Genomic DNA, 71,160 nt, shown 5'->3' on the forward strand with positions numbered 1-71,160 from the left:
TTAAAGGTGCCTTGTGGTGTATTTTTTGTGGGCAGTTTTTGCCTGTGGGGGATGTGGGGGGAGGGTATCTGCCGCCCCCCCCCCCCTCTCGAATGGTCTTTTTCCTTGTATTGCGGTGTTATATATATTTTTTGGTGCTCAGAAAGGGACGTGGGTTAACACTTTTCTGTGTACACAGCTGGAACTGCATTGTACCTGGAGCAGCCTCGCGGTGCTGTTTGATGTTTACATCTTGTTTGATCTTTCCCATTTTAGTGAGACTGCTCCAGTGGGTCGGAGGGGGGGACGGTGTGCTGGGGAGGGGGGAGATGAGGTCGGGGAAACAATGGGAGTGAGACAAGGGGGCGCCGGAGCGATGAGTCACCGGGCTAGCAGATTGGCTAGTCAAAGGAGTCAGGTGGGGGGGAGAATACAGCCAGTGAATGGCAGGGCTGGGGTTATCGGGGGATGTTGCTAGGGGGGAGTGGGGGGGGGGGTATTTTGCTGACGTGGGGGGGGATCTGAAGTAGGTAATGGAAAGGAGGTCGGGGGTGGAGGCGGCCAAGAGGCGAGCCAGGAATGGCACGGCGCATGGACCGGGGGCAGGCCCAAGAAAGGTTATGGCTGACCGGCAGGGGGGGGGGGGGGGGGGGGGGGGGGGGGGTGGTGTTGTGCCCCCAACCAGGCTGATCACCTGGAAAGTCAGGGGATTAAGTGGGCCAGTTAAAAGGGCACGTGTGTTCGCGCATTTGCGGGCTCTGAAGGCGGATGTAATTATGTTGCAGGAGACACATCTGAAAGTATCTGACCAGACTAGGCCAAGGAAGGGCTGGATCAGCCAGGTCTTCCACTCGGACTTGGATTCGAAGTCCAGGGGGTAGCAATTATGATCAATAAGCGGGTTCAATTTGAGGCAGAGGGTGTAGTCGCAGACGGCGGGGGCAGTTTCCTTATGGTAAGGGGCAAGCTGGAGGGGAGAAGAGTGGTGCTGGTGAACATATATGCTCCGAACTGCTCCTGTACGTGTCGGACCCACTGGCCAGGATGGACAATATCCTGGAAACATTGAAGCAGTTCGGCCGGTTCTCAGGGTACAAATTAAATATGGCCAAGTGTGAGATGTTTGTGGTGCAGGCAAGGGGCCAGGAGAATAGACTGAAGGAGCTGCCATTTAGGCTGGTTGGGGAAAGTTTCCGGTACTTGGGGATACAGGTGGCACGAGACTGGGGCAGGTTGCATCAGTTAAATTTGACTGGACTGGTGGAACAAATGAAGAGGGAGTTTCGGAGATGGGATGCACTCCCGCTGTCACTGCCGGGGAGGGTACAGACGGTGAAGATGACAATCCTCCCTAGATTTCTGTTCATCTTCCAGTGCCTCCCGATCTTTATCCCACGGTCCTTCTTCAAAAAGACTGGCAAAATCATCATGAGCTTTGTCTGGGCGGGAAAATCCCCGCAGGTGAAGAAGGCGACGCTTGAAAGGAGCCGCAGCGAGGGGGGACTGGCATTGCCGAGTCTGATCAACTACTACTGGGCGGCTAACATAGCCATGATAAGGAAGTGGATGGTGGGTACGGGGTCTATCTGGGAGCGAGTGGAGGCGGCTTCGTGCAGGGGCACCAGTTTGGCAGCCCTGGTCACGGCTCCCCTACCGCTGTCGCCGGCCAGGTACTCCACCAGCCCGGTAGTGGGGGCGGCCCTGCGGATATGGGGCCAGTGGAGGAGGCATGTAGGGGAGGTGGGTGTGTCTGTCTGGGCTCCAATATGTGATAACCATCGATTCGCCCCCGGGAACATGGATGGAGGGTTTCGAACCTGGCGGCGGGCGGGGGTGCGGAGGGTGGGCGATATGTTCCTGGAGGGGAGCTTTGCGAGTTTGAGGGGCTTGGAGGAGAAATTTGGGCTGGTAAGGGGAAATGACTTTAGGTACTTACAGATGCGGGATTTTATACGCAGACAGGTCCCATCCTTCCCACGCCTCCCGCCAATAGGGATTCAGGACAGAATAGTCTCTAGAGGAAAAGGAGGGGAGGGTAGAGACTCGGAGATCTATAAGGTGCTCATGAAGGGGGAAGAGTCCCAGACGGAGGAAGTGAAACTCAAATGGGAGGAGGAGTTTGGCGGGGAGATGGAGGACGGGCTGTGGGCGGAAGCTGTGAGTAGGGTAAACTCAACCGCAACATGTGCCAGGCTCGGCCTGAGTCAATTTAAGGTTGTTCACCGGGCCCACATGACGGTAGCTCGGATGAGCAAATTCTTTGGGGTACAGGACAAGTGCGCTAGATGTGCGGGAGGACCAGCGAACCACGTTCACATGTTTTGGGCATGTCCTAAGCTTAGGGGGTACTGGGAGGGATTTGCGGGGGTCATGCCCCAGGTGCTCAAAACAAGGGTGGTGATCAGTCCAGGGTTTGCAATTTTCGGGGTTTTGGAAGACCCGGGAGTCCAGGGGGAGAAAGAGGCAGATGTTCTGGCCTTTGCTTCCCTAATAGCCCGGCGGCGGATACTGCTGTCATGGAGCGACTCAAAACCCCCGAAGACCGAACTATGGCTTTCGGACATGTCAAGTTTTCTGGGTATGGAAAAAATTAAGTTTGCCTTGAGGGGATCTGTACTGGGGTTCGCCCGAAGGTGGCAACCATTCATCGACTTCTTCGCAGGAGAGTGAACGTCAGCAGGGGGGGGAGAAGAGGAAGAGGGGGGGAGATTAGGGTAGAGTAGGAGGGATAAATAGGTGGGTAGTGTCTAGAGGAGAGGAGCGGGCATGTGCAGTATGGTTTGATTGAAGTAGTGGTTTTATATTGATGGTTTTATATTGATGTTTGCACATTTCTGTTAGCTGTAACTGTTTACAATGCCAAAAAAATACCTCAATAAAATTGTTTGTTGAAAAAAAAGGGTATCGGGGAGATCGAGTTCAACGGGGTCATCGGAATGCAGCTTCACATCAGCCACGATCGAATGAAATGGTGGAGCAGGTTCAAGGAGCTGAAGGGCTTCCAAATGTGCGTGTGAAAGTGCTTCACTCCCCGGTAATCCTCACATCAATGTTGCAGTCATTTCTTTTGCCACGTTAGGAAGATATTGGGCCTGGAACTGGACCAGCCCCACAGCTCCTCCTGGTATCTCCTTTCCTTTGTCCTTGAGAAATAAATGGATACTCAATGACGAACTGCCGAGGGGTGACAAGGCAGGAACTACCATAGTGGGTACATTCTGAGCACAGTGGTTAGCACTGTTGCTTCATAGTACCAGGGTCCCGGGTTTGATTCCCGGCTTGGGTCACCGACAGTGCGGAGTCTCCCCGTGTCTGCGTGGGTTCCTCCGGATTCCCGAAAACGTGCTTGTTAGATGAATTGGACATTCTGAATTGTCCCTCTGTGTACCTGAACAGGCGCCGGAGTGTGGCGACTAGGGGATTTTCACAGTAACTTCATTGCAGTGTTAATGTAAGCCTGCTTGTGACACTAATAAAGATTATTTATTTATTATTCCATGGTGCATTTTCCCAGAACGGTCCTTAGCATTCCGCCACTTAACTGGAGCCCAACTGCTTTACGGAAACGCTGGATTACAGAGTCCCATGTGTTAATGTTGTGATCCTGTCACAATGTAGTGCAGTCTCTAGTTCTAAATCACAGCAACCGTTACTAACTGGGGAACGGTTAGGGTATTATTCGGACGTATGCATAAGAACCAGTTTTCACCTGTGTGTGTGGGGGGGGGAAGGAAAAGGGATTCTGCGCCTGTGTTCACAGGGTTTTGCGAATAAAGCTATGCCAAGAAAAGACTGACTCAAGGGGCGCGATTCTCCAAGCCCCGCGCCGGGCCGGAGAATCGGCGCAACCGCGCCACGCCGCCCCGGCGCCGGGGCGCGATCCTCCGAGGTGCGGAGAATCCGCGCCATTTGCGCCGGCGCGTTTGGCACGGCGGCGGTCGCAGGCCGCTGTCCGCGGCCGGGCCGCCAATTCTCCGGCCCGGATGGGCCGAGCGGCCGCACGGATGCGGCAGAGTCCCGCCGGCGCCGTTCACCCCTGGTCACTGCCGGCGGGAACTTTGCGTGAAGGGTCGGGGGGGGGGGGGGGGCGAGCTGGGGGGGGGGGGGGGGGGAGCTGGGGGGGGGGGGCGCTCTGTCCCTGGGGGGGGCCTCCGATAGGGTCTGGCCCGCGATCGGGGCCCACCGATCGGCGGGCCGGCCTCTCCCCCCCCCCCTACTTTGTTGCGCGGCCGGCCCCTGAACCCCCACATCATGTTGCGTAGGAGCCGGCGCGCTGACGAAGTCCCCCACGCATGCGCGGGTTGGTGTGGCGCCCACTTGGCGCCGGGGAGGCTGGAGTGGCGTAAACCGCTGCAGCGCCGTGCTGGCACCCTGTGGGGCCAGAATCGGTAGTCCCCGCGCCCGTTTCGCGCTATCGTGAAACGTGACGCCGTTCACGACGGCGCAAACACTTAGTCTCCATTTTGGAGAATCGCACCCCATGTTCCTCCTTTACTCAGTGAGTGAGCAGAGAATCATAACAACATTTTTATAAGGCCACAAAGAGTCCACACGGAGTTGGTAAAAACAAAAATTACTTTATTTTACAACTAGTATTATGTACATCTCCAGTAGCTCCCGACTGGGTCCTCACTGATCAGAGCTTCACTGGCCAACTCTATTTATACATAGCCAGACGTTGTTAGAGGCCCACACACTTATCGGAGCTCTATTCTGCAAGATCCACGGGGTAGTTAATCAGTCCCATCCCGTCAGACCCGTGCAGGTTATAACACAAATAACCAAGAAAGCAACACAAAAACCGTGAAGGAGTCACAGATGTAGAATTTGGCCACAGGTTTCCCATGCCGTTGAGGTGTGAGGCCACAGCAGATTCAGCGGGACCCAGACGATCTCAGTAACAGGCAGGGCTGGAAAATCCCTTCCTCCGTCCAACAGAAGGGGAGATTTAATTGACACATTTTTCTATGGGGCCTTTCCCGATCTCCCCAAAGCCGTTTTACAGCCAAGGAAGCATTTCCTGAAGTGCAGTCATCCGATAGGAGCCAAAAAACCCAGGGAGATGCTGCTTCAAAACAACAGCAAATGCTGGAAGACTCTGTGGGTCTGACAGCATCTGTGGAGAGGGAAAATGGATTTTTTTTTTTCAATTTAGAGTACCCAATTATTATTTTTCCAATTAAGGGGCAATTTAGTGCGGCCAATCCACCTACCCGCCACATCTTTGGGTTCTGGGGGTGAAACCCACGCAGACACGGGGAGAATGTGCAAACTCCACATGGACAGTGACCCAGGGCCGGGGTCTAAACCGGGTCCTCAGCGCCGTGAGGCAGCAGTGCTAACCACTGCGCCATCGTGCTGCCCTAAGAAAATAGAGTTAATGGTTCGTCTCCGTGTGACTCTTCAGAGATAGTGGGCGGGGTTCTCCGGCTCCTCTGCGGTGAAGGGAGATTTGCCTGCGCGCCAAATTCTCCGCCCTCGCCAGTAGCGGGTAGCGGGGCGGACTCGCAGCAGATAATCCCGGCAACTGTTTACACTGGCAGGAGGGTCAGCAACCAAAGAGCGCAGATTAAAATAACCGTCATGAACATCAAATGGGGTTTATTTTACGTAGCGAGTTGTTGTGATCTGGAAGGCGCTGCCTGGAAGGGCGGTGGAAGCAGGTTCAGGAGGAACTTTCAAAAGAGATTCGGGGAAATACTTGAAAATGAAAACATTTGCAAGGGGAAAGGGCGTGGGGTGGGGACTAATTGGATAGCACTTTCAAAGAGCCAGCAGATGTGCTGAATGGTCTTCTGTGCTGTAAGAGTGTCTGGTGCAGATTTTCATTCCAATCTGGTTGCTGGTTATGAGCACACTGTCCCAGCAGAACGTGCGAAAATCTGAACTGGCCCCGCCAAGTTCCACATGGTCCTCGAAGCAAAGGGGTCCGTTAAACGACGCATTCTTGGGGAGCAGGTGAGCAGGGTGCCCTAGAGAGCAGACGGAGGTACGCGGCACCAGGTAGGTGCTGACCAGGGCAGAGGGTTCATCAACCAGGACGGAAAAGCACACAAGGTGGAGGGTAAATAAACCCGCTACGCCAGGAACACTTTTCAAATCTCTAAGTTGGCGTGAAAGGGGTTGCCTGTCGGGGCATCTGGTCCTGGCGATTAATATCAGATGCGTTTGGGGGCAGCATGTGGCACAGTGGTTAGCACTGCTGCCTAGGGTGCTGAGGACCCCGGTTCGAATCCCGGCCATTGCACATTCTCCCCATGTCTGCGTGGGTTTCACCCCCACAACCCAAAGATGTGCTGGTTAGGTGGATTGGTCACGTCAAATGCCCCTTAATTGGAAAAAAAAATAACTGGGTACTCTAAATTTTTTTTTTTTTTAAATATCAGATGCGTTTGACATGTACGTAACTCTGTGATGCCCTCTGCAGTTTAATAGCTCCCAGCAAGGGAATAATGGCTGCTTGATTGGGGGGTACCAGATGGCGTCCTGCTCTCGTGTGGCATTACCCAGCCAGACAACAGCGACCTGGTTCAGGGTGAACCTACCAAATTCTTACACTTAAACGAGTGTGGGGGATTCTGGACTTCATTATTGGAGGACTAAAGGAAGGTAAAAACATTGATTGGGCTCAAGTTGGAGTCTTGTGTCCAATTCTGGGCACCACACTTTAAGAAGTCTTCCAGAGAGGCCGCAAAGGAGATTTATTTGGAATGGTACAGAGACTGGCGACGGTGGGCTTGTTCCATGGAGATTTGAAAGAACTGTTCAAAGTTAGGGGTGGTATTATTGATAAAGTATTTTATTTTTTTTTAAATTTAAAGTGCACAATTCTTTTTATTTTTCCAATGAAGGGGCAATTCAGCGCGGCCAATCCACCTAACCTGCACATCTTTGGGTTGTGGGGGGTGAGACCCACGCAGGCACGGGGAGAATGTGCAAATTCCACACGGACAGTGACCCAGGGCCGGGATCGAACCCGGGACCTCGGCGGCGTGAGGCAGCAGTGCTAACCACTGTGTCACCCTGCCGCCCGTTATTGATAAAGTAAATGAGAAGCAACTGGGTCCAGTGGCAGAGGATCAGTAACCAGAAGGCCCTGATTTACGGTGATCGGCGAGAAGAGATGAGGCAATGTATTTTTACACAGCGGGTTGTTGTGATCGGGAAGGTGGTGCCTGCAAGGGCGGCGGAAGCAGAATCCAGAGAATTTGATAAATGCATGTAATTGAGAAACTTTACAGGCTTGCGGGGTGAGGAGAATGGAGTGGGATTAATTTTAAAGCTCTGCCAAAGGGCTAGGATGGGACCAATGGAGCGAATGGCTCTTTCTGAGCTGTACAATTCAATGATTCTCGGAGTTGGCATCATCTCTGACACGCAACGTAGCACAAAGGCCGGCTGTCGGTAGCCTGGTACAGTGGCTAGCACTTTACCCTGCAGAAGGTTTTGGGTTCAAAGCCCCACTCCAGAAGCCCGAGAGTAACATCCAGGCTGACAATCTCGGTGCGGTATTGAGGGAGAAATGTTTCTGAACTATTTTTGTATTTGTGGAATAACACCAATAAAGGTAGTTTCCATGGCGACAGGGCTTCAGGAGCTGTTGCCATCCGTTGTTCTTGCATGATCAGTGCCTTGTAATGTTTGAAGAAAGCAACTTGGGGAATAACAAAGGCGAGAGCAGAGAGACACAGGCCAGAGGGCAAACGTTCCCCAGCCCTAGGAGGCAGTGTCGGGGGTGGGGGGGAAGAGGACTGACGTCAAAAGGAATGCTGATGTTTCCCACCTCCTGCCTCATTTCCTCAGAGGTGGTCTCCGGAGGCGACTGGAAACCAACTGAGGTTGTTAATTAAGCAATTAGCAGACATCCTTGAAGACAAAGAAATTTTACCAGCAGCACAAGGGACCCCCGAATTTTACCAGCTCGCGGCTGGGGGTGTGGGGGGGGGGGGGGTGTACGGCGGGAATGGGGGGGTGGGGGATGTGCGGAGGGAAGCCAGAACAATGTGAAAGTAATATGTAGTCGACACGTTGAGTGTGCCAAACGGCATGTCTGATAACCCGGAGGCCGTGGCTTGGATTGGCATGATTATCTCCTGGAGGCTGATGGCACGGACAGTGTCTAGGGGGGTGGGGGGGTTGGTTGGTTGGTTGAGTGGGGGGGGGGGGGGGGGGGATAAACGGCTGCCACTTCCTCGAGTCGATTCGGGGCCTCCATTTCATCCCGTTTTCTCTCGCCCCGTTCCCCTCAGTCACACACTCACTGCAGGCACAGGAACCGAGAAGGGGTTTATTTCATTACTGCATGAGGGGCGGGAGTCGCTGGACAGGCCAGCATATGTTGCCCATCCCTGATTGCACTCGAGAAGGTGGCTGGTGAGTCGCCACCATCTTGAACCCTGGCAGTCCGCATGGTGTAGACACCCCGCCCCCCCGGCGCTGATAGGGAGGAATTAGGAGGATGGAAACTGGGGGTGGGGAGGGCGGGGGATGAAGGGAGGTGAGTTTGGCACGCCATAAGACCATAAAACATAGGAGCAGAATTAGGCCACTCGCCCCATCGAGTCTGCTCCACCATTCAATCATGGCTGATATTTTTCTCATCCCCCATTCTCCTGCCTTCTCCCCATAACCCCTGATCCCCTTATTGATCAAGAACCTATCTATCTCTGTCTTAAAGATACTCAGTGATTTGGCCTCCACAGCCTTCTGCGGCAAAGAGTTCCACAGATTCACCACCCTCTGGCTGAAGACATTCCTCCTCATCTCAGTTTTAAGGGATCGTCCCTTCAGTCTGAGATTGTGCCCTCGGGTTCAGTTGTTCCTACAAGTGGAAACATCCTCTCCACATCCACTCTATCCAGGCCACGCAGTATCCTGTAAGTTTCAATAAGATCTCCCCTCATCCTTCTAAACTCCAATGAGTACAGACCCAGAGTCCTCAACCGTTCCTCATATGACAAGCTCTTCATTCCAGGAATCATTCTTGTGAACCTCCTTTGGGGACCCTGGATCCTTCCTTGGGGCTCAAAACTGCTCACATTACTCCCAATGGGGTCTGACCAGAGCCTTATACGGCCTCAGAAGTACATCACTGGTCTTGTATTCTAGCCCTCGCGACATGAATGCTGACATTACATTTACCTTCCTAACTGCTGATTGAACCTGCATGTTAACCTTAAGAGAATCATGAATAAGGACTCCCAAGTCCCTTGGTGCTTCTGATTTCCTAAGCATCCTCCCATTTAGAAAATAGTCTATGCCTCCATTTCTCCTTCCAAAGTGCATTCCCACATGGGAAACAATGGCCCAGGCCTGGGTGATGGGCAGAAGACGGTGCATTGCAAATAAGAGTAAAATAAATCCAGCAGAACATGGAGCCTAAATGTGAAATTCACCAAGGGTGGCCCATGTGTCGAATGCAGGATGAGAGGGAAGGAGGCAGGAAGGACTTACATTTATATAGAACCACCACACCCTCGGGACACCCTTTTACAAGTGTGGACACTGTTATTGCAGCAGCCATTTGCACAGGGCAAGATTCCATGAACAACACAATGTTGACCAATAATGATCTTTTCTTCTAATTGCGGTTGTTTGAGGGATCAATATTGGCCCCAGGGCACTGGGGGAGAGCCTCACATGCATTTCTACAAAACAATGGACGGGGGATTATTTTCTTCGACTAGAGAGGGGTGGTTCTTTGACGGGCTCAAGGCCGGAGAGCATAAGCAAGTCATCCTGAGGATTTAGGCACCACGGTGTGCGTAGGCCAAGCGAGGACAGAACTGGACGATGCCACATTGTCGACTCTCTTCTCCCCAACCACCACACTGCCAGACCCCACCCCCCACCCCCGAGCCCAAAACCCTCAACCCTGGTGGGAATGAGTCCATCCTCTTGAGCCTCACAGGTGAATAATGCGCATTTGGACAAGGTGCGAGGGTGAGCAGTCAGCACCTGTGCAACCAATGCGCCAGTGAGGGCAAAGTTCAGGCAGAATTGGCAGCCGGCCACGGCACTTGTTAAGAGTGAAAAAAATCTGAGAGCACTTTGCATGCTACACATGTATTTAATTTAAAATCGGTTGTTGGAATTTGAGCTCAGAGGGCCTGCTAAAGGAATTATCTCATTTATAATGCATGGAATACTCTGCTTGTCAGGGCTGTCAGGTTGTACTGTATTCCCCCATTCCCCGCACGTCACCCCCTTCCTCCTCCACCCACCCCATCGCCGACCCTCTGGAATTCTTCCTGCTGCTCTAGAAACCACTTAAATATATTTTGCAAGCTTCAGATTCGGAACTGCACCAGGCTACAGAAAGGAAAATTCTCCCCGGGCTGTTCCTGCTTGACTCGTATCTGCTCCCAACAGAGCGCGTAGCGAGGTTGTGTTTTCCCAGCGCCATGCATAATACAGAAGTCATTATCAATGATATCCACAACTTGCATCCATGTAGCACCATTAATGCAACGGAACATCACAAGGCGGCCCACAGGGACAACTAGCAGGAGAGATTTATACTCTGACACGCAGTGGACGGACATTAGGGCAGCAGGGCACAAGCTATGGACAAAGTGGTTGCCCGGTTTTAATGGGGAGGGGTGGAGAGGTTTCGGGAGGTAATTCCAGAGCTTAGGGTCCAGGTAGCTGACGGCACGGCCGCCAATGGTTGAGCGACAGAAATCAGGAATATTCAATGAGCCAGAATTGAGGCGTACGATTCAGGCGAGCGCACTACTCGCTGCTATTCAGCCTATCTATCTCAGCTACTCTGAAAACAACCCAGCTCGCTGCTTTCTGAATAACTGCCAACCCGTTGGCTGCATCCATCGTATTTACTGCAGCCACTGCGTGTATGAAGTGTTCCTGAATTTGACATTCCCAGGTGGCAGTGAGTCAGTGAGGAAATGGAGCTATGGATTAACCCTTCCTATTCCTATGGGTGGCACTTTTGCCTCTGGATCAGGTCGTCAATTCAGGCCACACTCTAAATCTTGGCTGTCACCCCCCAGTGCAGTGCTGAGGGAACACTGAACTCCCAGACGCACCATCGTTCAGATGGACTGTAGTTTCATAGTTTCATAGAATTTACAGTGCAGAAGGAGGCCATTCGGCCCATCGAGTCTGCACCGGCTCTTGGAAAGAGCACCCTACCCAAGGTCAACACCTCCACCCTATCCCCATAACCCAGTAACCCCACCCAACACGAAGAGAAATTTTGGACACTAAGGGCAATTTATCATGGCCAATCCACCTAACCTGCACATCTTTGGGCTGTGGGAGGAAACCGGAGCACCCGGAGGAAACCCACGCACACACGGGGAGGATGTGCAGACTCCGCACAGACAGTGACCCAAGCCGGAATCGAACCTGGGGCCCTGGAGCTGTGAAGCAATTGTGCTATCCACAATGCTACCGTGCTGCCCTTTCTGATTTCTCAGGTGGACATAAAAAATGCCCTTTCTGATTTCTCAGGTGGACATAAAAAGTGCCCCCTGGTGTCCTGCCAATATTTATCCCCAACCGCCGCCGCCCCTCCCCCCCCACAACCACCAATATCGGTAGTACCGCCATAATCCCAGATGACCATAGGCTGCTTTCTCCATTGAAGGGGAGAATTGACAGGTGGTGATTTAACCCCAGGGTCACCCACGCCTCGGGTGAGGGGCAAGGCTGAGGAGGCGGGGCCGTTGTGAATAACCTCAACTGACACAAGAACATCGTTAAGATCCTGTGGGATAACAAAGAACAAAGAAATGTACAGCACAGGAACAGGCCCTTCGGCCCTCCAAGCCCGTGCCGACCATACTGCCCGACTAACTACAATCTTCTACCCTTCCTGGGTCCGTATCCTTCTATTCCCATCCTATTCATATATTTGTCAAGGTGCCCCTTAAATGTCCCTATCGTCCCTGCTTCCACTACCTCCTCCGGTAGCGAGTTCCAGGTACCCACTACCCTCTGCGTAAAAAACTTGCCTCGTACATCTACTCTAAACCTTGCCCCTCTCACCTTAAACCTATGCCCCCTAGTAATTGACCCCTCTACCCTGGGGAAAAGCCTCTGACTATCCACTCTGTCTATGCCCCTCATAATTTTGTATACCTCTATCAGGTCGCCCCTCAACCTCCTTCGTTCCAGTGAGAACAAACCGAGTTTATTCAACCGCTCCTCATAGCTAATGCCCTCCATACCAGGCAACATTCTGGTAAATCTCTTCTGCACCCTCTCTAAAGCCTCCACATCCTTCTGGTAGTGTGGCGACCAGAATTGAACACTATACTCCAAGTGTGGCCTAACTAAGGTTCTATACAGCTGCAACATGACTTGCCAATTCTTATACTCAATGCCCCGGCCAATGAAGGCCAGCATGCCGTATGCCTTCTTGACTACCTTCTCCACCTGTGTTGCCCCTTTCAATGACCTGTGGACCTGTACTCCTAGATCTCTTTGACTTTCAATACTCTTGAGGGTTCTACCATTCACTGTATATTCCCTACCTGCATTAGACCTTCCAAAATGCATTACCTCACATTTGTCCGGATTAAACTCCATCTGCCATCTCTCCGCCCAAGTCTCCAGACAATCTAAATCCTGCTGTATCCTCAGACAGTCCTCATCGCTATCCGCAATTCCACCAATCTTTGTGTCGTCTGCAAACTTACTAATCAGACCAGTTACATTTTCCTCCAAATCATTTATATATACTACAAAGAGCAAAGGTCCCAGCACTGATCCCTGTGGAACACCACTGGTCACAGCCCTCCAATTAGAAAAGCATCCCTCCATTGCTACCCTCTGCCTTCTATGGCCTAGCCAGTTCTGTATCCACCTTGCCAGTTCACCCCTGATCCCGTGTGACTTCACCTTTTGTACTAGTCTACCATGAGGGACCTTGTCAAAGGCCTTACTGAAGGCCATATAGACAACATCTACTGCCCTACCTGCATCAATCATCTTAGTGACCTCCTCGAAAAACTCTATCAAGTTAGTGAGACACGACCTCCCCTTCACAAAACCGTGCTGCCTCTCACTAATACGTCCATTTGCTTCCAAATGGGAGTAGATCCTGTCTCTAAGAATTCTCTCCAGTAATTTCCCTACCACTGACGTAAGGCTCACCGGCCTGTAGTTCCCGGGATTATCCTTGCTACCCTTCTTAAACAGAGGAACAACATTGGCTATTCTCCAGTCCTCCGGGACATCCCCTGAAGACAGCGAGGATCCAAAGATTTCTGTCAAGGCCTCAGCAATTTCCTCTCCAGCCTCCTTCAGTATTCTGGGGTAGATCCCATCAGGCCCTGGGGACTTATCTACCTTAATATTTTTTAAGACACCCAACACCTCGTCTTTTTGGATCACAATGTGACCCAGGCTATCTACACCCCCTTCTCCAGACTCAACATCTACCAATTCCTTCTCTTTGGTGAATACTGATGCAAAGTATTCATTTAGTACCTCGCCCATTTCCTCTGGCTCCACACATAGATTCCCTTGCCTATCCTTCAGTGGGCCAACCCTTTCCCTGGCTACCCTCTTGCTTTTTATGTACGTGTAAAAAGCCTTGGGATTTTCCTTAACCCTATTTGCCAATGACTTTTCATGACCCCTTCTAGCCCTCCTGACTCCTTGCTTAAGTTCCTTCCTACTTTCCTTATATGCCACACAGGCTTCGTCTGTTCCCAGCCTTTTAGCCCTGACAAATGCCTCCTTTTTCTTTTTGACGAGGCCTACAATATCACTCGTCATCCAAGGTTCCCGAAAATTGCCGTATTTATCTTTCTTCCTCACAGGAACATGCCGGTCCTGTATTCCTTTCAACTGACACTTGAAAGCCTCCCACATGTCAGATGTTGATTTGCCCTCAAACATCCGCCCCCAATCTATGTTCTTCAGTTCCCGCCTAATATTGTTATAATTAGCCTTCCCCCAATTTAGCACATTCATCCTCGGACCACTCTTATCCTTGTCCACCAGTACTTTAAAACTTACTGAATTGTGGTCACAGTTACCGAAATGCTCCCCTACTGAAACATCTACCACCTGGCCGGGCTCATTCCCCAATACCAGGTCCAGTACCACCCCTTCCCTAGTTGGACTGTTTACATATTGTTTTAAGAAGCCCTCCTGGATGCTCCTTACAAACTCCGCCCCGTCTAAGCCCCTGGCACTAAGTGAGTCCCAGTCAATATTGGGGAAGTTGAAGTCTCCCATCACCACAACCCTGTTGTTTTTACTCTTTTCCAAAATCTGTCTACCTATCTGCTCCTCTATCTCCCGCTGGCTGTTGGGAGGCCTGTAGTATACCCCCAACATTGTGACTGCACCCTTCTTATTCCTGATCTCTACCCTCACTGCCCTCTGAGGTGTCCTCTCGCAGTATAGCTGTGATATTCTCCCGAACAAGTAGCGCAACTCCACCTCCCCTTTTACATCCCCCTCTATCCCGCCTGAAACATCTAAATCCTGGAACGTTTAGCTGCCAATCCTGCCCTTCCCTCAACCAGGTCTCTGTAATGGCAACAACATCATAGTTCCAAGTAGTAATCCAAGCTCTAAGTTCATCTGCCTTACCCGTAATGCTCCTTGCATTAAAACATATGCACTTCAGGCCACCAGACCCGCTGTGTTCAGCAACTTCTCCCCGTCTGCTCTGCCTCAGAGCCACACTGTCCCTATTCCCTAGTTCTCCCTCAATGCTCTCACCTTCTGACCTATTGCTCCCGTGCCCACCCCCCTGCCATACTAGTTTAAACCCTCCCGATCTTGCAATGCACAAGTTATATTACAACAGTGGCCCCACTTCATTGGCTCTTTGCTATGCCCATGATCAGGAAAGGCACCATAAATGAGACGCCCGGAATCGCAACTTGTCACATATGACTAGAGCCGGTCAGTGGTGAATAAAGGTCAACAAGGATATCCAATCCTCCTCAACGACCAACTCTAAATGAAGACAACATTTCAATATTCTCATTTATTCTTTCCACCTGTTTTTAATCCTCATTTAACCTGAGGAGCACCCGTTTTCCAATCGTCTTTTAGCCATCTCCAAAATGTGCCAACCCCACCCCGTGGATGAGCAGCTCTGCATCGCTACCAAGCACCACCAAGCTGGTCCCTTGGAAGTGACCAACAACAATCCAAGGTATTGGGGGAAGGCATAGAGAACAAAGTCCCTCCCACGTAATTCTCCTTTCCTTGGCGTGAAAACTCACTGGCGCTGTAATGTTTTGCCACAACGGAATGGGCTGGAACAAGAACTCAGAGCCAAGGAGCTCTGGGGGTGTAAGGTTCCGATACCCAGCACAGTTGGCCAGAATTAGACCATTGGCCAATTTTTCAACCCTTGCCTGCGTGAATATTGAGAGTTTCAAAGGTTTGTACCTCGAGGGAGCGTTAGTGGAGCATCAATGCCACAAACACAACTTAAACTTGCCACTATAGGATGATCGAAAATTTCAATCAGGTTGTCACAGCCTCATGGAGCACAGAGGAGAGGCCATTCAGCGCATCAGACCTGTGCTAGCTCATTCCTTCCAATTAGCCCCATTCTCCCTTCTCTTTGCCCATCACCCTGCGACTTTCGCCCCTTCAAATATTCATCCGATTACCCTTTTGAAAGTTTTTTTTTAATTTAGAGTACCCAATTCATTTTTTCCATTTAAGGGTCAATTTAGCGTGGCCAATCCCCCTACCCTGCACATCTTTGGGTTGTGGGGGCGAAACCCACGCAAACACAGGGAGAATGTGCAAACTCCACACGGCCAGTGACCCAGAGCCGGGATCGAACCTGGGACCTCGCCGCTGCGAGGCAGCAGTGCTAAACACTGCGCCACCGTGCTGCCCACCCTTTTGAAAGTTATCATCGAATCTGTTTAAAGGGCAGTGCCTTCCTAATCACAACTCACTGTGGAAACTAACCATTCTTCTCATATTAACCCTCCCTCCTTCAGCCTTTTTGTCAATTATCTTAAATCTGTGTCCCAATCCTCATACCACTGAAAACAGATTTTCCTGATCTACTCTATCATAGAATTATAGAATCATAGAATTTACAGTGCAGAAGGAGGCCATTCGGCCCATCGGGTCTGCACAGCCCTTGGAAAGAGCACCCTACTGAAGCTCACGCCTCCACCCTATCCCCGTAACACCACCTAACCTTTTGGACACTAAGGGGCAATTTAACGTAGCCAATCCACCTTACCTACACATCTTTGGACTGTGGGAGGAAATGGGAGCATCCGGAGGAAACCCCCGCAGACACAGGGAGAAAGTGCAAACTCGACACGCAGTCACCCGAGGCCAGAATTGAACCCAGGTCCCTGGAGCTGTGAGGCAGCAGTGCTAACCATTGTGCCACCGTGCATGATTTTGAAAACCTCTATGAAATCCCATCTTAGCTCGAAGGACAATGGCCTCAGCCTCTCTGGTCGCTTCCCATGGCTGAAGTCCCGCTGCCCTGCAACCTTGCTGATGAATCTTCGAGGCACTCTCTCCAAGGCCTTAACACCCTTCCCTAGTGTGAGTCTGGAATGGGACACAATACTGCAATGATTGATATAAACTGAGTAGTATAGCAGAGAATTTGTAGGTGATGTCTCAGGGCTGTAGTGAGGAGGAAGGGGGCGTTAAGAGAAGAATTATCTCGACAGTGAAATGCTGCAGTGTCTGTGGGTCAGCAGAGAGGCCTCTCACAGATAGCATGGTTTCATTTAAAAATAACTTTTAAAAAAATTATTCTTGTGAGAAACCAGGACACAACAGGGTGAAATCAAGGTGAATTCGCAACGCCAGGAAATGGTACACAAACCAGGATTCTGTTCAACTTCTCGGTGCCAAATCTTTCTCGGTTCACCATCGACCTTCCACGCCAAACCAGGAATTGGGGAGCCACATCCTTTGGCGAACATTCCACCCTCTCTATTCCCTCATTCTAACATGCACTGTTACTTCATATAAGCACATTGTGGTATCTTCCCCTACAGGAGTGCCATTCTTGTCGTTTAGTGCAACCTGTATACAATGCACTTTGACAGTCTCAGTCGAGTAGATATCAGCCTAAAATTACTCTAAACTGCCAATCTCGCTCAGACAGGCCACACAATGGCTCATGGAGTAAGTGGAACAATGTCAGACTGCTGCTTTATAGACACACTTTTACAGCAGGGGAGGGCAAAGGCATATTGTTGGGACAAGGCATTTTACTCTGTATCTAACCCCATGCTGTACCTGTCCTGGGAGTATTTCAAGGGACAGTGTAGAGGGAGCTTTACTCTGTATCTAACCCTGTGCTGTACCTGTCCTGGGAGTATTTCAAGGGACAGTGTAGAGGGAGCTTTACTCTGTATCTCACCCTGTGCTGTACCTGTCCTGGGAGTGCTTGATGGGGACAGTGTAGAGGGAGCTTTACTCTGTATCTAACCTTGTGCTCTACCTATCCTGGGAGAGTTTGATGGGGATAGTGTACAGGGAGCTTTATTCTGTATCTAACCCCTTGCTGTACCTGTCCTGAGAGTGTTTCACGGGGACAGTGTAGAGGGAGCTTTACTTTGTATCTAACCCTGTGCTGTACCTTTCCTGGGAGTGTTTGAGGGGGACAGTGTAGAGGGAGCTTTACTCTGTATCTAACCCCATGCTGTTCCTGTCCTGGGAGTGTTTCATGGGGACAGTGTAGAGGGAGCTTTACTCTGTATCTAACCCCGTGCTGCACCTGTCTTGGGAGTGTTTGATGGGGACAGTGTAGAGGGAGCTTTACTCTGTATCTAACCCCGTGCTGTACCTGTCCTGGGAGTGTTTGATGGGGACAGTGCAGAGGGAGCTTTACTCTGTATCTAACCCCGTGCTGTACCTGTCCTGGGAGTATTTGATGGGGACAGTGTAGAGGGAGCTTTACTCTGTATCTAACCCCGTGCTGTACCTGTCCTGGGAATGTTTGATGGGGATAGTGTAGAGGGAGCTTTACTCTGTATCTAACCCCGTGCTGTACCTGTCCTGGGAGTGTATGATGGTTTAGCATTTCCATTTAAAATAAGGAACAAAGGAATTGTGCGCGAGGATATTATGTGATTGTTCCCTGCTGTCCGCACAGAGTAATTTCAAGGCCTGTATTTATTGAAGCTTGTGTGTGTGGGCGTAGCTGTTTTAAAGCTTTGCCCTTGTGGTCACCCAGACATTAAAGCACACTCTTTGCTGCCATCTAAAGGCATTCCTCAAACAACCCTGTTCAAAACCCATTCACAATTAGAACAATTTGCTGGCTGCCTTGCCTGTTCTCCTGAAGGCGCAGACACAAAACAGAAGCACAGTCCTGCGGCCTTGGCACACTCCAGTCCCTCATCTGGGCAGCTGCCAGCTCCAGATGCTCCGTCCGATTCAACCCTGAGCAGGTAGCTTATGCACCGAGGAGGAATGGAAGAATTGACAATAGTCACCACCCCCCACTGCGGGCGGCACACTGGTTAGCACGGCTGCCTTACTGCGCCAGGGACCCGGGTTCAATTCCAGCCTTGGGTGACTATCTGTGTGGAGTTTTCACATCCTCCCCGTGTATGTGTGGGTTTCCTCCGGGTGCTCCGGTTTCCTCCCACAGTCCAAACATGTGCAGGTTGGATGGATTGGCTATGCTAAATTGTCCCTATGTGTCCAAAGATGTGCAGGTTAGGTTAAAGGAGCTATTGAGATGGGTGGTTGGGCATGGGTGGAGTGCACTTTCAGAGGCTCGGTGGGCCGAATGGCCTCCTTCTGCTCTGTAGGGATTCTATGATTCTTCCCATCAGGGCGTCAGCTGCAGAGCGAGTGGGAACACTGGCTGCTTTGCCCATCCCCATGTTCTGTAGCTCATTCAGTACAGACCAGGGAGTGCAGCTGAGTTCCCTGCCCCACAGACTAGTGCAGGTTTGTACATCTGAATCCCCAGATTTATCTACCCTTATTTTCCAAGGAGTAGGATTTCTCCTTTACCTTCCTGTAAACATACTAGGTAACACTTGTCTAGATGTGGTTATGGATGCTTTGCAGAGGGTGCAGAGGAGATTTACCAGGATGCTGCCTGGACTGGAGGGGATGTCTCATGAAGAAAGGTTGAGGAAGTTAGGGCTTTTCTCACTGGGATGAAGAAGGAAGAGAGGTGACTTGATAGAGGTGTACAAGGTGATGAGAGGCATGGATAGAGTGGAGAGCCAGAGACTTTTCCCCAGGGCGGAAATGGCAGTCACGAGGGGATATAATTTAAAGGTGATTGGAGGAAGGTATAGGAGAGATGTCAGAGGTTGGTTCTTTACAGAGAGTGGTGGGAGTGTGGAATGCACTGCTAGCAGAGGTGGTGGAGTCAGAGTCATTAGGGACATTTAAGCAACTCTTGGACAGGTACATGGACAGCAGTAAATTGAAGGGGTGTAGGTTAGGTTGATCTTAAATTAGGATAAATGGTCCGAGGTTCGATCCCGGCTCTGGGTCACTGTCCATGTGGAGTTTGCACATTCTCCCCGTGTTTGCGTGGGTTTCACCCCCACAACCCAAAGATGTGCAGGGTAGGCGGATTGGTCGCGCTAAATTGCCCCTTATTTGCCTTAAATGCTTCCAACAATCACAACTCCTACATATTAAATAAATTTCTTATTTCCCCAATGGATTTATTAAGTAACTTGCACTGAAGTCTCCTCAGTTTGAATTCTCACACAGGTAAAAACATTCTCCCCAGTCCAACACAATCATTTTTTTTAAATATAAAGTTGGAGCACCCAATTATTTATTTTTTCCCAATTAAGGGGCAATTTAGCGTGGCCAATCTACCAACCCTGCGCATCTTTGGGTTGTGGGGGTGAAACCCACGCAGACACGGGGAGAATGTGCAAACTCCACATGAACAGTGACCCAGGGCCAGGATCAAACCGGGTCCTCAGCGCTGTAGGCAGCGGTGCTAACCACTGCGCCATCGTGCTGCCCCAGTCCAACACATTCAGAATTTTAAGAAGCTCTCCTCTAAGTCCCTCTTTTACTGAAGAAAAAAGACCCAACCTGTTTAATCTTTCCAATAGTTCTCATCTCTGAGTTCTAGTATGATCCTTGTAAAATCTTATATTTTTTGGACTCTCAAACATGACCAGAATGCACACAGACTCCAAGTGCATCCTGACCAGGGCCTTATACAAGTTTAACAAAACTTCATGACTTTTGAATGCTGTACCTCTCGAAACAAATCCTAATTATTTGTTAGCAGTATTAATTGATTTACCAAGTGGGGGTGGGGTGGAATAAATTTTATTTTGTCCAGCTTGCCAACTTAAAACCCAAATGCACAGTGGCCGCAGGGATGCAGGGTGTTGCTCACAGGAAACCTGTTCACTGCACTGATCCCAACTTCAAATCCAACACAATAAACCTCTCGCTGTCTTTTCCTCTGCTGAGGGTGAGCCAACCTGGGGGGGCAGTCCCACATGAGACGAGTTACCAACGATCTCTCTAAATTTGCTTTGTTGGGTGTGATCTATTTATTTCAATGCACAGTACCATTGGGTTTTTTTTGTTGCAGTCATCCAGGTATGGTATCTTACAGGATATAACTTCTGCAGCCTGCATGATACCTTCCAGTTTGATCCAGTCTCACGAATCCAGCTTTGCAAAATGATTGCTCATTACCCTCCAACACGTAACTTGAGATGCCATCCGCTGCAGGAGATAGTTCAGGGAGTTATTCATTTCTTCTTTTTTGATTTAGAGTAGGGTCCCAGGTTCGATTCCCGGCTTGGGTCACTGTCTGTGCGGAGTCTGCACGTTCTCCCCGTGTCTGTGTGGGTTTCCTCCGGGTGCTCCGGTTTCCTCCCACAAGTCCCGAAAGACGTGCTGTTGGGTGAATTGGACATTCTGAATTCTCCCTCCGTGTACCCGAACAGGTACCAGAATGTGGCGACTAGGGGATTTTCACAGTCACTTCACTGCAGTGTTAATGTCAGCCTACTTGTGACAACAAAGATTATGATTGATTTTTTCCAATTAAGGGGCAATTTGGCATGGCCAATCCACCTACCCTGCACATCCTTGGGTTGTGGGGGTGAGACTCACACAAACACGGGGAGAACGTGTAAACTCCACATGGATAGTGACCCAGGGCCGGGATCGAACCTGCGACCTCAGCGCCGTGATGTAGCAGTGCTAAGCACTGCACCACCGTGCTGCCCAGTGAGTTATTCATTTCTGATGGACATCACAGCCAAACCTCTTCCTGTTATCCATACATGGGCTATTCAGCAACAAGCAGTATTAAGTGATCAGGAATAGGGTGTCCCGGCTGAGTCCCTCTCTCTCTCTAACCCAGGTGTCACTGTGCAGTGATCAGGAACAGGAACCCTGACTGATTTCCTATTTCTCTCTAACCCAGGGATCACTGGACAATGATCAGGAGCAGGAACCCTGACTGATTTCCTATTTCTCTCTAACCCAGGGATCACTGGACAATGATCAGAAACAGGATCATGCAAACCCACCTCCCATACATGGACTCTGTCTGCACCTCCCGCTGCCTTGGGAAAGCTGGAAAGCAGAATCAAAGACCCCTCCCACTCGGATTATTCATTCTTCCAATTTCTTCCATCAGGCAGGGGATGAACACGCACCAACAGGTACAAACACAGTTTCTTCCCCACTGTTACCAGACTCCTGAATGACCCTCTGATGGACTAATCTGATCTCTTCACACATCTTCTCTACTGAGTAGTACAACACTCCTGTATGCTTCACCCAATGTAAATACATAGACACAGGCATCGGGTGAAGATGCCCTCGAACGGAGCACAGAATGCATTGAGTTCATCGGGGAGGGGTCCGCTGCTGCTGGAGATACTGCTTGGCTTCGCTTTGTAGCCCATTAAGTTGTTTAGGCCTTGCCACAACCGCCGAGAGTCTGCAACGCTAGTCTGTGACTCTAGCTTTGTCTGATATTCTCTCTTGGCATCACGGATGGCTTTGCGGAGGTCGTACCTGGATTTCTTGTATAGGTCAGGGTCGCCTGACTTGAACGCCTGAGACCTGTCCTTCCGCAGGGAGTCAATCTCGCGATTGAGCCATGGTTTCCGGTTGGGGAACGTATGTACTGCTTTCTTTGGCACGCAGTGTTCGGGTACACAGAAGGGGAATTCAGAATGTCCAATTCACCTAACAAGCACGTCTTTCGGGACTTGCGGGAGGGAACTGGAGCACCCGGAGGAAGCCCACGCAGACACGGGGAGAACATGCAAACCCCGCACAGCTAGTGACCCAAGCCGGGAATTGAACCTGGGACTGTGGCGCTGTGAACCGACAGTGCTAACCACTACGCTACTGTGCCGCCCTTATTGGCTGTAAAGTGCATCAGGGTATCCTGTGGTTGCTGTAGAAACTCAAGTTCACACTTTTTTTTTTTTTTAGAACATTCCGAAAATAAAATTGTGTAGTTTTAAAAAAATGCATCACAGCCAAGCAAACGTGGAGAAAGCAGGTTTTCTTTTTTAATAAACCGCTTTGCAAAAGTAAAGTTACTCCACAGAACTGGGCCGGGAGCTTTCAAAATAATAACACAGCAACAACTGACGGAAAGAGGCCTCCCCCCTCCACTCTGAGAATCAAAGAAGCTTAAAAATCAGAACCTGTTGCCTGTCAACGGTTCCCACCTAAACTGAAGGTTGAAGCTTGTACTGGCCTCAAAGCTGCTTAAAATGCAGCACCTTATGTCTGGTGCTGCAGGCACATTTTGCGGCTCCATTTTCCGCTGCATCTTCTGTTATGCAGACAAAGAAAGAGACAGACAGGAAGACATGAAGAGTCAGAGGCACAAAGAGAGCAGGAACCCTGACTGATTACACCTCTCTCTAACCCCACATCACTGTGCAGTGATCAGGAACAGAGACACAGTGACAGAGAGAGAGTGAGAAAGAGAAAGACAGAAAAGGAGAGAAAAAAAGAGAAAAGGGCAACACAGGTGGAGAAGGTAGTCAAGAAGGCATACGGCATGCTTGCCTTCATTGGCCGGGGCACTGAGTATAAAAATTGGCAAGTTATGTTGCAGTTGTATAGAACCTTAGTTAGGCCACACTTGGAGTATAGTGTTCAATTCTGGTCGCCACACTACCAGAAGGATGTGGAGGCTTTAGAGAGGGTGCAGAAGAGATTTACCAGGATGTTGCCTGGTATGGAGGGCATTAGTCATGAGGAGAGGTTGAAAAAACTTGGTTTGTTCTCACTGGAACGAAGGAGGTTGAGGGGAGACCTGATAGAGGTATACAAAATTATGAGGGGCATAGACAGAGTGGATAGTCAGAGGCTTTTTCCCAGGGTAGAGGGGTCAATTACTAGGGGGCATAGGTTTAAGGTGCGAGGGGCAAGGTTTAGAGTAGATGTACGAGGCAAGTTTTTTTACACAGAGGGTAGTGGGTGCCTGGAACTCGCTACCGGAGGAGGTGGTGGAAGCAGGGACGATAGGGACATTTAAGGGGCATCTTGACAAATACATGAATAGGATGGGAATAGAGGGATACGGACCCAGGAAGTGTAGAAGATGTTAGTTTAAACGGTCAGCATGGTCGGCGCAGGCTTCGAGGGCCAAAGGGCCTGTTCCTGTGTTGTACCTTTCTTGTTCTTTGTTCTAAAAGAGAGAGAAAAAAGGAGAAAAGAGAGAGAGAAAGGAGAAGAGAAAAAAGTGAGAAAAAAAGAGAGAAAGAAAAAAGTGAGAGAAAGAGACGGAGAGAGGGACGGAGAGAGGGACGGAGAGAGGGACGGAGAGAGGGACGGAGAGAGGGACGGAGAGAGGGACGGAGAGAGGGACGGAGAGAGGGACGGAGAGAGGGACGGAGAGAGGGACGGAGAGAGGGACGGAGAGAGGGACGGAGAGAGGGACGGAGAGAGGGACGGAGAGAGGGACGGAGAGAGGGACGGAGAGAGGGACGGAGAGAGGGACGGAGAGAGGGACGGAGAGAGGGACGGAGAGAGGGACAGAGAGAGGGACAGAGAGAGGGACAGAGAGAGGGACAGAGAGAGGGACAGAGAGAGGGACAGAGAGAGGGACAGAGAGGGGGACAGAGAGAGGGACAGAGAGAGGGACAGAGAGAGGGACAGAGAGAGGGACAGAGAGAGGGACAGAGAGAGGGACAGAGAGAGGGACAGAGAGAGGGACAGAGAGAGGGACAGAGAGAGGGACAGAGAGAGGGACAGAGAGAGGGACAGAGAGAGGGACAGAGAGAGGGACAGAGAGAGGGACAGAGAGAGAGGGACAGAGAGAGAGGGACAGAGAGAGAGGGACAGAGAGAGAGGGACAGAGAGAGAGGGACAGAGAGAGAGGGACAGAGAGAGAGGGACAGAGAGAGAGGGACAGAGAGAGAGGGACAGAGAGAGAGGGACAGAGAGAGAGGGACAGAGAGAGAGGGACAGAGAGAGAGGGACAGAGAGAGAGGGACAGAGAGAGACTGAGAGAGAGAGACTGAGAGAGAGAGACTGAGAGAGAGAGACAGAGAGAGACTGAGAGAGACTGAGAGAGAGACTGAGAGAGAGACTGAGAGAGAGACTGAGAGAGAGAGACAGAGAGAGAGAGACAGAGAGAGATTGAGAGAGAGACTGAGAGAGAGACTGAGAGAGAGACTGAGAGAGAGACTGAGAGAGAGACTGAGAGAGAGACTGAGAGAGAGACTGAGAGAGAGACTGAGAGAGAGACTGAGAGAGATAGAAAAGAGAGTGAAAAAAGAGAGAGAAAAAAGGGAGAAGAAAAAGAGAGAGGAAGAAAAAAACGAGAGAGGAAAAAAAGACAGTGAATGAGAGAGAGAGAGAGAGTGAGAGAGAGAGCACGCGCACGGAGTTCTTCCCAACTTAGACTAGGGTAAGGTGGATCAGAATGTCACACGCTTGCCTTCAGCAGAGTGCATGTGCCAGGGGTGCCTTCTTGCAGTTCACATGGGGTGTGATTTTGGTTAGAGTGCATACACTCAGCCGGGCTGAAAGAGAGGGCCACGTGCTCTTGCCTGTAAGGGGGCATGGTCACACAATGGATCGGATGTGTTCTAGCTTCTCCTCATACATGCGGTGAAACGCTCGGGCCAGACTCTGAAACGGAGCATCGCAGTTCTCCATCTCTTTCTGCAAAATAACGCACAGAGTGAAAGATGAGGCAGCCAAGGTCAAAGTGCAACAAGCAGCCCAATCAATCGTCCACAACCCAATCCCTTCAGCCTCGCGAATGGTACACTGTATACCATTCACTATTAATCCTTGCCTCATCTTAATCCAGTCAGGCCAATGCTCTACATTGTACACAAGACTCTGGTTTTACATCACGCTGTTCTATGCTTTGCCTCCAGCTCATTCAAAAAGAATCTCAGTATAGGTTACACACACAGCGCAGCCATGTTCCACAGCTCTCAATCAGCGTGACAGCAGGTTGGGTGGGGAATAACAGGAGGTATCTGGGTCAGTGGGAAGCTGCTCACTTGTTTTAGACACAGAGACTGGTTTCAGTGCCAGCCACTGTCACCCTGAGAGCTGCCACTTTAGCACACACTGCAGCTAGAACCGGGAGCCCTCCTGGTCTAATGGTTCAGGACACTTAGCAAATCAGAAGGGCTCTTAACCTCGGCAGTTGTTATTTCTTTCCCAGCATAGCTACGACACAGCTGTGCCTCAGTGGGGCGCGCCCGAGTCAGAAGGATTCGAGTTCAAGTTCCACTTCAGGGACTTGAGCACAAAGTCTAGACTGGCGTTCCGCGTTCAGTACCGAGGGAGTACCACACAGTCAGAGGGTTAATGCCAAAAGAGCATCGGCTGTCAGAGGGTCAGCACTGAAGGCGCATCACATTGTCCAAAGGGCAGTACCAACCAAGAGGCATCTTTGGATGAGACATTAAACCGAGGCTCTGTGAGATGGGCATTAAAAAGTCTCCCAGCACCCATTCTAGATGAGGACATGTTCAATGAGGTCCTCTGTAGAGTGAATGCCATCTCCTCTTACGGACAGCTCAGCATGATTCAGCTCAAGGTGGTACACAGGGCCCACCTGACTAAAACTAGGATCAGCAGTTTTTTTACACAGAGGTGGAAGACAGGTGTGAGAAGTGTTCTCGTGGGCCCGTTAATCACATCCACATGTTCTGGTCATGTCCAAGGATGGTGAGCTTTTGGGTCTCCTTCTTTAACACCATGTCAGTGGTTCTTAACATTGACCTGTCCATTGGTGGCCATTTCTGGGGTGTCGGACTCGCCGGGGCTGCAGACCGGGGTGAATATGCTCTTGCCTTTGCCTCGCTGATAGCCCAGAGGAGAGTTCTGCTGGGGTGGCGAGCTTCCACTCAGCCTAGTGCCTCGGCCTGGTTGGGTGACCTTATGGAGTTTTTCTACCTGGAGAAGTTCAAATACATGGTGAGGGGATTGGTGGAAGAGTTCTACCTGAGGAGGCGGCCAATATCTCAGACTTCAAAGAATTAGTTACCATCAGGGGCGGCATTCTCAGATATCGGCGCGATGTCCGCCGACCGGCGCCCAAAACGGTGCAAATCCCACCTGCATCGCGCCGCCCCAAATGTCGCAAAGTCTCCGGCCCGGAATGGGCTAGCAGCGACAAGATGCTATCCGCGCAGGCTCACGTGGTTCACGCCGTGCGGCGTCATGCACGCCGCAAGGCGTGACAGCTCATAAGACACGCTGCTCCCCCACCCGACCAGAAGACCCAACCGGATGGCCGCCCGCCGCTCAGCCCCGAGGTTCCAGTCCCGCGGCATTGAGGCGCTCCTGGACGCAGTGGAGCAGAGGAGGGAGGCCCTGTATCCCGGACACGGCCGCAGAGTCGCCCCACGCCACAGCCGGCGTCTGTGGAGGGAGGTGGCAGAGGCCGTCACCGCTGCGGCCCTGACACCACGGACGGGCACCCAGTGCCACAAGGTGAACGACCTCGTCAGGGCAGCCAGGGGAGGGGGGGGGGGGGGGGGGGCTGTTGCAGAGGTCGGGGGCCCACCAGCAAGTGAGCCACCGACAGCCCATCCCCATATCCCCCCTCCCCCATATCCCCCCTCCCCCATATCCCCTGATCACTGCCTGCGTGTCTAACCATGCATGCTTCATTGTGTATCGCAGGAGCAAACGTCGAGACACCCATCCCCGCAGATGCAGACTGCCCGCATGATGCCCCTCGGAGACCACGGGAGACGGAGAGACCCGAACCCTCTGGCATGCGACGCCCGCACGATGCCCATTGGAGACCATGGGAGACGGAGAGACCTGGAGCAACAGGGAGACAGCGCCCCCGTCTCATGTGGGTGCGGCGACGAGAGGGGCAGCCACAGGCCCCCGTCACAGCCGAGCCACGAAACCACAACCCAGGACACCCCTATCCAGGAAACAGAAATACAGGACAGTGACACAGATTGGACGGGCGGAGACGAACTGCCACCCCAAAGTGCCATGGACTCAGAGTCGGACGTTGCGCACGACACAACGCCATTGCTGTCACCAACACCCTCCACCATCGCAGAGGCGCTCACCTCGGTTGGGCACTTTAGTGATGAGGCGTCTGGTACACTCACTGGTGCGCACAACACAGCTGTTCCGGTACAGCAGGTGGAGGTAGGAGCAGCAGAGGGGCCGGGCGGTCGGAGGGCAGCCCAGCCCAAGCGAACATCTGCCGCCCAGATGGATCCCGGGTTCCTGGAGTTACCACACCCACCCATAGGTCCGATGCAACCACCGGACCTGGGACGAGCGAAGAGGGTGACGGCCAGCTTGCGGAGGCTGCAGTCGCAGGTGGAGGAGTCCACCCGCGTCCAGGAGCTGGCAGTGGTGCCGGTCATGCGTGCCACCCAGGCCGACACCGCACGGGTGGCATCCGCGGTGGAGGCAATGGATGCGACGGTGTCAGACATGGGGAACGGTTTGCGAGGCCTGGGGCTTTCCGTGCAGGCGGCCCATGTCTGTGGCCCAGGACATGGCTGCCCTCTCACAGGAGGCCATGAGCCAGCGCCAGCGGCAGATGGCAGAGGCGCCCAACTCCATGGCACAGTCTCTGAAGGCCATGGCCCAGTCTCAGCAGGCCATCGCTGAGGGCATCGGCGCCATTGCCCATGTGCGAGCCGGCGTCGCACAGTTATAGACAGGGTTTGCCAACCCCCTGAGCTCCATGGCTGCAAACCTGCAGACCCCTGTCGATACCAGCACTGGCAGCGCCAGATGTCGGGGGGCGTCAGATGGCCAGTCCGTTCACATCCCCCACCCATGTAGAGGCCTGGGGGCCGTCGGGCACCCCGAGGGAGGAGGAGGTGTTGGGGCCCGTTCCGGGTCCCATTGTAGGGGAGGTCCCGGAACACCTCAACACCTCGGGCTCCCCCCCCTTCCGTCCCAGGTGCATCGGGTGGGCAACGGGCAGGACAGGCTGGCAGCTCACCATCCCAGTCGCCCGGGCCGCAGCCTGGCCCATCTAGGCCGGACACCCCAGGAAACAGCCGCCAAAGGGATCCCGTGTCAGAGGGCAGGAATCGCAGGAGTCCACCACCAGTTCTGCTGTACCGTCTGGGGAACCACCTAGGCGTAGTCAAAGGGCCCGTAAGGCCAAACAATTAGACACTGAGCAAGTTGGCACGGGTGCAGGGCACAGATGAATTTTAGGGGCTAGGGCACGTGCATGAACTCCTTTCGTTATTAAAGTCAATGTTACACCTACAGAAGCTGCCTTTGTGCTCTGTCCAAAGCGTGCGGGGGTGTCATGTACATTGAGCGCAAGTGTGTGTGTGTGAGGGGTGGTCTTACCTCAGCCGCAGGTGAGTCTGCCCCCTTCCCCCTGGGCCGCCATCAACATCCCCCCCAGGCAGAGGACGGGACCGTGCGCTGCAGTATCACAGCCGCATGCAGGGATGGTCCGGGTGGATGGTGGTACTGTGGCCATGGGTCAGACATCGTGAAACGATGTGGAGCCAGGAGCTCATCGCAGGGCGGGTTGTCATCATCCTCCATGGCCTGCAATAGACACGCGTCCACCGGCAACTGTGTGAGCCCGGCCGTTGTGCCGCAGGTGGATCGGCAATGGGGGGGTGGTGTGCATGCGGGTGGGGGGCGAGGGTGAGGGTGCTGGGTGGGTGGATGGGTGGGGGGTGTGGGTGGTCAGGTGTTACCATGGTGTGCGGTCTGTGGCCATACTACCCGATTCCCACGCCCATCTAGTCAGTGAAGCGGGCTTCTATCAGCCTGTCCCGTGCCCGCTGGCCCAGCCGGTAACGGTGGACAGCCACCCGCCCATGTCTAGCCCGTCTGCCCTGACCATTGCCCCCATCCCACTCATCTGGGGAGGACTGCGCCTCTTCCTGCTGCTCCTCCACTCCGCCGTCCTCTGCGTGCGGCACATCGCCCCTCTGCTGGGCTATATTGTGCAGGACGCAGCACACTACAATGATGCGGCCGACCCTATCTGACCGATACTGGAGGGCGCCCCCAGAGAGGTCCAGGCACCTGAAACGCATCTTCAGCACGCCAAAGCACCTCTCTCTCACTCCCCTTGTCGCTACATGGGCATCATTGTAGCGGTTCTCCGCCTCATTGCGTGGCCTCCGTACAGGCGTCATCAGCCACGATCGCAATGGGTAGCCCCTGTTGCCCAGCAACCAGCCCCTCAGCCGGGGATGGCGTCCCTCGTACATGCCGGGGATGTATGACCGCGACAACACGTATGAGTCGTGTACAGTGCCCGGGTAACGGGCGCAGACGTGCAGGATCATCATGCGGTGGTCGCAGACCACCTGTATGTTCATCGAATAGGTCCCCTTCCTATTGGTGAACACGGCCCTGTTATCTGCAGGTGGCCGCACGGCGACGTGCATCCCATCAATCGCGCCCTGGACCATGGGAACCCGGCCACTGCAGAGAAGCCCACGGCCCGGGCATCTTGGCTGGCCCGGTCCACAGGGAAGCGGATGCAGCGGTGCGCAATGGCATATAGGGCGTCTGTCACTGCCCGGATGCACCGGTGCACCGATGTCTGCGATGTGCTGGACAGGTCCCCACTCGGTGCCTGGAATGACCCCGTTGCATAAAAGTTCAGGGCCACCGTAACCTTGACGGACACGGGGAGAGGGTGTCCCCCGCCAGTGCCACGCGGTGACAGGTGTGCCAGCAGGTGGCAGATGTGTGCCATGGTTTCCCGCATCATCCGGAGTCTCCTCCTGCATTCCCGGTCCGTGAGGTCCTGGTATGACTGCCGGGGCCGGTACACACGGGGCGCCCTCGGGTGCCTCCGTTGCCGTGGGGCCGCGACGTCCTCCTCCCTCTCCTCGTCCTGTCGGGCGGGTGTCCCTCCAGCCTGGTCGGCTGCCTCCTGCCCCTCTGCGGCAGCCTGCGCCGCCTCTCTGGCACGCTCCTCCTCCTCCTCCTCCTCATCCAGGGCAACATGGACATTAGCGGCTGCCGCCACGATGGCCAACATCGCTGGCTGACCGGAAAACATGACAGCCTGTGGGTGGGGGGGGAACGACGACATGTCATCATTGTCCATAACCCCTCCTCCCCCCAGCCAGGTGGCATGGACCGCATGGATCCGACTGTTGGAGGCTGGCACCTGGCCAAGTGGACCAACTCACTTGCCCTCGCATCCTCCCTCCCCGGCACGCACCTCCCCGTCCCCCTCCCCGGCACGGACACCCCCCCCCCCCCCCCCCCCCCCCCCCACCGGCACGCACCTCCCCGGCACGGACCACCCCCCGTCACGGTGGGGGGGTCGGAGAATCTCGCCCCAGCTGTTAGTGGGGAAGGGTGTAGTTGTGGGGCTGGGATGGAGGGGGGTGATGTTGCTTGTGTTTTGTGTTATTAACATGATAAATAGGCAGCATGGTGGCGCGGTGGTTAGCACTGCTGCTTCACGGCGCTGAGGGTTCGATCCCAGCCCCGGGTCACTGTCCCTGTGGAGTTTGTACATTTGCCCCTTGTCTACGTGGGTCTCAGCCCCACAACCTAAAAAGATGTGCAGGGTAGGTGGATTGGCCGCGCTAAATTGCCCCTTAATTGGAAAAAAACATAATTGGGTACTCTAAATTTATTTTTTTTAAACGTGTTAAATGTACCATGTATGAGCCGATTTCTGCGTTGTTTTAAAGTTGAGGTCGTGATTGTTATCTATGAAAAATCTTCAATAAAATATTTATTTAAAAGAAGTCTCCCAGTGGGTAGCACGGTGGCGCAGTGGTCCCACTGCTGCCCATGGAACTGAAGACCCGGGTTCGACCCCGGCCTCGGGTCACTGTCCGTGTGGAGTTTGTACATTCTCCCCATGTCTGAGTTGGTCTTTCCCCCACAAAGGATGTGCAGGGTAGGTGGATTGGCCATGCTCAACTGCCCATTAATTGAAAAAAAAAATTGGATAACTATATTTTTAAAAAGGGTCGCCCAGCACTATTTCAAAGAAAGTCAGGAAGTATTTCCTAATGACCTGTCCAATATTTATTTAGGTTTTTTTCTAATAAATTTTGAGTGCCCACTTATTTTTTCCCAATTAAGGGGCGTTTTAGTGTGGCCAATCCACCTACCCTGCACATCTTTGGGCTGTAGGGGTAAGACCCACGCAGCCACGGGGAGAATGTGCAAACTCCACACGTACAGTGACCCAGGGCTGGGATCGAACCCGGGTCCTCGGCGCCGTGAGACAGCAGTGCTAACCACTGCGCCACTGTGCCGCCCCAAATATTTATTTCTTGACCAATGCCATCAACACAGTGCTTTTTGTGGGATCTTGCTGTGCTCATGGTAACTAGATTCCCACATTGCAACAGTGGCTACCCGTCAAAACGTATTTCATTGGCTGGAAAGCTCTTTAGGGAGTCCATCCGAAGGTTTTGAAAGGCACTCCACGGTCTGGCCAAAAATCCTCGAGTCTCACTTCCAGACTGACTCGGAGGTACCACGCGTTTCTCGGACTGGCAAGTCGGTGCAATGGGGACAAGGGGATGAGAATGTCGGGATTATCCCCTTCACTTACCACGGATGTCTCAAAATACTCCAGGCCCTGGTTCGCTGCCCACTCCTGTGCCTGGGTGTACTCCACCGCACGCCTACAGGCTAAATCTGTCTTATTGCCAACAAGAACTCCTGCAAACCAATCAAAGGAAGTGACTGGTTGAAGCACCAAATCTATTGTGCAACTTTCCTACATTAAACCACAACATTCCCAGAAGCTGGGGAGCACTGACCTGCCAGCTGACCGCTGGGAGCCTGCGTTCGGGCCCTTTCCAGCCACTTTGTACAGCTGTTGAACGTTGCCTCATTGGTGATGTCATACACAAGGCAAATGGTGGCCGTAAGCTCCCACTGTTTGAATAAAGGAGATGCAAAGTTCAAAGAAAGACAAGAGAACGCAAACATTATCTCTCCCCCCCCCACCCTTCACGAAGGGAAGCTTTGGTCAGCTGAGAGTAGTCTTAGGCTCAGTCTCCATTCCAACACAATATTCAAGTCAGAGAGGCTAACGGCAAGTTCCAATTTCACAATAAAGACACGTTTTTTGGGGTGACACAGGGGATGGGTCTGCTGCCTCACAGCGCCAGGGACCCGGGTCCAACTCCGGCCTTCGGTGACTACTGTCTGTGCGGAGTTTGCACTTCCTCCCCGTGTGTGCGTGGGTTTCTTCCGGGTGCTCCGGGTTCCTCCCACAGCCCAAACATGTGCAGGTTAGGTAGATTGGCCATGCTAAAATTGTCCCTTAGTCTCCAAAACATTAGGTGGGGTTACGGTTAGAGTGGAGGTGTGGCCTAGGTAAGGTGCTCTTTCCAAGGGCTGGTACAGACTCGATGGGCCGAACAGCCTCTTTCTGCACTGTAGGGAATGTGTGGTTCACACAGCCTTGCCTCAGTTTCAGAGTAGTGATGATAAAGGCCTGACAGATTATGGTTTCTGCCCTTTTTGGCATAGATAGTGGGAATGTCCTGCTGGGAATTCAGGGTTAAAGTACCAAATAATTCCTGGAGTATGGCGTGCAGTTTTGGTCCCCTTAGTTTAAAAAGGATATTAATGCCATAGTGGGAGTGCAACGGAGGTTCCTTAGACTTGTTCCGGGGATGGTGGGACTGTCCTATGAAGAGAGATTGGGGAATCTGGGGTTTGGAGTCTCCAGCATCGACAGAGTGGATGCAGGTAAGATGGTTTCCTCGATTGCAGCGTCTAGAACCAAGGGGCACAATTTCAAAATAAAGGGGAAGCCAGTTAGGACTGAGATGAGAAGTTTCTTTCCTCAGAGGATTGTGAATCTTTATGTTTCTCTACCCCAGAACGCTGTGGAAGCTGTCATTGGGTGTGATTAAAGCAGATATTGACAGATTTCTAAAAACCAATGACAAAGGGATATGGGGTATAATGTGGGAAAAAGGCATTGAAGTGGATGATCAGCCATGATCGCATTGAATAATGGAGCCGGCTTGATGGGCTGAATACCCTACACCTCCTCCTCTGTTAGTATTGGCCCTCTGACAGTGCGGCACTCCCTCAGTACTGACCCTCTGACAGTGCGGCACTCCCTCAGTACTGACCCTCTGACAGTGCGGCACTCCCTCAGTACTGACCCTCTGACAGTGCAGCACTCCCTCAGTACTGACCCTATGACAGTGCAGCACTCCCTCAGTACTGACCCTCTGACAGTGCAGCAATGCCTCAGTACTGACCCTCTGACAGTGCAGCACTCCCTCAGTACTGACCCTCTGACAGTGCGGCACTCCCTCAGTACTGACCCTCTGACAGTGCAGCACTCCCTCAGTACTGACCCTCTGACAGTGCGGCACTCCCTCAGTACTGACCCTCTGACAGTGCGGCACTCCCTCAGTACTGACCCTGACAGTGCGGCACTCCCTCAGTACTGACCCTCTGACAGTGCGGCACTCTCGCAGTACTGACCCTCTGACAGTGCGGCACTCCCTCAGTACTGACCCTCTGACAGTGCGGCACTCCCTCAGTACTGACCCTCTGACAGTGCGGCACTCCCTCAGTACTGATCCTCTGACAGTGCGGCACTCCCTCAGTACTGACCCTCTGACAGAGCAGCATTCCCTCAGTACTGACCCTCTGACAGTGCAGCACTCCCTCAGTACTGACCCTCTGACAGTGCAGCACTCCCTCAGTACTGACCCTCTGACAGTGCAGCACTCCCTCAGTACTGACCCTCTGACAGTGCGGCACTCCCTCAGTACTGACCCTATGACAGTGCAGCACTCCCTCAGTACTGACCCTCTGACAGTGCAGCAATCCCTCAGTACCGACCCTCTGACAGTGCAGCACTCCCTCAGTACTGACCCTCTGACAGTGCGGCACTCCCTCAGTACTGACCCTCTGACAGTGCGGCACTCTCGCAGTACTGACCCTCTGACAGTGCGGCACTCCCTCAGTACTGACCCTCTGACAGTGCAGCACTCCCTCAGTACTGACCCTCTGACAGTGCGGCACTCCCTCAGTACTGACCCTGACAGTGCGGCACTCCCTCAGTACTGACCCTCTGACAGTGCGGCACTCTCGCAGTACTGACCCTCTGACAGTGCGGCACTCCCTCAGTACTGACCCTCTGACAGTGCAGCACTCCCTCAGTACTGACCCTCTGACAGTGCGGCACTCCCTCAGTACTGACCCTCTGACAGTGCGGCATTCGCGCAGTACTAAGTGGTAGAGCAGGTGTGATGGGCCGAAGGGCCTACTCCTGTTGCTATGTACCTAATTCAAGGAATGAATGACAGGGCCTAAACCTCTGAAGGAAACAAATCCACTAATTGATCTCTGTACCTGGCTTTCCACCATGTCATAGAAGATTTCTTTTCCTGAAGAATCAAATATGAAGAGTTCCTGGAGACAGGGAGGGAAGAGGGAACATCATAAATTGACATCCACTCACGGAAAACCTCTTGCAATTCACACACGGAATGATGTGATGTACTTCTTAAACACTCACCACGCTGTCAGATGTGTCTGGGATGGGGACCGGATTAACGAAGACTTCCACTCCAGTCGTCTAGAGGACAAGGAGAGATAGTACACCATTCTCAGACCCACATTCTCTGTAACCTGACTAAATAGACTTCTATAACAAAGACGGCTGCTTGTAAGATTTAAACCTGACCAATCTCCCAAAAAAGTGGAATTCTAAGATTGGGGCATCGAACACAATGAAATCTAGAAACATCAGTGTTGCCGTCCTGCAGCTGTGGTGCGGCATTTGTGGACATAATGTGGTCTCCTCTGTGGACATAATGACCTGAATTCACATTCAGTCGGCCCTTGTCTTGTACAGACAGTCGAACAGGAATCAATAGCAGAGCAGCTATCGCACAAAATCTCTGCTGGGTCAGTTGATGAAAAGATTCAGCCCCTTGAGCCTGCCACGTCATTCAATTAGACCTTGAATGATCTTTACAACTCCATTAAATCACCTTTGCCCCACATCCCTCAAAACTCTTCATAAATGAAAATCTATCCATCTCGGTCTCGAAAGCTCCAGCAACAACAGTCTTTTGGGGAGGGAAATAGTTCCAGATTCTCACGACCCTTTATGTGAAAAAGTGCTTCCTAATTTCATTCCTAACTAGCTTGCCACCAATGTTCAAGTAAAATGTGTGTGTTAGCATCCTTCCATCTAAAAAAGATGATGGGACACAGTAAACAATCCTTTTAGAGGCTGTGAAGGCCGATCCCAGAGAGGTGGTTCTTCAACAAGTGCTGCACTTTGTATTCCATCTGCCAGACCACTAATGACGTGGGTTGGCGTTTGTTGCCAAGTTGGTCATCGCGGTGGCGCACATCATCGCACAGGAGGTGTCGCCATTTTCCCCTTTGGCTGGCCAGTGAGTCCTGGGTGGGACTGACAATAGATCATAGAATTTACAGTGCAGAAGGAGGCCATTCGGCCCACCGAGTCTGGACCGACCCTACTTAAGCCACACCTCCACCCTATCCCCATAACCCAGTAACCCCACATAACCTTTTGGACACTAAGGGGCAATTTAGCATGGCCAAGCCACCTAACCCGCACATCTTTGGACTGTGGGAGGAAGCAGGAGCACCCGGAGGAAACCCACGCAGACACGGGGAGGACGTGCAAATTCCACACAGACAGTGACCTGAGGCCGGAATCAAACCCGGGACCCTAGAGGCAGTAGTGTTAAGTACTGCGTCACCGTGCTGCCCAGCAAAGAAAACTTAATGGTTTGGATCACCGGACTGACACAAATGCAGACGAGCCACCTTTATTCTACATCATTCCTCTCGGAGGACTGTACCAATATCCTGAATGGCGCCAGGATTTCTGCCCCCCCCACACACTACCCCACCTCAAGCCCACTCTCTCTCTGATCATTCCAGGTGAAACATACGCCATGTTCTATTCGTCCGTCACCCGTCACCTCCTGTGCTTGCTGACTTACACTGGCTCCCGATCCTGTAATCAATCTTGAACATCCCGTCCTTGCCTTCAAATCCCACCACGCCTGCGCCTTTCCCTAATCTTTGTAACCTCCTTCAGCTTCCAAGGTCGCCTCACTCCTCCAATTCTGGTCTTTGCACATCCCCAATTTTAATCGGTCCATCATTGCAGACCGCACCTGCAGCTTCCTGGAGCCTAACTCTGCCTAAGCCTCTCCACATAGTGCCATAAAAAAGTTACAGCACAGAGGCCATTCAGCCCATCGTGTGCACTGCCTCAAAATATAACTAGCCGCCCATTCTAATCCCACCTCTCAGCATCTGGTCCGTAACCTTGTTGGTTCCGGAACTTCAGGCGCAGATCCCGGTACCTTTTAAATGAGTTGAAGGTTTCTGCCTCACCCACCGATCCAGGCAGCGAATTCCAGACACCAAGGTGAAAAGAGTTTTCCTAATATCCTCTCAAATCACATAAGAACATAAGAACTAGGAGCAGGAGTAGGCTATCTGGCCCCTCGAGCCTGCTCCGCCATTCAATGAGATCATGGCTGATCTTTTGTGGACTCAGCTCCACTTTCCAGCCCGAACACCATAACCCTTAATCCCTTTATTCTTCAAAAAACGATCTATCTTTATCTTAAAAACATCTAATGAAGGAGCCTCTACTGCTTCAGTGGGCAAGGAATTCCATAGATTCACAACCCTTTGGGTGAAGACGTTCCTCCTAAACTCAGTCCTAAATCTACTTCCCCTTATTTTGAGGCTATGCCCCCTAGTTCTGCTTTCACCCGCCAGTGGAAACAACCTGCCCGCATCTATCCTATCTATTCCCTTCATAATTTTATATGTTTCTATAAGATCCCCCCTCATCCTTCTAAATTCCAACCAGTACAGTCCCAGTCTACTTAACCTCTCCTCGTAATCCAACCCCTTCAGCTCTGGGATTAACCTAGTGAATCTCCTCTGCACACCCTCCAGTGCCAGTATGTCCTTTCTCAAGTAAGGAGACCAAAACTGAACACAATACTCCAGGTGTGGCCTCACTAACACCTTATACAATTGCACCATAACCTCCCTAGTCTTAAACTCCATCCCTCTAGCAATGAAGGACAAAATTCCATTCGCCTTCTTAATCACCTGTTGCACCTGTAAACCAACTTTTTGCGACTCATGCACTAGCACACCCAGGTCTCTCTGCACAGCAGCATGTTTTAATATTTTATCATTTAAATAATAATCCCTTTTGCTGTTATTCCTACCAAAATGGATAACCTCACATTTGTCAACATTGTATTCCATCTGCCAGACCCTAGCCCATTCACTTAACCTATCCAAATCCCTCTGCAGACTTCCAGTATCCTCTGCACTTTTTGCTTTACCACTTACCTTAGTGTCGTCTGCAAACTTGGACACATTGCCCTTTGTCTCCAACTCCAAATCATCTATGTAAATTGTGAACAATTGTGGGCCCAACACTGATCCCTGAAGGACACCATTAGCTACTGATTGCCAACCAGAGAACACCCATTAATCCCCACTCTTTGCTTTCTATTAATTAACCAATCCTCTATCCATGCTACTATTTTACCCTTAATGCCATGCATCTTTATCTTATACAGCAACCTTCTGTGTGGCACCTTGTCAAAGGCTTTCTGGAAATCCAGATATACCACATCCATTGGCTCCCCGTTATCTACCGCACTGGTAATATCCTCAAAAAATTCCATTAAATTAGTTAGGCAAGACCTGCCCTTTATGAACCCATGCTGCGTCTGTCCAATGGGACAATTTCCATCCAGATGCCTCGCTATTTCTTCCTTGATGATAGATTCCAGCATCTTCCCTACTACCGAAGTTAAGCTCACTGGCCTATAATTACCCGCTTTCTGCCTACCTCCTTTTTTAAACAGTGGTGTCATGTTTGCTCATTTCCAATCCGCCGGGACCACCCCAGAGTCTAGTGAATTTTGGTAAATTATCAAGAGTGCATTTGCAATTTCCCTAGCCATCTCTTTTAGCACTCTGGGATGCATTCCACCAGGGCCAGGAGACCTTTCGCCCCATTAGCTTGCCCATCACTACCTCCTTAGTGATAACAATCATCTCAAGGTCCTCACCTGTCATAGCCTCATTTCTATCAGTCACTGGCATGTGATTTGTGTCTTCCACTGTGAAGACCGACCCAAAAAATCTGTTCAGTTCCTCAGCCATTTCCTCATCTCCCATTATTAACTCTCCCTTCTCATCCTCTAAAGGACCAATATTTACCTTAGCCACTCTTTTTTGCTTTATATATTTGTAGAAACTTTTACTATCTGTTTTTATATTCTGAGCAAGTTTACTCTCATAATCTATCTTACTCTTCTTTATAGCGTTTTTAGTAGCTTTCTGTTGCCCCCTAAAGATCACCTTAAATCTGTGCCCCCTAGTAACTGACCTCAGCGCTGGGTGAGACAAGTCTTCCTTGTCTGCTCTATCTAGGTCTCCCACGTCACAATACTCCTTTAAGAAGTTCCTTAAAAGCTACATCTTTGACCAGGTTTTTGTTCAGATATGCTACATCACCGTATGTAGTTATGTGTCAAGTTCTTTTTTTAAATAAATTTAGAGTGCCCAATTAATTTTTTCCAATTAAGGGGCAATTTAGCGTGGCCAATCCACCTAGCCTGCACATCTTTGGGTTGTGGGGGCGAAACCCACGCAAACACGGGGAGAATGTGCAAACTCCACACAGGCAGTGACCCAGAGCCGGGATCGAACCTGGGACCTCGGTGCCGTGAAGCAACAGTGCTAACCCACTTCGCCAACTTGCTGCCCTGTTATGTGTCAAATTCTGCTGTGAAGTGTCCGGGGGACATTTTACAAATGCAAGTTTTTGCAGTAGAGTACCAATTTCCTTTTTCATTTTTCAGAAGGTTGTCATCCATTGGCAAGGCTGGCATTCATTGCTAATTTACCTTTCGATTTACCATTTACTGCTTTCTGTACCTCTGCAATATCTCATAAACCTTTCCACAGCCTCCTTTCATGGCCGAATCTTTGCTCAATGGACTTACCAGGGTATAATTTTTCAGAAAGTGAGCACTTTCGCTGCGAAACCCATGCACTAACGCGCTCTTCCCAACAGTAGAGTCGCCTAGAAAAGAAGGGAGTAAAACAGGAAGGTTGTGAGAAGAGGGTCAGGAAGCAGAGACAAGGCACACATCCAGCTGGGTGCGCCCGTTGGTGTGCCGGTTATGTGCCTGGACTGATACCCCAGAGGGTTTCTTCTAACATTCCGGTATGAACGAGAGTGCAAATCTCACCATGTTTGAGAATTTGAAGTTAGCTTTAAAAATACAAACTTTGCATCAGCGGTCACAAGAGCCAATTCTGCTGAAAGTCATCGACCTGAAACGGGAGCTCTGCTCTTTTCACCACAGATGCTGCCTAACCTGCTGAGCACTCCCACCATGGCCTGTTTTTATTTTAGGTGGCAAGAATTCAGACGATGCACTAGTGTCCTTTTAGGGAAAGAAGCTGCTGTCTTTACCCAGTCTGGGTTTTCAGATATGGTCGACTCTTAACTGCCTTTCCAAGCTACTCAGCTGAATCAAACTATCACCCAAAGGTCCAAGACTGAGCACAGCTTCCTCAAGGAAAGTACGGGATCGGCAATATTTGCCAGCTTTGCCAGAAATTTCACTTCCAAAGAAACATTTTTTCTTAAAGTTGTTGAGTAAATGGTCGGCCGGGATTAAGTCATAAAAGTCTGAAATATCCCACACTGACCTGGAGCAGGTAAGCAATCTGGTGAAATTAATTAATGAGAGAGGGAGGAGGCAAGAGGTTTCTGTGCTGTGAAACATTACGTACTTTAATCTTCTGCACTGCACAAAATAACTTCCGCTCTTCTTCCCACTTTCCTGAAGCTGAAGGCACTGTTTCAACCCAGAGGTAGGTGCCAACAGCCACTCTTACTGTGTGTGTCGGAGTCCATCCTTCATAGCATCAGTTGGAAAGGCAGGGAATGTTCCAGGAGGCATTGGCCGATGAGCAAGCATCGCCCTCAGCAGAGAGTTCTTGGAAAGTTGAACCTCATCTGCCCATTGAGTGTAATCCAACCTGTAAGACACTGCTAACTTTCGGGCTTTCAAAACCGTGTGAAGTGGAAACAGAGGCAAGGCACTCAAAGATCAAAAAAACACTTTCACGCACTACTCAGCAAATTAACCCTTTTACTCACAAGATTAAAGTCCACAGGTGTCAGCCCACAAACATGCGTATGGGGATCAAATAACAAACAGTGTCTCCTGCTCATCTATTATTTACTGTTTCATAAATACAATTAGCTAAATCTGGGTTTCCAATTTAGCACAGGCTTTGCAGGTCAACTCAGAAGATTTGAGACAATGTGAGTCAGGGCAGCTGAGGGAAGAAGGGGAATGGAGTTGGAGGCTTTTATTAATCTTTTGACAGTTCTCGGCGCTAAGCTCCCATCAATTCAGATCTGAGAGTGCCGCACTGTCAGAGGGTCAGGACTGAGGGAGTGCCGCACTGTCAGAGGGTCAGTACTGAGGGAGTGCCGCACTGTCAGAGGGTCAGTACTGAGGGAGTGCCACACTGTCAGAGGGTCAGTACTGAGGGAGTGCTGCACTGTCAGAGGGTCAGTACTGAGGGAGTGCTGCATTGTCAGAGGGTCAGTGCTGAGGGAGTGCTGCACTGTCAGAGGGTCAGTACTGAGGGAGTGCTGCACTGTCAGAGGGTCAGTACTGAGGGAGTGCTGCACTGTCAGAGGGTCAGTACTGAGGGAGTGCTGCACTGTCAGAGGGTCAGTACTGAGGGAGTGCCGCACTGTCAGAGGGTCAGTACTGAGGGAGTGCCGCACTGTCAAAGGGTCAGTACTGAGGGAGTGCTGCACTGTCAGAGGGTCAGTACTGAGGGAGTGCCACACTGTCAGAGGGTCAGTACTGAGGGAGTTCCGCACTGTCAGATGGTCAGTACTGAGGGAGTGCTGCACTGTCAGAGGGTCAGTACTGAGGGAGTGCCGCACTGTCAGAGGGTCAGTACTGAGGGAGTGCCGCACTGTCAGAGGGTCAGTAGTGAGTGAGTGCTGCACTGTCAGAGGGTCAGTACTGAGGGAGTGCTGCACTGTCAGAGGGTCAGTACTGAGGGAGTGCCGCACTGTCAGAGGGTCAGTACTGAGGGAGTGCCGCACTGTCAGAGGGTCAGTACTGAGGGAGTGCTGCACTGTCAGAGGGTCAGTACTGAGGGAGTGCCGCACTGTCAGAGGGTCAGTACTGAGGGAGTGCCGCACTGTCAGAGGGTCAGTACTGAGGGAGTACCGCACTGTCAGAGGGTCAGTACTGAGGGAGTGCCGCACTGTCAGAGGGTCAGTACTGAGGGAGTGCTGCACTGTCAGAGGGTCAGTACTGAGGGAGCGCCACACTGTCAGAGGGTCAGTACTGAGGGAGTGCCGCACTGTCCAGAGAGTCAGTACTGAGGGAGTGCTACACTGTCCAGAGGGTCAGTACTGAGGGAGTGCCGCACTGTCAGAGGGTCAGTACTGAGGGAGTGCCGCACTGTCAGAGGGCCAGTATTGAGGGAGTGCTGCACTGTCAGAGGGTCAGAACTGAGGGAGTGCCGCACTGTCAGAGGGTCAGTAGTGAGTGAGTGCTGCACTGTCAGAGGGTCAGTACTGAGGGAGTGCCGCACTGTCAGAGGGTCAGTACTGAGGGAGTGCCGCACTGTCAGAGGGTCAGTACTGAGGGAGCGCCACACTGTCAGAGGGTCAGTACTGAGGGAGTGCTGCACTGTCCAGAGTGTCAGTACTGAGGGAGTGCTACACTGTCCAGAGGGTCAGTACTGAGGGAGTGCCGCACTGTCAGAGGGTCAGTACTGAGAGAGTGCCGCACTGTCAGAGGGTCAGTACTGAGGGAGTGCTGCACTGTCAGAGGGCCAGTATTGAGAGGGTGCTGCACTGTCAAAGGGTCAGAACTGAGGGAGTGCCGCACTGTCAGAGGGTCAGTAGTGAGTGAGTGCTGCACTGTCAGAGGGTCAGTACTGAGGGAGTGCCGCACTGTCAGAGGGTCAGTACTGAGGGAGTGCCGCACTGTCAAAGGGTCAGTACTGAGGGAGTGCCGCACTGTCAGAGGGTCAGTACTGAGGGAGTGCCGCCCTGTCAGAGGGTCAGTACTGAGGGAGTGCCGCACTGTCAGAGGGTCAGTACTGAGGGAATGCTGCACTGTCAGAGGGTCAGTACTGAGGGAGTGCCGCACTGTCAGAGGGTCAGTACTGAGGGAGTGCTGCTCTGTCAGAAGGTCAGTACTGAGGGAGTGTCGCACTGTCAGAAGGTCAGTACTGATGGAGTGCTGCACTGTCAGAGGGTCAGTACTGAGTGCCGCTCTGTCAGAGGGTCAGTACTGAGGGAGTGCCGCTCTGTCAGAGGGTCAGTACTGAGGGAGTGCCGCACTGTCAGAGGGTCAGTACTGGGGGAGTGCCGTACTGTCAGAGGGTCAGTACTGAGGGAGTGCCGCACTGTCAGAGGGTCAGTACTGAGGGAGTGCTGCACTGTCAGAGGGTCAGTACTGAGGGAGTGCTGCACTGTCAGAGGGTCAGTACTGAGGGAGTGCTGCACTGTCAGAGGGTCAGTACTGAGGGAGTGCCGCACTGTCAGAGGGTCAGTACTGAGGGAGTGCCGCTCTGTCAGAGGGTCAGTACTGAGGGAGTGCCGCACTGTCAGAGGGTCAGTACTGAGGGAGCGCCGCACTGTCAGAGGGTCAGTACTGAGGGAGTGCCGCACTGTCAGAGGGTCAGTACTGAGGGAGTGTTGCACTGTCAGAGGGTCAGTACTGAGGGAGTGCTGCACTGTCAGAGGGTCAGTACTGAGGGAGTGCTGCACTGTCAGAGGGTCAGTACTGAGGGAGTGCTGCACTGTCAGAGGGTCAGTACTGAGGGAGTGCCGCACTGTCAGAGGGTCAGTACTGAGGGAGTGCCGCTCTGTCAGAGGGTCAGTACTGAGGGAGTGCTGCACTGTCAGAGGGTCAGTACTGAGGGAGTGCCGCACTGTCAGAGGGTCAGTACTGAGGGAGTGCTGCACTGTCAGAGGGTCAGTACTGAGGGAGTGCCGCACTGTCAGAGGGTCAGTACTGAGGGAGTGCCGCTCTGTCAGAGGGTCAGTACTGAGGGAGTACCGCACTGTCAGAGGGTCAGTACTGAGGGAGTGCCGCTCTGTCAGAGGGTCAGTACTGAGGGAGTGCTGCACTGTCAGAGGGTCAGTACTGAGGGAGTGCCGCTCTGTCAGAGGGTCAGTACTGAGGGAGTACCGCACTGTCAGAGGGTCAGTACTGAGGGAGTGCCGCACTGTCAGAGGGTCAGTACTGAGGGAGTGCCGCACTGTCAGAGGGTCAGTACTGAGGAGGTGGCGGGAGCCACAGAAATGCAAGTCCTGCCCCCCTCACCTGCCAGCACACATTTCGCTCGCAGCTTCACCATGGCTCCGGCTCGCTGGCTGAGCCCCGCTCACCGCATCAACAACAGCCGGGCCTCGGCCTAGGCCAGGCTGCAGACCGCCATTACCCGCTCCCTGGTGACGGCTGCCTAGCAACGCCGGGTCCGGCTCCACCCGCACTCCATTGGCTACCGTGCTGTCAATCTGCCGGGCCCGTCATCCGATTGGGTGCGGCCTGTGTCAATCAGCCGCTAACCTCCGCCGGAAGTGCCCGCCCCCGGGGGACGGGGCAGGGCTGTCTCAGTCACTGGGCTGGGGCTGGGACAGTTAGCAAGGATGTTCTGCTGCAATAGGGACATATTTGTATTGGTGCTACAATGACACTTTCCATTGTGAATACTCTGCTTGTTCTGCATGCCGCACTCCCCTGGCAGGCAGTATTTTATCTTCACTTGGGCTTGGCCCCAGTGGGTGTCAGCTCCACATGGTACCAGAGCTACGGGTGCTCCATCTTGATGTTGCAGCTCTACGGGCAGAGATTGGCTGGGTTGGCACTGTAGAGGGGCCCAAAAACTCGAGGCAGAGTCGACCGGAAAGTAAATGAAAGCACCTTCCGAAGGGCAACCAGGGATGGGTAATAAATGCTAGCCCACCAGCGACGCTCACATCCCATAAATTAATTTTTTTATAAATACATACCCCGGATGCCGGAAACCTGAAATAAGGTGCGGGATAAACTCGGGTTGGTCTGAACGATACTTTCCACTGTACCTCGGTACATGGGACAATAAATCAAATCCTGTAATCCTGGTGAGGTGGGGTTGCAGGAGTGGGCCTAGGTAGCGTGCTCTTTCAGAGGGTCGGTGCAGACTCAATGAACCGAATGGCCTCCTTCTGCACTGTAACAATTCTTCCACCTGTTTCCTCCAGCTGAGGGGTCAATTACCAGGACGCATTGATTCAAGGTGATTGATAGCAAGATTAGAGGGCACAGGAGGAAAAACCTCTTCACTCCGAGGGTGATGGTCATCTGGAATTCAGTGCCTGGATCCGCATCTCAAGTGCTGTAACCGGCAAGGCTATACAGATCTGGTGCTGGAAAGTGGGCGTAAAATGAGCGGCTAGTTTCTTTTTTCTTTTGACCAGTGTAAACTCAATGGGCTGAATGGCCTCTTTCTGCACCATAACTTTATGATTCTCAATCAGGCAGCTGTAAGAGAAATGCTAGAACAAAGGAGTCCACTACACATTGCCTTCATCTGACTCATCACGTTGACCCTGCAAGCAGGGGATCACAAGAATTTATAGAACACAGGACACGGGTGGCACTTGGTGCAGTGATTCACACTGGGACTGCGGCGCTGAGGACCCTGGTTCGAATCCCAGCCCTGGGTCACTGTCCGTGTGGAGTTTGCACATTCTCCCAGTGTCTGCGTGGATTTCACCCCCCACAACCCAAAGATGTGCAGGGTAGGTGGATTGGCCACGCTAAATTGCCCCTTAATTGGGAAAAAATAATAATTGGATACTCTAAATTTATTTTAAAAAACACAGGACAGCAACTCTCCAAATGAACAATTTGCTCATGTTATTTTCTCACCTTCTCCCAAGATCACTGCACGTTCATCATTTTCAAATAATCCAATTTTCTCTTGAATTCCTTAATTGAATCTGCCTCCACCACACATTCAAGCAGGGCATGGCCAAAACAGAAACCAGCCAATCAAAACCAGTCTGGTGTTTGTACTCTACCCACATGCTCTTCATCTAACATTAATGACATCACTTTCTATACTTTTTTGGCTGCAGAGCACTTCTGAGATATGAAATGAAAATTGCTTATTGTCACAAGTAGGCTTCAATTGAAGGTAGTGAAAAGCCCCTAGTCACCACATTCCGGCACCTGTTCGGGGAGGCTGGTACAGGAATATCCAGAGGTCATGAACGACACCGTAGAAATGCAAGTCATTGAAGATGCAAGAGGTTGGTTATGCAGCGCAAAGATGTCCAGAACGCCTTGATCCACTGCAATTTGCATACCGCCACATCCGGTCCACAGCAGGCACCATCTCCCTGGCCCTACACTCATCCCTCGAGCATCTCAAGGACTCCTACATCAGACTTCTATTTATTGACTATAGCTCCGCCTTCAACACTATAATCGCAGCCAAGCTCATATCAAAGCTCCAAAACCTAGCACTTGGCTCCTCACTCTGCAACTGGACCCCCGATTTCCTGCCCCACAGACCACAATCAGTAAGAATAAACAACAGGGCAGCATAGTGGCGCAGAGGGATAGCCCTGTTGCCTTCACAGCGCTGAGGTCCCAGGTTCGATCCCGGCTCTGGGCCACTGTCAGTGTGGAGTTTGCACATTCTCGCCATGTGTGTGGGTTTCGCCCCCACAACCCAAAAAATGTGCAGGCTAGGTAGATTGGCCACGCAAAATTGGCCCTTAAATTGAAAAAAATAAATAAATTGGGTACTCTAAATTTATTTTTAAAAATAAACAACACCTCCTCAATAGTCCTCAACACCGGGGCCCCGCACGGCTGCGTACTTAGCCCCCTACTATACTCTCTGTACACACATGACTGCATGACAAAATTTGGTTCCAACTCCAGCTACAAGTTTGCTGACAATACGACCATAGTGGGCTGGATCTCGAATAGCAAGTCAGAATACAGGAGCAAGATGGAGAACCTAGTGGAGTGGTCAAGCGACAACACTCTATCCTTCAATGCCAGCATAACTAAAGAGCTGGTCATTGACTTCAGGAAACAAAGTACTGTACACCCCTGTCAGCATCAACGGGGCCGAGGTGGAGATGGTTAGCAGCTTCAAATTCCTAGGGGTACACATCACCAACAATCTATCCTGGTGCACCCATGTTGCCCCCCCCCCCCCGCCCCCACCATGGGGGGGGGGGGGGGGGGGCAGCACGGTAGCATTGTGGATAGCACAATTGCTTCACAGCTCCAGGGTCCCAGGTTCAATTTCAGCTTGGGTCACTGTCTGTGTGGAGTCTGCACATCCTCCCCGTGTGCGTGGGTTTCCTCCGGGTGCTCCGGTTTCCTCCCAGTCCAAAGATGTGCAGGTTAGGTGGATTGGCCATGATAAATTGCCCTTAGCTTTGGGTGAGGTGACTGGGTTATAGCGATAGAATGGAGGTGTTAACCTTGGGTAGGGTGCTCTTTCCAAGAGCCGGTGCAGACTCAATGGGCCGAATGGCCTCCTTCTGCACTGTAAATTCTATGATAATGCATGTCCACATTAACTCTTACCTACTTTTACAGATGCACCACAGAAAGCATCCTATCGGGCTGCATCACAGCCTGGTATGGCAACTGCTCGGCCCAGGACCACAAGAAACTTCAGTCGTGAACACAGCCCAGTCCATCACACAAACCTGCCTCCCATCTATTGACTCCATCTACACCTCCCGCTGCCTGGGGAAAGCGGGCAGCATTATCAAAGACTCCTCCCACCCGGCTTACTCAGTCTTCCAACTTCTTCCATCAGGCAGGAGATGAACATGTACGAACAGACTCAAAAACAGTTTCTTCCCCGCTATTACCAGACTCCTAAATGATCTTCATATGGACTGGCCTGATTAACACTATACCCCTCTATGCTTCACCCGATGTTTATGTAGTTACATTGTGTTGCCCTATTATGTATTTTCATGTACTTGATGATCTGTTCAGCTGCTCACAGAAAAATACTTTTCACTGTACCTCGGTACACGTGACAATAAACCAATCAAATCTCATCCAAGTCTTTTTATTCAATCACACCCAGATCCAACTTCTGCTAGTGTTCCTTGATGAGATCAATTATCCTGCAACATAAAAACTATGACACCAACATTGAAATGGGTAAATTACTGGAATTTTGCTGTAATTGCTCAGATTGCTAAAGTTCTCATTGTGGATTTATTCTTCAATATTTAACATATAAACAAAGAACAAAGAAACGTACAGCACAGAAACAGGCCCTTCAGCCCTCCAAGCCTATGCCGACTATGCTGCCTGACTAAACTACAATCTTCTACACTTCCTGGGTCCATATCCCTCTATTCATGTATGTCAAGATATCCCTTAAATGTCACTATCGTCCCTGCTTCCACCACCTCCTCCGGTTGCGAGTTCCAGGCACCCACTACCCTCCGTGTAAAAAAACTTGCCTCGTACATCTACCTTGCCCCTCTCACCTTAAACCTATGCCTCCTAGTAATTGACCCCTCTACCCCGGGGAAAAGCCTCTGACTATCCACTATGTCTATGCCCCTCATAATTTTGTATACCTCTATCAGGTCTCCCCTCAACCTCCTTCGTTCCAGTGAGAACAAACCGAGTTTATTCAACCGCTCCTCATAAGCTAATGCCCTCCATACCAGGCAACATTCTGGTAAATCTCTTCTGCACCCTCTCTAAAGCCTCCACATCCTTCTGGTAGTGTGGAGACCAGAATTGAACACTATACTCCAAGTGTGGCCTAACTAAGGTTCTATACAGCTGCAACATGACTTGCCAATTCTTATACTCAATGCCCCGGCCAATGAAGGCAAGCATGCCGTATGCCTTCTTGTGTTGCCCCTTTCAGTGACCTGTACACCTAGATCTCTCTGACTTTCAATACTCTTCATACAGTGAATGGTAGAACCCTCAAAATCAGATTAACGACCATTCGGTTAACCAACCAGTCAAAATTAGACATGGGGCAGGCAAAGCCAATGTTTGCAAGGATAAGCACTACTTATGTTTTGAGGTCAGGCAAATAGATATATTCCCCATTGAAACAAACTTGCATTTATGATCATCTTCAGGGAATCCAAATGCATTTCCCAGTCAGGGAGTGCAGTTGACTGTGTAACTTACCCAGTTGAAACTGCCACGTCAAACTGGTAGCAATCAGAAGAGGTGAGTGAGATGTGAAATTTACGAGACTTAATGTTAAAATACGCAGCAATGATTGCAGTTGAAGTATCATTTGAGCACAAAACATGAAGGTACTTCAAATCATTACACAATTTGAGTCATTACCAAAATAATCACAGGTGATTTAGACACTGGAAATAATCAGATTGGTGACAGTAGCAACCTGGATGATTTAAGTCAAGAGTGCTCGAGATAGCGGTATTTTAAAAGGATAAAAAAGTGACCATCCTCGATTGAGAATGGCAACTAAATGGTAAGAATGGAAATTGATACAATCATGGTGAAGGTAAGCAAAATATTTACAAGTACTTCTAGTAATAGCTGGAAATCAGGAGAGGAACTTGGGGAAATTATCTTACAGAAACAGCAAGCCACTAAGAATCCAAGTCCTGATGCACTACATCCTAGAGGGGTTAACGCAATGGTGTTAATTGTCCCATAATTCCCTAGATTATGAAAAGTAGCAAATATATCCCCAAAAATGGTGCTGCACGAGAACGAGAGCCATGGGGGCAGGGGGTTGACTAGCACGCCCAAACTGGCAATATTCCAAGATCAATCGATAGATCGTTAGTTTGATAGACAGGTAGAGAGAGAGAGAGATAGATAAAGACAGGTAGATAGATACAAGAAAATGCTGGAAAACTCAGCAGGTCTGGCAGCATCTGTAGGGAGAGAAAAGAGATAACGTTTCGAGTCTTGTCAAAGCTAAAGACAGAGAAAGTGGGAAATATTTATACTGTGGCGTGAGAATGAAAGATGAGTCATAGCCACAGAAACCCAGGGAAATCTGCAATATTACCACTGGGCAGCAACTGCAGAGGGTTAAAGAGGTGGATAAAAGAGCCAGCTCTGTGCATATGGAGGAGGGCTCCGAAGGGCAGCATGGTAGCAGTGGTTAGCCGGGTCGCAGGTTCGATTCCCAGCATGGGTCACTGTGCGGAGTTTGCACATTCTCCGTGTCTCCATGGGTTTCCTCCCACTCCGGGTGTTCCGGTTTCCTCCCACTAGTCCCGAATTCCCAGTGTACCCCAACTGGCGCTGGAGTGAGGCAACAAGGGGCTTTTCACATCAACTTCATTGCAATGTAAGCCTACTTGTGACAATAAAGATTATTATAACACCTCCCTTTGGCAATGGGCACAGTGGCACTCCCATCCCCACCAAACAAATATTCCAAGACCAGCGGTGAATGTAACTCTCCGGTCATGGATTAAGTGAAACAGCACTTTGGATTAACCAAAATGTCCATTAAAGCCCCCATCTGCAGGCTCACACCCGTGACAACGGACACCACCTTCAAAAGGTGGAGACAGGACAGTGACGGAGACAGTTTAGGACTTCTAGACAGTTACAACGGACTGACAACACTCAAGAGAAGTTCCAGCTGACCAGGGGAGACAAGCCAAGGTCAAAAACTTCCTTTGTAGGGAAACAAGGACATGCCCACAACCACCGGCAAGTCGTTCCTAGAGGACCTACTGGGCACGAATGTCTTAGGGAAGGGAACTGTGACAACCTGTGTCAGCCACTATTGGGAAGGGCAAACACACAACAGGATTAGAGAAAAATGGGAAGATAGGGCTTGAAATAGGGCATGGACTCTGGAGCAAAGCACCAGATCAGGTCAACTCCACCTCCATTTATGGCAGCACGGTGGCGCAGCAGGTTAGCCCTGCTGCCTCACGGCACCCTGGTCCGATCCTGGCTCGGTCACTGTCCGCGTGTAGTTTGCACATTCTCCCCGTGTTCGCGTGGGTGTCGCCCCCACAGCCCAAAGATGTGCAGGGTGCGTGGATTGGCCACGCTAAATTGCCCCTTAATTGGAAAAATGAATTGGGCACTTTAAATTAACAAAAACTCCACCTCCATTTTCACACGGCAGCCTTATGCAGCCAAAAGTGGTGCAGAGCCCATTTTTTTTTTTTTTTTAAATTTAGAGTACCCATTCATTTTTTCCAATTTCGAAACTCAGGTTTTGAGTCCAATGACTCTTTGTCAAAGCTCACCTGAGCTTTGACAAAGTCATCAGACTCGAAGCGGTAGCTCTTTTCTCTCCCTACAGATGCTGCCCGACCTGCTGAGATCTTCCAGCATTTTCTCTTTTGCATCAATGAGGAATGGTGTACCTTTGAACCAACCATTTCACATTGTTTGGAGAAATATGGAAGCTGCAGAAGCATTCAGCACGACCACTGCATCAAAGTAAAGCAAAACAGAACAAAATCCAAAAGCCAGCAACTTTTAAAAAAAACATTTATTAAATACTGCAACAACAATGTCACAATTGATGTAATTGGTCCATTGTTTATGCAGCTTCTTCCTTGGCAATCCGATCCTTCTTCAATGGCCCCTGAAAGAACAAAAAGGAGATAGATGTCAGATAAAGGACAAACTTCAAGAGCTGGACATCCACAATAATTGGAAGGAGCAGATTCTTGTACCTGCAGTCTCACTGCATTGTACTTTACAAAACTATAAAGATTCAGTACAGGAAATCACACAAGTCAATTTGCAAATAGATTGCTCACCATAAATGCCTTCTTCTCTTCAATGGTCTGGAAGCGGCCATGGCCAAACTTGGAAGAAGTGTCGATGAACTTCAGGTCAATTTTCTCTCCGGCACGACGGCTGGTCTGCACCAACATGGACTGCAGGGTTGGAAGAAAACCATTCAATGCTCTGTATCAGAGGGAGCTGCCAACTAACTCCAAATAGAGGCACATGTGTGTGTGTTTGGGGACAGAGGTGGAGCGATTTACATTCGCCAGCATAAGCAGGAATTGCACTCACCAGCCAGGCTGCTCCGGGTTAAATTCACACATAATTGAGACCCACCTTCAGAATAGACGGCCGTGGTTGCTGGAAACTCATCTCAGCATCTCAGGGAAGCTCCAGAGTCTCCCAACCTACTGATCCCTAGGCCCAAGGAGGTCTCAGAAATTGCAGGTCATGGGAACAGGCATTGGCCATTCAGACCCTCGAACCTGCAGCTAGTCATTTTCCTGCACTTTACCCACAAGCACTCAACCTCTTTAATATCCAGAAATCTATCAACTAGTCTTGAATAAAATCCATGACTGGGCCGTCACAGGGATGAAGGATTTAAGGACCCTCAGGCTACAAGTTAACTCCCCCTCACCACAGGGAATGGACAGGAAAAATGGAACAGAAGATTATACTGATAGCAGAGAAGACTGTAGAGGCCACTCCTGCTCTTATTTTATTTCTCATGCCATGATACTACATTGAAGAATCCAGATGGAGTCTCTGGTTTAGCCCATGGCTCTCACAGCAGTATGTGGAAATCTGAAAATTCAGAGGATAGCTACACTGTTCTCCCCTTCCCCACCCGGCAAGGCAGCAGATCACCAAGAATGACACTGTTCTCCCCTCCCCCACACGGCAAGGCAGATCACCAAGAATGACACTGTTCTCCCCTCCCCCACCCAGCAAGGCAGATCACCAAGAATGGCAATGTACGATATTGAAGAGAGTCGAAATTGTCACCTTGCGCAGTGTGAGCACACGCTTCTTGGTGCCGATAACACAGCCCTTTACCATCACAAAGTCATTGGTCACTTCACCATAGTGAGGAAATCCTCCCTGTCAAGAGATAACACCAGTTAACAGTGACACCAGATGATTTGGGAATGCCTTGGGACAGTTTACTTTAAAAATCTCACCAGGGGGTTGATGCTCTTGTCTGTCAGGTCATATTCAGTGGAAGCATTGGACTTCACCAATTTGCCATCCTTGGTTTGGTAACCTGCTCCAATCCTGTAGATCTAGTGAGGAAGGGAGTGGTTGCTTTTAGAAAAGAGGTCTGAAAATACACTTGTTCAAGCAAGGCAGTCCTCAACACAATTAATCTGGTGTACAGCAGGAAGTAATTAGGCAGTACTAATTCAAGACAGCTGGAACACTAGCCGTTTAGTTCACTTTAATGGAAACTTTCAGTTGCTAGAGTTATGGTGTAGTGCATATAACTGGACTAGTCAACATAGGCCGTGATTATAAATGCTGACATCTGTTGGGATTGTTGTAAAGACAGCTGGATGGTGCCCAGTGGCCAGGGACCCAGGTTCAATTCCAGTCTCGGATGACTTGTGTAGAGTTTGCATGTCTCCCCGTGTCAGCATGGGTTTCCTCCCAGTCCAAAGACATGCAGGTTAGGTGGATTGGCCACAATCAATGTGCTTTGGGTGTCATTGCAGACTCGATGGGCCAAATGGCCTCCTTCTACACTAAGGGGTCTACGGCTCAGTGTCCTTTAGGTAACGGATTGAAGTGTAAACTCCAGGCCAATGTTGAAATTTAGTTCTGGGCAACTAGGCAGACACCTTGGCAGCAACATTCACAACTGCCCTCAGCCATTTCAGATGATACCTTTCAAGTGTTTACCTTCTTATTAATCTCTGTGCGGTGGTGGTAGCCCTTCTGACCTGCACGAGCAACAGAGAAAGCTACACGAGCAGGATGCCAAGCTCCAATACAGGCGACCTTGCGCAGCCCCTTATGAGTTTTCCTTGGCAACTTCTTTGTGTGCCAACGACTGGTAACCCCTGGGGGAGAGAAAGAACAGCTGTAACACCAGAATGTTAATACAATTCTTCACTGATCCTTAACTGGAGAACATCTCAGAAGGAAGGCAGCATGGAATAGCTCCTCATTAGAGTCAGATGTTGTTACCAACATATATTCCACGTCATCATCACAGAATTCTCCAAGAGTAAAATAGAGGAACCCCACATTAGAACCAGTCATTATTCTAAACTCCAATGAATACAACCTAAACGACTCAATCTCTCCTCGTACATCAGTCCCACCGTCCCAAGAATCAGTCTGGTGAATCTTCGCTGCACTCCCTCTAGAGCAAGAACGTCCTTCCTCCGATAAAGAGACTAAAACTGCACACAATATCCCAGGTGTGGCCTTACCAAGGCCTTGCCACTATGAAGGCCAGCATACCATTTGCAGCCTTTACCACCTGCTGCACCTGCATGCTTACTTTCAGCATGTACAAGGACGCCCAGGGCAAGAATGAACAATTGTTGCAGTTCACCCACACACTTTGAACGTTTGCCGTTGCCTATCCATCATAGCATACCTCATACCATCAGTTTCCCAGCTATCTGTTTACATCTACCTTATTGCAAATGCTCCACACATTATGGCACAAAGCCTCATGGCTGGTCTTTGTAACATTCCTTGTCCCATCCCGATATTTTTCACTGTGGCCCAGATTTCTCTGCTATCAAATTTCTTCTTCCCCTTTCTATCCCACGTTTCCCTCCCAATTCCTTGAATAAGTTCCCATCACCCTGAGATCACTATCTTTGAGGTCTGAGTTTCTAACTTACTATATTCTGCTTTTAGGACCTTTTTTTTTTAAAAAAACATAAAACCCATGTCATTTGTACCACGTCTTCTGGCTGTTCACCTGCAGCCACAGATATCTTTGACCCGAGTACCAGTGAGGCAACATACCATCTTAAGAGACTCATTTGCGGCCACAGAAACGTCTGTATATAATCCCCCACAACTACACTTTTTAACACCTCCCCAGTGCAGCAGCCAGACACGATGCAACAGATTTGGTGTGCCGCTTCTTTCTTTCTCTGCGCACACACACACACACACACTGGAAGAATTGGAACATGTTTCACACCTTTGAAGCCATGGCCTTTAGTCACACCAATGACATCAATCATCTCATCCTGACCAAACACCAAGTTGATAGCGACCTGCTGTTCCAGTTTCTCTCTTGCCCAATCAACCTTCTCTGCGATTGTGCCACCGTTCAACTGGATCTCCATGATGTGAGACTTCTTCTGACGCAAGGGGAGCAGGCGCATCTGCAGAGGAAGCATTCCAAATAGATTAGAACGAACAAAGAGGCAAGATGTTACTGCAGATGTTACACCCTCCAAAATTATCTCCCAGTTACATACACTCTACTTGTTATTCAATTTCAATTACTCCTATCTTGTGGTTGGGCCTTCAGCTTGCTTAGGCTCCAAACTCTAGAATTGGGCAGCAGTGAAAGGGATTAGCTCTACTGCCTCAGAGCCGGAGAACCGGGTTTGACTCCAGCCTTGGGTGACATGTGGAGTTTGCACTTTCTTCCCGTGTCCGCATGGGTTTCCTCCCACGGTCCCAAGGCGCAGGTTAAGCAATTGGCCGCCCTAATTTGCCCCATAAGTGTCCAAAGGTTCCCAGGTCACTGTCCACGTGGAGTTTGCACATTCTCCCCATGTCTGCGTGGGTCTCACCCCCACAAACCAACGATGTGCAGGGTAAGTGGATTGGCCACGCTAAACTACCCTTAATTGGAAAAAAAGAATTGGGTACTCCTGCACTGTAGGGATTCTATGAATTCCCCAAAATTCTCTTAAGACTATTCTTCAAATCTACCCCCACTTATCCTAATTTTACTCAGAGGTGATTTGGTCATCACAGATTTTTCTCAATTGAGCATATCCGTAAAATTCAACCTTGGCAGCACTGAAGACCCAGGCAGCACTCCACGCACCATCCAAAAGACAAGGTGTGGACCCAATGTGCTATTCAACAAATCCCCATCTTCACTCACAGGCCTCACTACTGAAGTGCACCGAACACAATTAAATGAGCAACACAAATAGGTGAGACACTGGCCCCACGCTGCTACACTCCTACCCAAACCTTGTGGATCAAGCCTTGGTGCCTACCTGCGTGTGTGCAATGATGCGAATAACCTGGCAGTATTTCTTCATGCTGTTGAAGTCCTTCTCCAGCTGCTTCTTGCCATCTTCATCCTGCCATTTCTTGCAGTATTTGGTGAAAGCCTTCTTTTTCGATTTGTACCTTTACAAAGAGACAGAAGACCATTGTTCTGATCCTTCATCACACAATGTGAGCGGAAGGAATCAGCACCGTAGGGTGGCTCACTGTTGGGATCAAAGGACATTTTCCTCCAACAAGCTGAGCCCAAAGCTCATCGACTTATGTTTCCATAGTCGAGCGGAGCTGATGATGGAATTCAAATTAGCATTCTGCATATTTTTGAACCGTTTTTAAGAGATTCTGGAATTGTTTGACAAACTTACCAGTTCTTGTAGAAGCGCCGCTTGCATTCGTCACTGATGTGCTCGGCAAAGACAGTCTTAAAGGTACGGAGACCATGGGGAGTCTCAATATATCCAACAAGACCAACGATTACCATTGGAGGAGTTTCAATTATTGTCACTGCCTCGACCACCTCCTTCTTGTTCACCTCTGCAGGAGATGCAGAAATTAAGCAACAATTTCAATGCAAAGTCTGACAAAAATATCAACCGATAGTCATGCCAGTTATCAGCCATGTCCATCACAACCTAGCTGGTTTAATCAGTCACTCCTAATGAAGGGAATGTAACTGACAAACTAAATACTAGCTCCATGCTCTGCCATAGGAACAATTACAAGCTCAAACCTGATCCTAAAAAGCATGACATCCTTGCAAGTCTAGTCTTTATTGCACTACAGTCAGCAAACTCGACATTCAGCAAAAAACACCAAGGTGATTATTATGACCGCCCGTCGAGATTATCATCACGTGTAGTTGCTCTACTTTACGTCATTGCCTGCACAGGCCGAGAGGCATGCAGGGGTAAGAAACTAAACATTTCACTAAGTTTACATCTCCAGCATCCCCTAAGAATTGATTATTTTTCTTTTTAAAATATAAATTTACAGTACCCAATTCATTTTTTCCAATTAAGGGGCAATTTTAGCGTGGCCAATCCACCTAGCCTGCACATCTTTTGGGTTGTGGGGGCGAAACCCACGCAAACACGGGGAGAATGTGAAAACCTCACACGGACAGTGACCCAGAGCCAGGATCGAACCTGGGACCTCGGCGTCGTGAGGCTGCAGGGCTAACGCACTGTGCCACCGTGCTGCCCAGAGAATTGATTCATCTAAAAAAAATTTAAATGAGAATCCGTTCCAAGGAAAAAAGGCAACCAAATCGGGCCCTAACCCGAACATCAAAGGCCGATGTCAAAAGCATCAAGATCATAGTAGCCCTCGCCCCTCAGTTGAGACATGTACAGGCATGGGTGCCACGTGTAGTAATCACTAGTTTCCTGCATCTGTAGCATTCTTGTTGATCAATTTAAACATTACTCACTTGAACCCGGTCTGTCAACCTCACGGACAATGTGGGTCATGCCAGCCTTGTAGCCCAGGAAGGCAGTCAGATGGATGGGCTTTGAAGAATCGTCCCTGGGGAAGCTTTTCACCTTGCCCCTGTGCCTGCGGCTCCTCTTGCGGGGCAAGAAGCCCAGGGAACCATGTCTCGGGGCTGAGAACTTGCGGTGAGACTGCAGGAGGGAGCAGAATTGCAGGAGTTTAAGCGAAGGATCTTCAAACAGACATTACAGGTGGGAAAATAGCATCTAAATTATAATTTCTTTTTAAAAAGTTGCTCAAGTGCAGTTAGAAGCCACAAGACTATACTTGGCATTGCAATTATCTTTATTACTCAATCTTCAACAACCTGCCACGTTTGAATTCTGCATTGGTGCAGATTTGAATTTAGCGCTTTTACTCCCTCCCACTAGGGCCTGACCCACTTGCCTAGGAGCTAGGACTCCATTTTGGGAACCATGTTTAGGCGCCCCTCTAGACTTTGCAGCGGTTTTGAACATCTTATCCGGGTGGAACGCAGTAAATAGCGGCAGGAACCCGAAACCCGACTAGCACAGCAGCGATCTCGGCCCCTGTCGCAGCTTGATGGCGCAGGATTGCTCCGACTTTACTCGGATTGCACCCACCCGAGCCGGCTTGTCCGCCGTCGCCATTTTGTGTCCAGTCGCAAAAGCATTTTATCCGGCGTCATCCTCAAAATATCCGATCAATACAACATAGATTCTATCGCTAATGAGGTCGCGGACAGATATGCGGCTGCAGTAACGCGCTACGCCCGCGGATGGCTGTGATAGCGATCGGATCAAGAGCAACAACTCACCATCACTGAAGTTGGCCTGAAAGAGGGCGTAAGTGGCCTGGAGCTACCCTTTTATACTGGGATAAGACGTCACTTCCTGGCAACCACAGTCTCTCACTTTAATAATTAATTCCATCATAAAAATTACTCTCTTTAATTTACAATTACCTTCTACCTATTTAAAATAAATTACTTTACCATTTATTAAAATTCATTCTCCATCTCTGCCATTAAACATACTTCACTTCCTTTATCCTCCTTTAACTCTCTATTGACCAAAAACCTTACATTTATATCCAGTGTGGTGAACGTATTGCTACTGCAATTCACCACTATTGTACTGTATTAGGTTGATGCCCTTGTGGGCTCCGCCTGTGCCTCCGCCCCCTCGGGGGTGGTATATAAACCAGCAGCCTGTAGGCAGCACTCAGTACAGAGCAGTCGCACGCACGCACGCACGCACGCACGCACGCACGCACGCACGCACGCACGCACGCACGCACGCACGCACGCACGCACGCACGCACGCACGCACGCACGCACGCACAGATCTAGCTTATTAAAACCACTGGTCACTTCTACGAATCGTCTTGTGTGAATTGATGGTTGCATCAATTTAATAAGCTAAGATATCGCAATGGAAGCCGCCCTCAAACCTAATCAACTGGAACTTGACCCACAGGCAGCTGAAGCCAAAGGAATCTTCTCACATTGACTCCGCTGCTTTGAGGCCTACCCCGCCTGCCGTCGCAATCCTGAAAAGACATTACGTGAGGCCGGTGAACGAAGTGTTGGCACGGCATCTCCTCACCACTCGTCGTCAACACCCCGGGGAAATCGCTGGAGGAATATCTACACGACCTGAGGGTACTCGCTCGGAACTGTGACTACAAGGACGTCACTGCCTCGCAACACATGGAACTCGCCATCCGGGACACCTATGTGGCTGGAGTCCGAGTCCAACTATGTCAGACAGCACGTGCTCGAAAAGGGTGCCCTCGACATCGCAATGGAAGCCGCCCTCAAACCTGATCAACTGGAACTCGACCCACAGGCAGCTGAAGCCAAAGGAACCTTCTAACATTGGCTCCGCTGCTTTGAGGCCTACCTTGCCTCCTCCTCCTCGCCCACTGTCAGCGAGGACCAGAAACTGAGTCTCCTCCATGCCCGGGTGAGCCACAGAATCTTTTCACTAATTGAGGATGCGACCATGTAGCAGGTGCGGTCGCGATCCTGAAAAGACATTACGTGAGGCCGGTGAACAAAGTGTTGGCGCGGCATCTCCTCACCACACGTCGTCAACGCCCTGGGTAATCGCTGGAGGAATATCTACACGACCTGAGGGTACTCGCTCGGAACTGTGACTACAAGGACATCACGGCCTCGCAGCACATGTCAGCTATGTCAGGCGGCGCCTGCTCGAAAAGGGTGCCCTCGACCTAGAAGAGACGGTAAAACAATCCACCTCGTTAGAGGTAGCCTTCCAGAGCCTGAATGCTTTCCCCTCCGACCATGCGATTTCCTCGTGGGCGCCGGAAGCACGGCCATCACCCGACCTGAGGGTGTCCCAGGCCTGTGCTGCGCGGCTGCCTGCCCAACCTGGGGGGCTGTCTTGCTATTTCTGCGGTCAGAACCATCACCCCAGGCAGCGTTGCCTAGCTCTGAACGCAATCTGCAGCAACTGCGGCAAGAAAGGACATTTTGCCAAAGTCTGCTTGGCCCGACCCAAAGTCCCAAAATCGCAGGCCTGACTCGCAGACCCCGCAGCGTGGCTGCGTGCCTACCGGTACCGTCCCCTTCTGATGCGTCATCTGCCTCGTGCTATACGTGGGGGCCGCCATCTTTAACTCTGCCCAACCCGTGCGACTCATGGGGGCCGCCATCTTCAATGCTGCCCGACACGTGCGACTGATGGGGGCCGCCATCTTCAACGCTACCCGACACGTGCGACTGATGGGGGCCGCCATCTTGGGACCACCTCGCTACCACCGACCACGCTGGCTACCCGCAGCTCGGCACGGTCACTTTCGACCAGTCATGGCCCAAGCACGTCAAGAACCCCATGATGAACCGTCTGGGTCAATGGGCACAAAACGCCCTGTCAGTTCGACTCCGGGAGCACGGAGAGCTTCAACCATCCGGACACGGTAAGGCGCTGCTCCCTCCAGATTTCTCCCGCGTCCCAAACAATCTCCCTTGCTTCCGGCTCACATTCAGTGCAGATCCTGGGGTACTGTGTCGCGAACCTCGCAATACAGGGCGCCGAGTACGCCAATTTTAAACTCTGTCCTCCCCCATCTCTGCGCTCCTCTCTTGTTAGGGCTGGATTTCCAGTGCAACCTCAGAAGCCTGACCCAGAAGTTCGGCGGACCCCTACCCCCTCTCACCGTATGTAGCCTCGCGACCCTTAAGGTCGCCCCTCTCTCTCTCTTCGCGAACCTCACCTCTAACTGTAAACCCGTTGCCAAGGAGCAGCCGGTACAGTGCCCAGAACAGGACTTTTATCAAGTCGGAGGTCCAGCGGCTCTTGAGGGAGGGGATCATCGAGGCCAGTAACAGCCCCTGGAGAGCCCAACTGGTGGTCGTCAGGACCGGGGGGAAAAAACGGATGGTTGTAGACGACAGGCAGACCACAGATCGGTACATGCAACTCGATGCGTAACCCCTTCCCCGCATAGCGGATACGGTTAATCTGATTGCACACGACCGGGTTTTCTCCACAGTAGATCTGAAGTCCGCATACCACCAGTTTCCGATCCGCCCGGAAGACCGCCACTACACTGCCTCTGAGGCAGACAGCCACCTCTTCCACTTCCTCAGGGTCCCCTTCGGTCACCAATGGGGTCTCTGTCTTCTAAAGAACGATGGACCAAATGGTTGACCAGTACAGGCTGCGGGCCACGTTCTCGTACTTGGATAATGTCACCATCTGCAGCCATGATCAGCAGGACCACGACGCTAACCTTCAGAAGTTCCTCCAAACCGTCCAAGCCCTCAATCTCACCTACAACAAGGAGAAATGCGTTTTCCGCACAACCCGACTAGCCATCCTCGGCTATGTCGTGGAAAACGGAGTCCTAGGGCCCGACCACGACCGCGTGCGCCCCCTCCTGCAACTCCCCCTTCCCCAAGGCCCTGAAAAGATGCCTGGGGTTCTTCTCATATTATGCCCAGTGGGTCCCCAACTATGCGGACAAAGCCCGCCCACTTATCAAAGCTTCCATCTTTCCCCTGACGACTGAGGCCCGCCTGGCCTTCAGCCACATCAAGACCCACCTGGTGAAGGCCTCCCGCCCCTTTGAGCGCCTCAGCGTCGATTTCAAAGGGCCCCTTCCCTCCACTGACCGCAACATGTACTTTCTCAATGTCGTTGACGAGTACTCCCGTTTCCCCTTCGCCGTCCCATGTCCCGACATGACCGCGGCCACTGTCATTAAGGCCCTGCACAGCATCTTCACCCTGTTCGGTTTCCCCACTTCGGTCCACAGTGACCGGGGCTCCTCTTTTACGAGCGATGAGCTGCGTCAGTACCTGCTCAATAAGGGCATTGCCTCGAGCAGGACTACCAGCTATAACCCCCGGGGAAACGGACAGGTGGAGAGGGAGAACGCGACGGTATGGAGGGCCGTCCAACTGGCCCTACGGTCTAGAAGTCTCCCAGTTTCCCGCTGGCAGGAGGTCCTCCCCGACGCGCTCCACTCCATTAGGTCGCTCCTCTGCACAGCCACGAACGAGATCCCTCACCACCGTCTATTTGTCTTCCCCAGGAAGTCTATCTCTGGGGTCTCGCTTCCGTCCTGGCTGACAACACCGGGGCCTGTCCTCCGGAAGCACGTGAGGAGCCATAACTCCGACCCCCTGGTCGAGAGGGTCCAGCTCCTACATGCCAACCCTCAGTATGCCTACGTGGCGCACCGCGACGGACAACAGGATACAGTCTCCCTCCGGGATCTGGCACCCGCCGGTTCCCCAGCTACCATCACCAATCCGTCCCCCCCCTACACCGCCTATCACCACCAACCAAATCCCTCACGGCGGCCTACCAGCTGCCCCCCTGGGGATCCTGAACACCGCCCCTGCCCCTACTCGGCCTACACGCCCCCCCCCTTCCCCCATCGCGGACACACTGTGATGAACCTCCAGATGACACGCTCCCGGAGTCAACGAGTTCAACACCCGTGCCCGCAGCGAAGCCGGAGCTAAGGCGATCACAGAGAACGATTAAGGCTCCGGACAGACTCTACGTGAGCCCACTTCACCCCCGCTAGACTTCAATTTTTAACAGGGGGTGAATGTGGTGAACGTATTGCTACTGCAATTCACCACTGTATTGTACTGTATTATGTTGATGCCCCTGTGGGCTCCGCCTGTGGCTCCACCCCCTCGGGGGTAGTATATAAACCAGCAGCCTGTAGGCAGCACTCCGTACAGAGCAGTCGCAGGCAGGCACAGATGTAGCTTATTAAAACCACTGTTCACTTCTACTAATCGTCTCGTGTGAATTGATGGTCGCATCAGTGGCCAATTTGTGCACAGCAGATCCCACAATGCCAGGTGATCATGACTGAGATCCTTTGTTTTATGTATTATTGATTGAGAAATAAATGTCAGCCAGGGCAGCGTGGAGAACGCCCCTGCCCTTCTTTGAAATGACACTGTGGAACCTTGTACGTCGTCCACTCGAGAACGCAGATGGACGTTCTTGGTTTCATATCTCAACCAAAAGTGGCTAGCCCTGACAATACCCTCCAGGCTTGATTTTTGTGCTCCGGCTCTGGGAGTGGGTCTTGAACGTGGAAACTTGCGACCAGAGGCGAGAGTGCTGCCAGCTGCATCAAAGCTGACACATTCAACCCAAATGCCAATCTTCAGAGTAGACTATTCAAATCAGATAAGCGACCCCGGCCAATCGCAATGTTAACTTCACCCAAAATTCATATTGACAAAGATGGCAGCACTGGTGAAGTGTGGAAACCTTACAATTTCGCCACATTTACACTAGCTCTTCATGTTTTTTTGAAATGTTCCTTTCTCGGAGTTAGAAAGCCAATGCGCAGAGAGGACGTTGCAAACTCCTAATCCATCTCCTTGCTTGCTTGCTCCAAAAAAACAATTCAAACTGAAATCAATTAATGGTCCCGAGACAGGGGATATACTGGATCCAAGCTGACCAGAACAGGCATTACACCCCATCTCATGCTTGATCCTTTTATTTAAATTTAGAGCAGCCAATTCTTTTTTTCCCAATTAAGGGGCAATTTAGCGTGGCCAACCCACCTACCCCGCACATCTCCCCACACAGACACTGTGCCGCCCGCTACACTTCATCTTAGTCAAAGTACTTTTTTTTTGTGACAAATATATACTTTATTCATAAAACATCTGAAAGAACAAGTCCAACATTTCAAAGTGGCTGCCACACAAAGTCCAATAAAATTCATGTTTTTTACATAGATCAAGGTTCACTCTGTGATGCTACAATACAGTTGTGATACTTGTAATATTCACCGTACACATTCAATGTGAGTCACACAGCCCGAGGGGGCTCTACACCATTGCCCTCCACTCAGTTCACTATGGCTGAAAGGTCTTAGACTGCAACTTTCCCCCATCGAACCTTTGCAGCGACGGCCCCAAGCTTCAGTCAATCCCTCAGCACGTAGTCCTGGACTTTGGAATGTGCAACACTCATCAAGGACAATCTTGGCACTGGAAAAGCAACAGGTTTCGGGCAGGCCAAAGAGAGTCTTCCACTGAGTCGATTAACCTCCAGCAAAAGTCGATTTTGTCTCTGTGTCCCTCCCCCTGGGAACAGCCCATAGAGCACAGACTCACAAGAGCTGCTCGGGATGAACCTCGACAAAAACCAACCCATCCATCTGTAGACCGTCTTTGCAAAGGCACATTCCAAAGGAGGTGGATAACTGTCTGTCCCCCACCACAGTCACCTGGAGGGCAGCGAGCAGATAGCGAGAGTCTCCGGGTGTGTAGGAAGGATCTGAAGGGGGAGAGCCTTTCTCGCCACCAGCCAGGCCAAGTCTTGGTGCTTGTTCGAAAGTTTTGGTGGTGAGGGATTCAGCCAATTGACCTCGACAGTCTGCTCAGGGAGCCAGCCAACAGGATCCGCCACCGCCTTTTCCCGAAGGGCCTCGAGGACATTATGTGCAGACCACTGCCTGATGGACTCGTGGAGAAAGGTGTTTCTGTACCTAAATCTTCATACGAGGAACATGAGCTATGGGATGGCCCAGTGATTTGGAGCGTTCCAGAGCAGCGTGGCTAGACCCATCCTTCACAACACCGGAACAGGACAGTAGAACCTCAGCACGTAGTCACACTTGGTGTATACATACTGAGGATCTAAGCACAGCTTGATGCAGCAATACACAAAGGTGGCCCTCAGGTTTAGGGTGATGCCGAGCAAGTTTTCTTTCCCCCTTTACCTAGAAGTTAGTACATCATGTTCCTGCGAACACGGTTCATTTTTGACCAGTAGGTGAAGTGGAAAATGGCTCAAGTGATGGTCATAGCGCAGGAGTGAGGAATGGGCAGACCTGTATCATGTACAGCAACACCGAGAGTGTCTCACACCTGATGAGCAGGTTCTAACCTGCAATGGAGAGGGAGCATCGTTCCCACATACCCAGTGTTTGTTTCGTTATACACCGTGGCTGCTTCCAGTTTCGAATGTATGCCCTGGTCCCTCCAAACCATATCTAATAATCATAATAATCTTTATTAGTGTCACAAGTAGGCTTACATTAACACTGCAATGAAGTTACTGTGAAAATCCCCTCGTCGCCACATTCCGGCGCTTATTCGGGTACACAGAGGGAGAATTCAGAATGTCCAATTCACCTAACAAGCACGTCTTTTGGTTTTCGGAACTTGTGGGAGGAAACCGGAGCACCCGGAGGAAACCCACGCAGACACGGGGAGAACGTGCAGACTCCGCACAGACAGTGACCCAAGCCGGAATCGAACCAGGGACCCTGGAGCTGTGAAGCAATTGTGCTATCCACAGGGCTACCGTGCTGCCCACTGCCCACTTTCTCCCCGTCTCTGCGTGGGTTTCCTCCGGGTGCTCCGGTTTCCTCTCACAGTCCAAAGATGGATTGGCCATGGTAAATTGCCCCTTGGTGTCCAAAATTGTGTCAGTTAGGTGGGGTTATGGGGATAAGGCGGGGGAGTGGGCCTGGGTAGGATACTCTTTCAATAGGTTGGTGCAGACTTGATGGGCCAAATGGTCCCATTCTGCACCGTACTGATTCTGTGGATTCTATGGAATCTAAAAATTCAAGAATGAGGGGCAAGAGCAGGCCATTCAGCCCCTCGAGTCTTCTCCGCCATTCATTAAGATCATGTTGATCCAATTGTGCCTTCAGCTCCACGTTCCTGTCTGCCCCTCATAACCCAAGACTCCTTTGCAGATCAAATTCTCTCAAACTCATCCTTGAGCCATAACAATTTAGAGTACCCAATTATTTTTTTTCTAATTAAGGGGCAATTTAGCATGGCCAATCCACCTACCCTGCACATCTTTGGGTTGTGGGGGTGAAACCCACGCAGATACGGGGAGAATGTGCAAACTCCACACGGACGATGACCCAGGGCCGGGATTCGAACCCAGGTCCTCAGCGCCGTAGTCCCAGTGCTAACCACTGCACCGCCGTGCCGGCACTTCCTTGAACATGTTCAATGGGCCAGCCTCCACTGCTCGCCCAGGAAGAGGGCAGCACGGTAGCCTTGTGGATAGCACAATTGCTTCACAGCTCCAGGGTCCCAGGTTCGATTCCAGCTTGGGTCACTGTCTGTGCGGAGTCTGCACATCCTCCCCGTGTGTGCGTGGGTTTCCTCCGGGTGCTCCGGTTTCCTCCCACAGTCCAAAAATATGCAGGTTAGGTGGATTGGCCATGATAAATTGCCCTTAGTGTCCAAAATTGCCCTTAGTGTTGGGTGGGGTTACTGGGTTATGGGGATAGGGTGGCGGTGTTGACCTTGGGTAGGGTGCTCTTTCCAAGAGCCGGTGCAGACTCGATAGGCCGAATGGCCTCCTTCTGCATTGTAAATTCTATAAGAGAACTCCACAGATTAAAAACTCTCCGAGAAAAATAGATTCTCCCCATAAATGGGAGGATCCTCATGTGTGCTCTCGTTCTAGACTCCCTGCATCCACCCCATCAAGACCCCTGTGATGAACGGTTACTGCCTTGTCATCATGTAAGGTGATGTCCCCTTTAAGACCGGGCTTGGAACCCTGGGGACTCCGCCTCTGGCTCCGCCCATCTGTGAGCCATATATAAGGGGCCGCCTTGTGGGCTGTGCAGCAGTTAGCACATGTCTCAGCCCTAGCATAGTTCTTAATCTATTAAAGCCTTCTTTACTGTTTACACTCTAAGCGTCGTTATTGAGGGTACCTCAACCCCTCAGGACATTATATGTTTCAATAACATCACGATCACCTCGTTCTTCTAAACTCCAATGAATTTGGGCCCAACCTGCTTAACCTTTCTTCATAACACAACCCCAGGTATAGTTCAAGTGAACTTTCCTATGGCCTGTTTCAAATGCGGTTAATATCCTTTCCTAATGACAGGAGGCCAAAGCTCTGCAAAGTGCCCCAGATGTGGGGCGGGATTCCCCGGCCATCCAGGTGCGTGTTTCTCGGCAGCAGGAGGTGGCGTGCCGTTTGCTGGTGGCGGGATTCTCCGCTCCGCTGCTGTCAACGGGAATTCCCATTGAAGCCGCCCCACACGGGGAACCCGCGGGCGGGAGTGCGCTATGGACCGGACCGGAGAATCCCGCCGCCGGGGAACGGCGGGAGAATTCCATCCGTGGTCTCACGAACAACACCCTATACAATGAAACTCTCCCGGCCTGTACCGTTGACCCCCCCTTCCATTAAACACCAACATTCCATTTACCCCCCCCCCATGTCACTTGCTGCACCTCCATAATAAACCTTTTGTGAGTCATGTCCAAGGACATCTACATCCCCCCCCCCCCACCCCACCATGCCACAAAGCCTTCACATTCCTGCCCAGATCTACCAATCTCAGTTTCAAAGTTTCCAACTGATCCTCGCTCTCGACAGCTCTTTGGGGAGAGAGTTCCAGATTTCGGAACCTTTTCTGTGAAGGATTCCTGACATCAAGCCTCAACGGCTTGGATCTAATTACGGCCATTTGTCAGGCCTCCGTCCAGCAGGGGGAAATGGTTGTTCCCTATCTGCCCTATCACATCCCTTAATCATTGTAAACAACTTGATCGGATCACCTCTTAATCCTCTATACCGATTCAAACCCAGGTCCACAGCACCGTAGTCCCCTTGCAGCCACTTCCTTGAACATATTCAATGGGCCAGCCTCGACTGCTCGCCCAGGAAGAGAACTCCACAGATTAACAACTCTCCGAGAGAAATAGATTTGTGGGAAAACAAGCCTGGCCTCTGTAAACTGTCCTCATAATTTAGGCCTTTCAATCTGCCATCTCGGTATCATTCCAGTGGATCTGCACTGCGCCCTATCCAAGGCCAATATATCCTCCCTGAGCTACAGCGCCCTCAACCAAAATCCGTCCCAGCAAAGTGACATATTTGAAACCTTGGTAATTTCACACTCTTGAATTACAACACTACTGCTTTGCCGGGGTACACTGACAATCAGGAGTCACCGAGGCTGATAATGCAAGAGACATAAATTAACATATACAACATTGAAATGGCACAATCAGTGAAGCAGCTTAGATTAATGGTCGAATCTGCAGATTTTAATTTAACTGCCTGCATGCTCGCTGGATATCTTGAAATGCTTCCAGGCATTTCTTCCAAGGAGGTCACCAGTGCCCAGGCTTTCAAACGGGAATATCAAATGAACCAAAGCACAGAAGATGACAATGTGCATGGGGATTTTATGACAATTTCATTTAATCTGGAAAATAATCTGTTTCTTTCACATGATTTCCTTGTGATGTGTTAACAGTCACTGAAACATGTTTAGAAAATAATTATATAAAGAAAGAACTTGCTTTTCTATAGCACCTATCACACATTGGTATCAGCCGATGCTAATGTACCATCTGCAGAAGTAAACCTGCACACACGCAAGATCAAAAACTCTGAGGGGCAGAATTAATCTCTTGGAGAGGCCAGATTGAAGAGGAGATCACGTCTTGCGAATTTGATTTATTTTTTGAGGAGGTGACTAGGCGCGTAGATGAGGGCAGTGCAGTTGATGTAGTGTCGACATGGACGTCACTGGGGGATTTGAGAAAGTTCCACATGGGAAACTGGTCAGGAAGGTAAGAGCCCATGGGATCCAGGGCAAATTGGATCCAAAATTGGCCCAGTGGCAGGAGGCAGAGGGTGTCAGTCAAAGGTTGTTTATGTGACTGGAAGCCTGTGTCCAATGGTGTTCCACAGGGATCGGTGCTGGGTCCCCTGCTGTTTGTAGTTTACATTAATGATCTCGACACGCGTGTAGGAGGTAAGATCAGTAAGTTTGCAGATGACACAATAATTGATGGTGTGGTGAATAGTGAGGAGGAAAGCCTCAGATTACAGGACGATATAGACTGGCTGGGCTGATGGGCAGAACAGTGGAAATGGAATTTAACCCTGAAAAGATTGAGGTAATGCATTTTGGGAGGGCGAACAAGGCCAGGAAGTTACAATTCATGTTAGGACTGTAAGAAGTCCAGATGACCAGGAGGCTGCATGTCCATAGATTCATGAAGACAGCAGGACCAGTAGATAAGATGGTTAAGGAGGCCTATGGGAGACTTGCCTTTAACCGAGGCAGTGAATGTAAGAGCAGGGAGGTTGTGGCGGAGCTGTATAAAACGCTGGTTAGGTCACAGCTGGAGCACGGGGTGCAGTTCTGGTCACCTCACTACAGGAAGGATGTGATTGCACTGGAGAGGGTGCAGAGGAGATTCACCAGGACGTTGTCCGGGCTGGAGCGTTTCAGCTACGAAGAGAGGCTGCTTAGGCTGGAGTGTTCTCCTTAGAGCAGAGAAGGCTGAGGGGGGACCTGATCGAGGTGTTCAAAATTATGAGGGGCGTAGATAGGCTGGATAGGAAGAACCTTTTCCCCTTAGTTGAGGGGTCAATAACCAGGATGCATAGATCTAAAGTAAGCGGCAGGAGATTTAGAGGGTAGGGGAGCATGCTGGTGCAGTGGTTAGCACTGCTGCTTCACGGTGCCGAGGTCCCAGGTTCGATCCCGGCCCCGGGTCACTGTCCGTGTGGAGTTTGCACATTCTCCCCGTGTCTGGGTGGGTCTCACCCCCACAACCCAACGATGTGCAGGGCAGGTGGATTGGCCACGCTAAGTTGACGCTTAATTGGAAAAAATGAATTGCGTACTCTAAATTTATTTTAAAAAAGGAGATTTAGAGGGGATGTGATGAAAACATTTTCACCCAGAGGGTGGTGGAAATCTGGGTTAGAGGAGAGGAAAGAGCCCTCACAACATTTAAGATGTATTTAGGTTTGAAACGCCGTAGCATTGTCGGCTATGGATCCGAGTGCTGGGAAATGGGATGAGAATAGATCGGTCGGCATTGACACGATGGGCCGAAGGGCCTCTTTCTGTGCTGTGGGAGCGATCGAACGTCCACGGCACAACGTGATCGATAGAAGCCAGCTCGCAACGCCTCGCGGGATCTAACGTGATGTAAATTCCGCCCATTGAGGGCGGGATCATCTTTTGGCAAATCTGCATATTAGAGCGAAACAGCTAGCCTCACTGTAATAGTCAGTTTCCTGAGGCACCCGAGGCGATGGTATCTATCTCCTTTGCTTAAGAGAGCTCGGGCGAGTGCTGTTCAGTGAGACAGCTAGCCTCATTGTCGACTATCACCTTCCTGTCGACTATCACAGAGGTCATAGGCGACAGCGAGCGGGAAAACCTGGACAAACTACTAACTCTGGATGAGCTGACAAAGGCCGCCAAGTCCTTCGAGACGAGTAAAACTCCCGGAAGCGACGGCTTACCGGTTGAGTTGTATTCGGCTCTGTGGGACTGGATGGGCCCAGGCCTGCTGGAAGTGTACGAGAGTATGCTTCTGGAAGGCAGCATGTCAGAGTCCATGAGGAAGGGCATCATCACCCTCACCTACAAGCAGAAGGGGGAAAGGGAAGAAATTCGAAATTGGCGACCCATTTCACTGTTGAATGTGGATTACAAAATTCATCGCCAATCGGGTCAGGTCTGCTCTGGTGTCGGTGATCCACCCTGACCAAACCTGTGCTGTACCCGGCAGGAAGATCTCTGATAGCCTCGCGCTACTCAGGGATACGATCGCCTACGTGCAGGACAGGAGGGTGGACACTTGCCTCATCAGCCTTGACCAGGAGAAGGCTTTTGACAGAATATCGCACACCTACATGATGGATGCGCTCTCCAAAATGGGGTTTGGGGAGGGAATTCGCAATTGAATCAAACTGCTCTACACAAACATCTATAGCGCAGTCTCAATCAATGGGTGGGAATCAGAAAAGTTCCAGATCAAATCCGGAGTCAGGCAGGGCTGCCCTCTCTCCTCGGCCCTGTTTGTGTGCTGCATAGAACCTTTTGCCTAGTCCATCAGGAGGGATCCGCGTATAAGAGGAGTGACGATCCCAGGCAGTGGAGGCGTGCAAGTCAAGGCCTCCCTGTACATGGACGACGTTGCCGTCTTCTGCTCGGATCTTGCGTCTGTGCGCAGGCTGTTGAATGCCTGTGACCAGTTTGAACTGGCCTCGGGAGCCAAGGTAAACCGCAACAAGAGCGAGGCCATGTTCTTTGGGAACTGGGCTGACCGGTCCTTTGTCCCCTTCACTGTCAGGTCAAATTACCTGAAGGTGCTGGGGATATGGTTCGGAGCTGCTGGGGCGTGCACCAAAACCTGGGAGGAGCGTTTAGCAAAGTCAAGGCAGAAACTGGGCTGGTGGGAGCAACGCTCCCTCTCCATTGCGGGCAAAACCCTGGTCATCAGGTGTGAGGTACTCTCGGTGCTACTGTACGTGGCGAAGGTCTGGCCCATAACCCGACCCTACGCCACAGCAGTCACCTGAGCCGTCTTCAAATTCATCTGGAGATCCAAGATGGACCGTGTCAGAAGGGACACCATGTACAAACCTCTGGAGAAGGGAGGGAGAAACGTACCCAACGCCTCCCTCATCCTGTTGGCCACCTTTGTGTCCAGCTGCATCAAGCTGTGTGTGGACCCCCAGTATGCAAACACCAAGTGTCACTACATACTGAGGTTCTACCTGTCCCCGGTGTTACGAAGGATGGGCCTGGCCTCATTGCCGCGGAACGCTCCAAGTAGTTGGACCGTACCGTACCACCTGTCCTTCGTGGAAAAGATTTTGAAGAAAAACACCTTTGACCACAAGGCAATGAAGCAGTGGTCAGCACGTAATGTCCTCGAGGCCCTCAGGGAAAAGGAGACCGTGGAGGACGTTGGATGGTTCCCTGAGCA

At 51.0% G+C, this 71,160-nt stretch overlaps 2 protein-coding genes and 1 non-coding gene across 3 annotated transcripts; all 3 read right to left on the reverse strand.

Moving 5' to 3' along the window:
* Nucleotides 1-22,441: 22,441 nt before the first annotated feature.
* Nucleotides 22,442-43,929, reverse strand: ift27 (intraflagellar transport 27 homolog (Chlamydomonas)). Its single transcript, XM_072492428.1, has 7 exons — nt 43,791-43,929; nt 39,408-39,487; nt 34,886-34,945; nt 34,720-34,779; nt 32,151-32,268; nt 31,940-32,049; nt 22,442-25,077 (listed from the first exon to the last, which is right to left on the reverse strand). The coding sequence occupies exons 1-7, from the start codon at nt 43,822-43,824 to the stop codon at nt 24,979-24,981; spliced, it is 561 nt and encodes a 186-aa protein (XP_072348529.1). The 5' UTR covers nt 43,825-43,929; the 3' UTR covers nt 22,442-24,978.
* Nucleotides 43,930-50,958: 7,029 nt separating this feature from the next.
* Nucleotides 50,959-57,791, reverse strand: rpl3 (ribosomal protein L3). Its single transcript, XM_072492429.1, has 10 exons — nt 57,715-57,791; nt 56,875-57,067; nt 55,811-55,979; nt 55,433-55,568; nt 54,391-54,577; nt 53,124-53,284; nt 52,406-52,507; nt 52,230-52,325; nt 51,251-51,370; nt 50,959-51,072 (listed from the first exon to the last, which is right to left on the reverse strand). Exons 1-10 carry the CDS (start codon nt 57,715-57,717, stop codon nt 51,028-51,030), a joined length of 1,212 nt encoding a protein of 403 aa, XP_072348530.1. The 5' UTR covers nt 57,718-57,791; the 3' UTR covers nt 50,959-51,027.
* On the reverse strand, nt 53,352-53,445 carry LOC140404170 (small nucleolar RNA U83B). Its single transcript, XR_011938470.1, has one exon. It is a non-coding gene; the product is annotated as a small nucleolar RNA U83B (small nucleolar RNA).
* Nucleotides 57,792-71,160: the final 13,369 nt, after the last annotated feature.

This window comes from Scyliorhinus torazame, chromosome 29, assembly GCF_047496885.1.
Source record: "Scyliorhinus torazame isolate Kashiwa2021f chromosome 29, sScyTor2.1, whole genome shotgun sequence".
NCBI lineage: Eukaryota > Metazoa > Chordata > Chondrichthyes > Carcharhiniformes > Scyliorhinidae > Scyliorhinus > Scyliorhinus torazame.

What these genes read in the sequence shown, in the direction of transcription:
- ift27 (XM_072492428.1), bottom strand. Translation starts at nt 43,824, where the DNA reads ATGGTGAAGCTGCGAGCGAAATGTGTGCTGGCAG. An exon ending in AGCGAAATGTGTGCTGGCAG is followed by an intron (nt 39,488 to 43,790) that starts GTGAGGGGGGCA and finishes CTTCTTTTCTAG; the next exon opens with GCGACTCTACTGTTGGGAAG. An exon ending in CAGACACATCTGACAGCGTG is followed by an intron (nt 34,780 to 34,885) that starts GTGAGTGTTTAA and finishes CCCTGTCTCCAG; the next exon opens with GAACTCTTCATATTTGATTC.
- rpl3 (XM_072492429.1), bottom strand. An exon ending in GGTTGACAGACCGGGTTCAA is followed by an intron (nt 55,980 to 56,874) that starts GTGAGTAATGTT and finishes CATCTCCTGCAG; the next exon opens with AGGTGAACAAGAAGGAGGTG. An exon ending in ACAAGAGCATCAACCCCCTG is followed by an intron (nt 52,326 to 52,405) that starts GTGAGATTTTTA and finishes ATCTCTTGACAG; the next exon opens with GGAGGATTTCCTCACTATGG.